This window comes from Notamacropus eugenii, chromosome 5 (genome assembly GCF_028372415.1).
Source record: "Notamacropus eugenii isolate mMacEug1 chromosome 5, mMacEug1.pri_v2, whole genome shotgun sequence".
In the NCBI taxonomy this organism is placed as follows: domain Eukaryota; kingdom Metazoa; phylum Chordata; class Mammalia; order Diprotodontia; family Macropodidae; genus Notamacropus; species Notamacropus eugenii.
Genome location: NC_092876.1, coordinates 89,247,489 through 89,309,912, shown reverse-complemented (window position 1 = coordinate 89,309,912; position 62,424 = coordinate 89,247,489). Strand labels below are relative to the sequence as shown.

The 62,424-nt window shown below is 42.7% G+C and overlaps 2 protein-coding genes and 1 long non-coding RNA gene across 3 annotated transcripts; 1 reads left to right on the top strand and 2 right to left on the bottom strand.

Annotated features, from left to right (window-relative positions):
* Positions 1 to 2,073: 2,073 nt before the first annotated feature.
* Positions 2,074 to 21,937, top strand: CCKBR (cholecystokinin B receptor). Its single transcript, XM_072610149.1, has 5 exons — positions 2,074 to 3,359; positions 14,299 to 14,550; positions 14,771 to 15,020; positions 15,626 to 15,813; positions 16,374 to 21,937. The coding sequence occupies exons 1-5, from the start codon at positions 3,212 to 3,214 to the stop codon at positions 16,937 to 16,939; spliced, it is 1,404 nt and encodes a 467-aa protein (XP_072466250.1). The 5' UTR covers positions 2,074 to 3,211; the 3' UTR covers positions 16,940 to 21,937.
* On the bottom strand, positions 12,723 to 15,580 carry LOC140504815 (uncharacterized). Its single transcript, XR_011967250.1, has 2 exons — positions 15,224 to 15,580; positions 12,723 to 14,580 (listed from the first exon to the last, which is right to left on the bottom strand). It is a non-coding gene; the product is annotated as an uncharacterized lncRNA (long non-coding RNA).
* A 19,891-nt stretch (positions 21,938 to 41,828) lies between the features above and the next one.
* CAVIN3 (caveolae associated protein 3) lies at positions 41,829 to 44,988 on the bottom strand. Its single transcript, XM_072610148.1, has 2 exons — positions 43,575 to 44,988; positions 41,829 to 42,496 (listed from the first exon to the last, which is right to left on the bottom strand). The coding sequence occupies exons 1-2, from the start codon at positions 43,944 to 43,946 to the stop codon at positions 42,089 to 42,091; spliced, it is 780 nt and encodes a 259-aa protein (XP_072466249.1). The 5' UTR covers positions 43,947 to 44,988; the 3' UTR covers positions 41,829 to 42,088.
* Positions 44,989 to 62,424: the final 17,436 nt, after the last annotated feature.

The following is a 62,424-nucleotide window of genomic DNA, read 5'->3' as shown; positions in this document are numbered from 1 at the left end:
ACTTGTGCAAAAATTAGATTTAAGTGAGTTAGAGTTATACAAAGTCGTCAGCTCTACTCTGTCTTACAAGTCAAAGGAATCCAGTGGCAAGACAAAAGTCAAGACCGCTGGTGATGGCCCAGGATGCAATGGATGACCTTGGCACCTTCCATGTCTGACCAAGCTCTAAGCTCCCCACAGCACCTGCTTCAGCCACCTTCATGGTCGTTGAAACAAATTGCCCATTCCACCAAGAAAAGTATTCACATATGTGAGGTAGACACCCCCTAACTCATCGATAGGTCTGAGGCCTGTTGGTTAACCTCAAAACCTGGTTTAGAGTCTCTACTGAGACAGTTTTACTAGGGTGTGGCCACTGCACATACTGTAGCTTCTTGGAGCCACAGGTGAGAGTTGAGTGCCAGATGGACACCAAAGGTGGATGAATAGCCCTGAAAAGGACTCGGCAAGCCCTCACACTAGAGGTGCTAATTCTCCTTAAACACCCCATATACCCAGTTTTTAGGTGTACATTATTGCAAGCTGTACCTGACATCCAGAATGGGCTCTCATCTCCCTCTGTCTTTAAGATAACTTATCTTTTTTTTTCAAGTATCAGGTTATGTGCCTCTTTCTCAGTGAAGTATTCCTTGACCTGACTCTATCATTCCTCATATTACATTATATTTACCTATCTGTGTAGATCTCTCTCTCTTAAAATACAAGCTCCTTAAGAGGAGAGATTGTTGTGTTAGCTATTGACCCTCTAGTGCCCAGGGCATTCTATTTTGCATTGAGCTCACAACAAATTGGTGAGCCAAATTGGATTGAACCTCATGCTGTGCTATGATTTAAGGGTTCCATCATTTCTGTTCCCTAAATTCTAAATCTCTAACTCTTGTTTTCTCTCTGTCTCTTCTCAATCTTCATGCCCCCATCCCCATCTCTCATTCGCCCCCCACACCCACCCTAGTCTCCTTCATTTCTGTTCCTGCCTAGGCCCTTAAACTCTGTCCCATACTCCCAGGTTCCTTAATTTGTCTTCCTTCAATGTCATTCACCCTTCCCCCTTCTCAATGGGAAAATATCTGCTGGTTATCAGTATTTCCACCTGGGACTCCTTAGCTAGAGCAAATAGGGCTACAGGCCCTAGGATCTGAGAGTCAGCAGAGCTGGGTGAGGTAGCAGTGCCAGGAGACACTGGACTAAGCCTAGGACAAAGTCTGGAAGTAAGGTGGGCATCCTTCCCACAGAGTAGGTGTCCTCCCAGCTGCATCTCAGCTCTCTTCACTTCCTGCCCTTCCCTGCTGCAACTTACCTGGGTCACAACTTTCCTTCTGAATTGGAATTCTTAAACTGCTCCCATCCTCCCATCCCTGCCCTTCTTCCCTTCTACCCTGCCCATCCCTTCAGTCCCATCAATCCTCAGTCTTTGGGGGCTATCAATCATGAGGGAAGGGACACTAATGGGCTTTTTTCCCTGAAAGATGGGGGTGGAGGGGTGGAGGAAGGACACAGTATCCCTGGAGCCAAGGAGATGATGAAGAGACTAAGGAGAGGGTTGGGGAGGGGGAGATGCCCTCACAGATAGGGCTGGAGGCCAAGGACCTGGCAAGCATCTCCATCCCTTTGGCACCCCCTCCTATTTTTCTCATCAATGCATCCCCTGTCTTCTCAGTCCTTAGGATCTGGTGCCTCTTTTTCAAGACAGCTTACCCATTCTTACCTTTAAGGAGACTGAACAAGCCCAGGATGGGTCCTGTGATACTAGAGGAGGTGAGATGAATGCTGGGGGTCACCATCCTCTCCTCACTTCACCCATCACCTTCACCCCCAACCCACTTTGGCTTCATCTTTGTCCTCCCATCCTCTGCCCTACCCTCCTCCCCGTGGGAAGCCCAGGCTGGTTATCTACATCTCCACCTGCTCCCAAGAGCAAACAGAGGGAGGGGAGAGGTGGTGGTGGCAGCACTGGCACTACCAGGTGCCAAAGGGAGCTAGGGACTCCTCTTTTACTGGTACTCTGCCCCTGGGAAATTTCCACTCATTGGAGTCCTTCCTAAGGTCAGAGTCCTTACTACATCTCAGCTCCCTGAAGTCTATCCGCTGATGAAGAGTATTTGAGTTACTGTAAAGGACTATTTGAGTTGGTGTCATTGCGCCCTGGTCTGTCATTGGGGGTGTTACTGTGGCTCTAATATTACTAGGACCAGAAGTGTGACTGGTTATGACGTTGGGGCCAAGGTATCACTGAGTCCAGAGGTGTCACTGAATAGGTTGTCACTGAGATTTCATTAGTGGCTGTTATTGAGTCAGATGTCTTTGGAGCAAAGCTATTATTGGGACTTGGGATGTCATTGTGTCTCTAGGGGTACTACTGGGGACAGCCAGGAGTTATAAGAGGGGTGTGCTGGGACACAGGATTCTAAGTGAATGGCTGTGAGCCTTCCCTGCTCCCAGTCCGCACCTCACACTTGCCCCCAAATGAAACACGACTCATTGGTGTCCCACTCTACATTTTGGTGCCCCATAGGTCAATACGGTAGCATAGCTGAAGTACAGTACAATTAAAACGTCAGATCTTGTCTCCTACCACCCTTCCTTGCCTCCCCCCGTCCCCCATCAGCAGTGGCAGCCTCAGCCCCGCGCCTGACTCCCTCCAGAAACTGGGGCTGGAGCAGCAGTATAGAGCACCTCCATCCCCCTACGCCCACCCCCAGGCCGAGCGGCCGCGCTGCAGAGAGGGGGGCGGGACCCCAGCTCTGCTTAGCTCTGGAGGAGAGGGGCGGGGCTCCCCAGGCCACCCCAGCCCCAGCACCAGCAGATCCCGCTGCGGAGGGAACGAGGCTGGGAGTCCCCTGGAAAGGGGGAGGAAGATTTTAGGGGTTTGGGGGAGCTGAGGCAGAAAGACACAGGGCATCGAATGACACTGGGAGAAAGCCAAGGGAAAAGATTTGCGGGGAGTCAAGGAGAGACCCAGGGGTAGAGAGACGGGAGGAGAGGCACACGCAAAGGGAGGGACGGAGAGACGCAAGGAGAGAGGGGGAGAAATCCGCGTGGGAGCGCAAGGTGCCGGCCGGAGGCAGAGGGCGGAGCGGACACACACCAGAGCCGGCCAGGTCAGGGGCACAGAAGCGACAGACGCGAGAGCAGGTGGAAGCGGTGGGAAACGGCCCCCTAGGTTCCCGGTCTTCCGAGGGTCTTGTCCCAGGCCCGCCTCTACCCTGGGGCCATGGAGCTGGAGCTGAATCGGAGCGTGCCAGAGCCAGAGTCCCAGTGCGGCCCGGGGCCCCTGTCCCCCAACAGCAGTGCTAACAGCGGTGCCAATAGTAGCTGCGGATCTCCCCGAGGAGGCTCTGGAGCCAGCAGGACGCCCCGAGGTAAGTGTTCCCCTTCTTTGATGCCTCTTGGCCCCATCTCTCTCCCATTCCCGTGTCCCCTTCATCTAGGACCCTTTCCCTCTGGGCCCCAACCCCCATTTCCCACCTCTCCTTTCTCCAGCTTTCTCTGCATGTCCCTTACCCCTGATGCCCCAGGGACCCTACCACAAGCTCCAGAATGCAAAGCCCAAGATCATGGAGGTGGGGTGAGGGGAGGAGCAGGGGTAGGATGGCAAGACTGTCAGAGAGCACTAGAGGAGTATTTGTGAGCCTAAAGGGGAGTTGCGCTGTTGATCAGGGGGCTAACCCCGTAAGGAGAATTCGTGATCTGCAAAGACTTAGAAGCTTTCTGCGTGTAGGGTCCAAATGGAGCGCGCACACACACACACACACACACACACACACACACACACACACACACACACACACACACACACACACACACACACACACACACACACACTAAATCTGTTGTTGAAGCTAAGAAGCTGCCAGAGCTGAGGAGGCACTAGAGGCTGAGAGGAGTGGATACCCCTGTTCACTGAACTCCAAATCTTTCGGACCCCCTCCCCCTGGAAACTGGGACCTTTCTCCCCAGGGTTTTCCTCAAAACATTTCTCTTGCTGGAAACTGACCCCACTCCCTGTCCCATGTCCTGTTCTTTCCCTTCCCCCAGCAGCCTGTCTCTACAAAAGCATGTCTGTCGCTCACCCCATCCCCATTCCAAGACTGCTCATTCCTCTCACATACACTCCTGTTACTCTGAGCTTAGTTCCCTCAAATATCTCATTCAAAATCCCTTCTTCCTCATCTCCCCTGGCTTCTTGGCCTCCCATGTCACTACCATTCTCTCCATCTCCCCACACAACCTTGTGGCATCCCTGCCACACCCCTTCATCCACCTCTGTATAGTTTTTGCCACCAGCTGATCCTCCTTGTGTTCTTGGCCTCTCTGCCCCTCCCCTTCAGAACCCCCTTCTACCTTCCACAGGCTCCTGGCCTCTTTGCTACCCCTGGTGCCTTTCACCTTCACTTCAATCACCATCCTTCATTTCCTGGAAGACCTGAGTCACCTTTTCCAAGGTGCCTTCCCAATTCGACTCCCCTTCATTCATACCCTTCATCTGGGAATCCTTCGGGGCTTATGGAAATTGAGCAATTAATTTGTCCTTGCTTGTTATTTTCTTATCTCTCTATCCAGAACATATAACTTTCCCAGGGCAGCTATATCTCTCACTGAATGGATGTTTGAATGAATGGTAAATAAAAAACCAAAAACAACTGAAAATCATAAAGTGCTACATATGTCATGTGATATAAATAAAAATAATATATTAGTTACTTAGACAGATGAAGATAGAGGAAAGATACAGAGATGGATAGAGGCATACTAGAAGCTTTCAATATTTTTTTTGGTCCAAGAATCACTTTGGTCAAAGATCCCCAGAGGAATTCCCCTTGTTCCCTTGGCATGTCCCCTAACCAGTACAATATGGTGGATTTGGAGTTTAGAGGAGACCTGAATCCTTCCTCTGACACCATCTAATATATGATCTTTGTCAAGAGATTTAGCTACTTTAGGCCTCAATTTCCTCATCTACATGATAAGGAGTTGAACTAGATGCCCTCAAAGGTCCCTTCTAGCTCTGAATCAATAACTAACCTAAAATGAGGGGGATAAAAGTCTAGAGTGCCCTCCTCAGAGGGTTGTCATGCAGGTTAAATGAGACTGTATTACAGCATTTTGCCAACCTTAAAGGTATTTCCAGTGATAGTACTAGTATGGGCTAATGGTCAGCCTTGGATCCAGAAAAACCCAGTTTAAAGTCCTGCTTCTGACAAAGACTAGCTGTGTGATCAGGAGGCCAGTAAGTCACTTCACCTCTTAGTAGCCCCAATTCTCACAACTATAAATTATAAACCAGGGAGTTTCCACATATAGGGATTCCTCCAATTAAAAGAAAAAAAATACCTCTGGAACAGAGAAACAGAGCTTATAAGACCTCATGAAAGGATGTCTTTATGTCATATCAGAAATAAATTAGTAATTCCTTCTTGGAACCAGAGTGTAGATAGGACCACCTATGAAATAATATAGAGACAGGAATATATGTGAGAGACATAGGAGTGTGTGTGAGAGACAGACTAACAGAAAGACAGAGTGTGCTTATGCATGAAAAAGACAGGTTCTGTGTGTGTGTGTGTATGTGTGTGTGTATGTGTATGAGAGAGAGAACTGAAGTATATATAAAGAAAAGGGAGAGAGGACTGAGCTACAGTATGTGTGTATGAGAGCATATGGGAAGGCTTCTGAGGTACAACAGTGTGTGAGAAACAAAGAGGAAAGGAAGACTGCATTTGTGTAAGAGAGGAAAGGGGGGATTCTAAGGGACTGAGGAGTATGCATTTGTGTGAGGGTGTGGAGTGGAGGAAGCTGGGAGATGGAGAGCTGTTAGTGCAAGAGAGTGAGGGAATGAGGTAGGTGACTGGAAAACAAACAGACTTAGAAATAAGACCCAGTAGCTGGACTCATATAATGAACAAAGGGAATGTCCCCTGCTCTGTGCTCATCATACTCAGTTCAGCCTGTGTATTTAAATTGGCTTTGGCCATCATCCTGGATGAAGACAGTTGAGGCTGAGAAGGGTCAAAGGATATAGCTTCTCCCTTCCCAGACTAAGCTCTGCCCCAGAGTCCCAAAGTTCACCAGTTGTATCTGGTGCTTTGATCAGCCTGTGCTCCTTCCCTTCAGTCCCATCTCCTTCTTTCCTTGTCCTTCTACTTTCCCTAATCTGCTTCTCCTCTCCAAAGGAAAGTTCTTTCCAACGTGGTCCCCATATCCACCCCTATGGCTGCTAGAGAGCACTGCACTGACATTGCAGCTGCTTCCTTTGCTGCAAAGATCTTAGCATCACAGATCCAAATCTGGGAGGGAACTCAAAAGCCACCTAGTTAACTCCCAGCCCCCTTTTTGTGGATAGGCCTAGCAAGGGCAAATGATTTGCACAAGGTCACATAGGAAGTAAGCCTTGGAGGAAGAGTTTAAAGCCCTTTTACTGCTGCACTGTCATTAACTTGCTCTGTGACCTTGAGCAAGTCATTGTATCTTTCAGGCCTTCATTTCTTCATTTGTACAATGAGGTGAGTTCCAAAGAGAGGTCAGTGTTTCAAAAAAAATGAAAAAAGAAAAGAAATTGGACACTTGGGGCTTGGAATATTTCATTACAAAAATCAATCACATTTCCATAGTTTTAAAGATTTACAAAGCACTTTCATCATAAGAAGTATATAAATAGGTCAAATATGATTACCACTATTTTTAAAAATGGCTAGGACAGATGACAGTAGAAAATAAAGGCCTTTTAGGCAGGAATTGCTTCACTTCCTGTGTGTACTGCCAGGATTTATCACAGAACCTGTGCTATCATAGACACTTGAAATATTCTTATTAATGGATTGATTGATGAGAAAAAGAAGAAAACTGTCTCCCACAGTAAGTGTTTTTACACTGAGGTGTAATAGAAGAAGCTTTAGACTTGAAGCTGAAGTTGTGACTGGATCTGTGGGAGGGCAGCTTAGCAGGAAAGAGCTGAAGCACTGGAATGCCAGGGCCTAGATTCAAATACTGCAGCTAATGCTCAGTATCCATACAACTGCAAACCAATTAACCTTGCTGGGCCTCAGTTTCCTTATTTGTGAAATGAGACAGTTGGACTAGATAACCTTTGAGATCTTTTCTAGCTCTTCATCTATGATCTATAGATGCTGTCAGTCCAAGTACTTACTGGTTGTGTGACTATGGGCAAAAGACTTTACTCTTGTGAATCTTAGTTTCCTCATCTGTCATATGTGGATGTGTCTTCATATAATACTTGCTCTTCTTATCTCACAGAATCTTGGAGTTGAAAGAGATTTCCCAAGGCATCTAGTCCAACCTGCACATGAATGGGAAATCCTTCTATGACTTCCTTAATGAGTAGAAAGCCAACCTTTCCACTTGAAGATCTCCATTGAAAGGAAATTCATTACCTCCCAAGCATCCCATTCTACTTTTGAAAAGCACTAATGGTTAGAAAATTTTTCCTTATATCAAACTGAAATTTGCTTCTCAGCAATTTCCACCCACTGATCATAATGTTAATCTCTGAAGCTAAGAATAATGAGTCTAATTTCTCTTCCAAGTGACAGCCCTTCAAGCACTTAACTATCATGTCTCCCCTGAGCTTTCTCTGCTCCAAGCTAAACATCCCCAGTTCTTTCAACTAATTGTTTAATGGCATGGACTCTAATCACCCTACCATTCTGATTAACTTCATTAGGACACTGATTCAGTGGTGTCAAACTCAAATAGAAATAAGAGCCACTAAACCATACATAAAGATACCCGTTGGGCACATCCTGACTTAGAAAACTACATATTAACATTATCTGTGTTTCATTACATTTTTATCTAGTTCATTAAATATTTCCCATTTACATTATAATCTGATTCAGACCACACTCAGGAGTGTTGTAGACCTGTAGGATGCACATTTGACAATTCTGTTCTAACTTATCAACATTCTTCCTAACATGTGGCACACAAAACTGAGAACAATACTCTAGATATGGTCTATCAATGAAGTACTATAGCCTACCTATTATGTCCCTTGTACTAGGTATTTTACTTCTCTGAATTCAGTCTCAGCTCACATTAGTTTTTTTGGCTACTGTGTTCCTCTGTTGACTAATATTGACCTTGGACTCCCCAGGATCACTTTCAGACAAACCAATATCTAATCATGCCTTTTCCAATCTTGTACTTAATTCAGCTGATTTTTTTTTTAACCCAAGAATAGAGCATTATATTTGTCCCTATCAGACTTCCTCTTGTTAGATTTGGCTCATCAATTGAGATCTTTTTAGATCCTTACTCTGTCATCTAATATGTTTATGTCATTTGTAAATCTGATAATCATTCTAACCTCTTTATCCATGTTTTATTGATAAATATATTGAACATCACAGAGACAAGAATATAATAGATTGTGCAATGGGTAGAATTCTGGCCCTATAGTTAGGAAGACCTGAGTTAAAATCCAGCCTCAGACACTTACTAGCTATATAACCCTGGGGCAGGTCACCTAAACTTGCCTCAGTTTCCTCAACTGTAAAATAGGGGTGATGACAATAGTGCCTGCCTCCTAAAGTTATTGTTGTGAGAATCAAATGAGATAATATTTATAAAACACTTAGTACACTCCTTGGCACATAGTAGGCATTTAATAGACACTTATTTTTCTTTTTAATGACCTCCTACCTTAACATAAACCCATTAATAATTACTTTTCAGGTCTCATTATTCAACAGATTCCTGAATCCACCTAACTATACTGTCATGTAACTCATATCTCCATCTTGTCAGAAATATAACATGAGAAACTTTGTCAAATGCTTTGCTTAAACCTAGGTATATTGTGCCTACAACAGTCTCCTGATCTCCTAGTAAAAAAAAAAGAAAAAGGAAATGCTTTTAGTGTGGCATGTCTTGCTCTTAATAAAGCCTTGCTTCTTTCTCTGAACACTTTGAAATCTGTTCTTTCATAATTTCAGGTGCATTTTAAGCAATAGGTGGAGTGGCCACTTGTTCCAGAGAGTCCTGTCATCTTTATTCAAGCGACTACTTCCTCCTTATGGGTCAGAATTAGACTCAAAACAATGGTTTTCCCTCATCCCTTCCTCACCGAGTTGCAGAATGATTTTTCCCATTAAGGCAAATCAAGCATTTATCAACCATTCTGCCATGGTAGAGAAAGCACTGCAACAAATATTACAATAAAGTCTTCCTATCACTACAATACTATGCTACCATCCCAGGTTTGTGACCTGCTTTCCAAGCATTTTATTTATTTCCTCCTCCTCCTGTCCAGATGGTCTGTGGAATGCTCACAGCAATGTGACTTCTATCTTCCCTTTTACTGATTTTCACCCAAATGCTCTCCTTTTCATATTCTTTCCAAGTCCTAGATTTCTTCATTTGAATATGTCCTCTTAATATATAATCCTGTTATGCCACCTCTTTGATCAGTTCTATTAATTTTGAATGTGATATATACCCTGCCATAGCTAAAGTCCAGCCAACAGTCCCATCCTAATCAATTTTCAGTGATAGCCACCAGGTCAGATTTGCCTCCTTGCATTAGAATTTTTCAATCACCCTCAGGACATATATATCTCCTATATTTTGTGAATTTGTATATAGACATCTAAGGCCATGAGTTTTATTGCTGAACCTTTTCTTGGATATTGTCTCCTCTGAATTATTGATCCTTTCTATTGATATGTGTTTTCCCATTTCGCACCTACCTCTCTCTGTGGTATGTTGTTTGGTAAGGATGTGTGTGTGTGTGCGTGTGTGTGTGTGTGTGTGTGTTTTCTCCCTCCTTTTCAATTTAAAGCCATCTTGATTAGATTGACAAGACTAGGCAAATATACTTTGAGCAGTCCTCATTAGGTGTACTTTATCTCTGACCCAGAGACTATCATTCCTATATTTTCTGCTGTAGTCCATAAATCCAAATCTACCAAGGGTATTGTTAAGAAAATGTTTTATAAACCTTTTTAAAGTACTAAGGAAATAAGAGCTATTATTATTTTGACATGTCATTTCATATTCATATTGTACAGGGTAAAATACTATAAATATTTACATTCTTTTATGGTACCTCATTCATTTTTCAGGAAACTAGTTGGGGTCCTGAGAAACAATTTTGGAAATACTGGTTGAGATATTCTCCAAGGCAGGGGTTCTTAACCTGGTATGCAAGGACCCCAAGAGATCCACGGATAGATTTTAGGGGATCTGAGAACTTGGAACTTTTAGTGTTTTGATATAATTGGTTTCCCTTGTAATCACATGTATTTTATTTTATGCACTTAAAAACATTATTCTGAGAAAGGGTCAGTAGGCTTTGCTAGGATCACTAAACTGCCAGAGGGGACCATGATACAAAAAGGTCAAGAACTTCCTCCTCTAAAGCTTCTTCCAGGTCTGACATTTTAATTCAATAAACATTTATTAAACATTTACTATGTGCTCATTGCTATGGACACAGTGAGATTGCAGCCCCTGCTCTCAAGAAACTTAAAATCAAATGTAATTTTATCCTCCCCCTATCTCTGACTCTAGAAAATCCTGTCAGCACACTATTCCCCCCTCTCTCAGGCCTTTCCATAGGCCCTATGCTCTCCTTCGTGCAATCTGACTACCCTGTTTGCTCTTCAGCTTTTCTGGCTGAATGAATGAATGAAGTGCTCCTGGAGTATGGCTGCTGCTGCTTCAGGATTTGCTGAACTGTCCTCCAGAGCCCCTTCTTGACTTGGTCCAGGCAAGGATCTGTCAACCTCATCCCTCTTCTTTTTCTCACTTTTACAACTTTCTCAATCTCCAGAGCATCCTCCATACATGGTTTGTGGGGCTGAGTGTAGGAGGTAGGGAATGAGGAAAGGACCACTGCCCCTGTCCATACCTTCCAGCAGCCAGATATTGCTTCACTGTCCTTCTAAACCTTTCTACAGCTTGTTACAGAGAACCATCCCAAATTGTGGATCCTTTCATTCCTTAGCTCCCTAATTCTAAGTTTTCCAGGGTGTCCCCACCTCAATGAACTTTCCTTTGTCTCTCCTGGCTCCTCTTTCTCTACCTGCCAAGGTGATTGGTCTCAAGGTTCTGTATTCAGCCTTCTCCTTTCCGTCCTCCAGAATCTCATCCATGCAAGTATCTTCTATGTGTGAGTGACTCCAATATCTTAGGAGTTTTCCCCTCTTTTCACCACCACTTACTGAGTGTTCTCTTCCATTCACATTTTTCTTCTTTGTTACCTTCATTTCTTTTCCTACTCCCGTAATTCTTTCTTCACCCCACCCTACAACTTCCTTATTATTCCCTCCTCACTCTTCCACTTTTCTCCTATCCTTGTCTCTCTCTTCACTTTTCCTTTCCCTCCTATCTTTGCACCAATTTTCCCCTCTTTTTTCCGACACCTGTCTTCACTGCTCAGCCTTTCTTCTCTCCCTCGCCCTATTTGTGGGTAAAGACAGTCAACCAACATTTATTAAGCACCTACTATGTGCCAGGCACTATTCTAAGTATTGGAGCAGAGCTGACTCACTGCAGAGTGTTACATAGAACCAAGATGCCCTGAATAGGCATGGGTTTTCCCATCCCAAGAAGGAATAGAAAAGCATAGATAGATTTAATGGAGGGGTAAGCGTGCTGACATATGATGAAGGAAGAAGGTAAGGGGTGGATATTGCCCAAGAATCCTTCATGTGATGGCAGAATGCCAGCCCTGGGTCACCTACCACCTACATTCTTAGATCCCTTAAAGCCATAACAAACCAGTCTCACTAAACATCTTGACTGAGCAACATCATAATTTGTACTAAGTTTTACAATCCCCTCACTCATTTCCTAGGAATTCTCCATAGCTTTTCTTAGATGATCTCTGACTATGCTCCCAGCTGCCCATCAACACACTATTCAATTATCTCTTCATTCATGGACCCATCCACAAATCCATCCACTCATCTATTTTTCCCTTCATTCATTCAGTTAATAAGCTTTCTTCATTGACCTCCACGTATGCTAACTTCTTGTTCCTCTCAGCCCTTGCATTGTGGATGAACATCAGCATAGGTACTCAATCCTGCAACAACACCCTCCACAAATAGCATTAGCTCCTTTGATGTCTGAGGAGTGAAACATGAGCCTACCTTTGGACAGTCCCTAGTCTGGGGGCAGAAAGAGTCCCCAAAGAGACCTACACTTAGAGAAAACTGTTTGACTGGGATAGTATGTGACTTAAGAGAAGCGTATGGACAGAAAGATTGTCCAGACTTGCACCTCAAAGTGTGCAGATTCAAAACCCACACTCATACCTGTAGATTAAAGAGGAGGGGAAACCAGGTAACAATTCCAAGGAAAGTATAATATTTGTATGGTCATTCCTTTGGAATGGGCCCATTTCTACAGTCTACCCAATGAGCTGCTACTAGTTTTAAGTGGGTTTCCTATGCTTCCTAGCATTAAGCCAGTCATTTTGGCTTATCCTGTACTCAGTTGAAAGGTAGCAAGGCTAGAATGCAAAATCTGCATTTTTTTTTCTAATTAAAAATTATTTACTTAAACTGTTTAAGCAGCTAGGTAGCCCAATGGATAGAGCACTGGGCTTGGAATCAGAAGGACTTATCTTCATGAGTTAAAATCCAGCCTCAGACACTTATTAGCTATGTGATTCTAGGCAAGTCACTTAACCTTGTTTACCTCAGTTTCCTCATCTGCAAAATGAGAGAGAGAAGGAAATGACAAACCACTCCAGTGTGTCAGCCAAAAAAACCCCAAATAGGGTCAACGAAGAGTCAGACATGACTGAACAACAACAACAATTACTTAAATTTACAGAATGAATAATTTACTAATCTCTAATGGCTAAATATAAGTCAAGGGCTAAAATTCAAAGCAAGACCAACAAAATTCCAATACCTAGCTATAATTTTCAGTACCATTTTCTTCCCAACACTCAAATGTAAACAAATTTCCTTCATTCAACAAACGTTTTTTAAAGTAGGGGTCTGTTTTAGTGCAGGGCTATCTGCTAGATACTGGAAGAGATAAGATCAAGTAAAGGTGGTCACTGCCCTCAGATATCATTAATAGGGGAAACAAAATAAAAATTAATAATTATAAGACAAATTATTGAATGGAAAGAGCATGGACTTTGAGTGAGAATTCTTCTCCATGATACTTTCTACCTTTGTGATCATGGAAAAATTCATGTGCTTCATTTTCCTCAACTATAAAATTAGGAATTCAATCCTAGGACTCAGGAGTGGGGAACCTGCAGCCTCGAGGCCACATGTTGCCCATTCCCTGAACTAAGTGATCTCAAGGTCCTCTTTGAATTTTAAGTCCTGTTCTCTATGTGCAGAATATGAGTGTATAAGAGAGTATGAACCACTGTGAGGTAAGGTGACATCATCTTTAGTGCCTCTGGTGGAGAAAAAGCCATATTCCTAGCTCTAGTTAGTTCTTCACACACCCCAATAGACTTTCTTCCAGCCATTAACTAACTACCTCTTTGCAACTCACAGGGGTGATAATTTGCCTTCTCACCTCTGCTCTTTAGCTCTGGAAGTGAGACCTGTGCCTCCCTGCACATTTCTTCCCAAGGGGAGAAAGCTTTTTTATCTCTGTCTCACTCTGTTGGAGGTCATGGTTTCCAAACATTCCCTTCTAGCTTGGGGTTCTACAAATAGCAGGTTTAAGGGGGAAAAAGCTGCAACAGGGTCACTACTCCCTGCCAGTCATAACAATTTCTTTCATGGTTAGGCTTTTGATTCTCTCAAATAAGACCTTACCTCTGAAGCAGTGAGGTAGTACACTGGAGAGAGTACTGGAGCTGGAATCTAGAGAAACCTGGTTTCAAATCCTACCTCATTTACCTAGCTGTGTAACCCTAGGCAATTCATTTAATTTCTTTTCCTCAGCTGTAAAACGGGAATGATTACAGCCTCTACCCCTTAGAGAGGTTGTAATGATCAAAGGCAATGACATATGTAAAGTCCTTTGCAAACTTTAAGCTCTATAGAAATGGTATTATTATTATGTATCTAATATCCCTGGAAAGGTGTCTCTTTGCTAAGCTTCATCTACAGCCACAGTCACTTCTTAACCATGCCACCCTCCCACACCTCACATTTCTTTGCAGAATGTTTTAATTCTCAGCTGAATCGAACAAGACTTCAGAAGAGGTACATGGGAATTTCCTCAAAATGAAGAGGGTTGGAGCGGGGCCCTAGAGCTGGTGGGAAGGGCTCCTGGGCTGGGGATATCTGATGGAGACACCTCAGGCTCAGCAGGTCCTGACCAGCCTCTGTTTCCGTCTTTCCTGGGCCCCAGAGCTGGAGTTGGCCGTGAGGGTGACCCTGTATGTCGTGATCTTCCTGCTGAGCGTGGGAGGGAACGTGCTGATAATCACGGTGCTGGGACTAAGCCGTCGCCTGCGCACGGTCACCAATGCCTTCCTGCTCTCGCTGGCTGTCAGCGACCTCCTCCTGGCTGTGGCCTGTATGCCCTTCACCCTCCTGCCCAACCTCATGGGCACCTTCGTCTTCGGCACTGTAGTCTGCAAGGCTGTCACCTACCTCATGGGTGAGCCCCGGGCCCGCGTGCGTCACCTGTCTTCGGGAGAGGAGAGGGATGTGTAGGAGGGGATGGAGTTGGGTATGGAGGAACTTGGGGGTTCGCCATGTTAGGGCCCTCCCTGGGATGGGGGGCTGGGGTGCAGGAAGAGTTGGGGTCATAGCAAGTCCTCCTTGGCATCAGTTGGCATGGTGATCACGTGTCTCTCGCCCATCTCTTTTCCCCCCAGGAGTGTCTGTGAGCGTGTCCACCCTAAGCCTGGTGGCCATCGCCCTGGAGCGCTACAGCGCCATCTGCCGGCCGTTGCAGGCACGCGTGTGGCAGACGCGCTCCCACGCGGTGCGGGTCATCGTGGCCACGTGGCTGCTGTCAGGGCTGCTCATGCTACCCTATCCCGTGTACTCCGTTGTGCAGCCGGTGGGCGCCCGCGCGCTGCAGTGCACGCACAGCTGGCCCAGCAATCGAGCGCGCCAGGCATGGTAAGCCTCACACCTGTGGGAATAGCTCTCCCCTGAGAGACGCCCCTGCCCCTGCCCTGCTCCCACAGTACTCTTCCTCTGTGGGCCCTGAAGGCCGGAGCATGCCCCTTTCCCGGTGCCTGAAACATATCCTGGCAGACCCCTCCTCCTTAGACCTCTGATCCACCCAGCCCCTTGTGCCGCTCTCGAGGCTGCCTGATTACCTGCCCGGGAGAACTCCGCTCCCGGCCGGCCGCAGAGGCAATCATTGCCCCGCCACTCCCCGTCCTCCTTCCCCCTGGAGTGCGGATCACAGCAGGTGGATAAATTGCAAGTTGTGGGCCTCGCCGAAGGTGTGGTCAAGGATCCTCAGCTCCCCAAGTTCTAGTCCCCAGGCGGTTTCCTAACTCGTCAGTAACTCCCTTGGTGTGGGTCCCAGGTGCTGGAGGCAGGTGTCCCTGAGCTGTTACGTGATTGGTTATGGTTGGGGGAGGGCGGGGTGAGGATGCTACGGTAAACTGGCGTCCCTGCGTGCTTTGAGGGGCGGTGGAGCGGGAGGGGCCCAGCAAGGTCCGCTGCACTTGGAGAGGAGGATCTTATGGCCTGGCCCCTCCCCCGCTCCACAGGTCGGTGCTGCTGCTGCTGTTCCTGTTTTTTGTGCCTGGCGTGGTCATGGCGGTGGCTTACGGTCTTATCTCCCGTGAGCTCTACTTGGGGATCCGCTTCGAGAGCCAGAGCCAGAGGCACGGGCCTGGGCAGCAGGGCCACGGCGACGACCGCAGACACAGTGGTTTACCTGGTGGGCCGAGCCCAGGTCAGCGGGAGGGTGCTGCTGGGGAGAGGGAAGGTGGCTTTGGGTGACTATCAGGTTAGAACTAGGGCTCAAGAGGAATCACTGGATCACAGATAGAGAGCTGAAAGGGATAGTAGAGGTCATTCAGTGACATTTTATAGATGGAGAAACCAAAGCTCAGAGATGCAAGTGCCCAGGTCACTGGTAGTGAGTGGCTGACCTGAGACACGAGCCCAGGTCCTCTGGCTCCAGATCCAGAGCTCTTTCCACTCACACCTCCAAGTCCTTAGAAATCATTTCATTCACAAATGAAAAAACTGAAGCAATATGTAAGTGACTTGCCCAAGGTCACACAGGTAGTAAGTCTCAGAGCCAGATTCACGGAAGAACTCTTCTTATTTCCAGTACAGCACAGAGCGACTCAGAGGTCATAATTAGGTTAGGGGTCACAAGAAGAGCAAAGTCAGAGGACAGTTAAATAGCAGGAGCGCCAAGGTGCTTGGAGCTGGAGACCAGGTGGCTAGGTGGGGTTTTGGAGTCCGTATATTACCCCTAATTTCAATCCTTCTTCCTCTGCTTAGCACTCTCCAACGGGCCAAGTACAGGGGCATCTGCAGGCCAGGAGGGTGATGGCTGCTATGTGAATCTTCTCTCAGAACAATCTGGAATGGAACTCTCAGCAATGACCCCCACTGCCTCTAGAAGGGACACCCGAGGCCCTGGACCTAGTGTGAGCTCCTGGCCAGCTCAGGCTCAGGCTCAGCTGCAGGCCAAGAAGCGGGTAGTACGGATGCTGCTGGTGATTGTGGGGCTCTTTTTCCTGTGCTGGCTGCCCTTGTACAGTGCCAACACGTGGCGTGCCTTTGACAGGGAAGGTGCTCACCGTGCTCTCTCAGGAGCCCCTATCTCTTTTATCCATCTGCTCAGCTATGTCTCTGCCTGTGTCAATCCACTTGTCTACTGCTTCATGCATCGGCGTTTCCGTCAGGCTTGCATGGCTACTTGTGCTAGATGCCGACCCCACCCACCCCGTGCCCGAGTTGCTCGAGCTGGACCCCGGCTAGGTGATGATCATGAACTTGACCATCCTACTACCTCTCTGTCTCGTCTCAGCTATACAACTATCAGCACACTGGGTCCTGGTTGAGGGCATCCCAAGACATGCAGTCCATGTGTTGTTTAGGAAGACATAGTATGAACCCAGAGATACACTGCCCCTCTTGCCTTGGGGAACAAGGGTCCCTTCTGCCTTGGGGAAAATGGATATCCTACCATAGGGAGCCTAATTCCCCCCACTCCAGCCCCAGGGTGATACAGGCACCACTCCACTAGGGACTATAGAAAGTCCTCATCTGGCACTGAACCCAAACTGTAAACTGTCACTGGGCACACAGGAATAACAGTCTTGACATGGATATACTTCTAGAAATCACAAACCCCAAGATAAGAAAAACCTTCCTGGACAAGGGTGACAGCACCTACCATGACATAGTCCTACCTGGGGAGGGTCTAAGGGTAGCACAGGTGACCCTTGATCTACGGGAAACTCCTCAGGGACAGGGAAGCTCCCAGTCAGCACTGATACTGGGGTGCACAAGGCAGACCCAGTACCCACCCAGGAATGTGCCTGCAGTTTGCACTGAGCATCTTGGCCCTGAATTTAGGCCCTACATCTGTTAGACCACAAGTCACTAACCTCTAGCTTCCATTTATTTCAGAGTCCAAAAAGACACATAAGACACATGGATGTCAAGGAAGCTGTAAGAATAAAAATAGCCTGTTCCTGACAGAAATGTCCTTTTGGGGTCAGCAGCTACAGGAAGGCTCATGCCTAGAATGCAGGGAGAACTCAGCCCTAAATCAAGTCCTTGGGGAAAAGGGGCTCAGGAGGGCAGGGATCCACCCCAGACCTCTCTCCTATCCCCCGTCTGTAGAATTCCATGCACTCTAGTCACCTTCCATGGTGCATACCTGTTACCTCTAACTCTATACACCCAATCACTGTACACATCCCTTATCCACATGATAGCCCTGCAAGCACTTGAATACAGTGAGCCTGTGCCTACCCTCACCCTCTCCCAAGCCTTTTGCAGGCTAAACATCCCCAGTCCTTTGATACTAATAATGAGCTGTCGTGTGTGGCACTTTAAGGTTGACAAAGTGCATCTGTTACCTTTACTTGTTCTTTCATCTAGTCCTTGAATGGTATGGTCTCTAGTCCTCTCAGTACCCTGATGACCCTCTTCTGGACATAATCTAGTTTGCCAGTGCCCTTAAAAATCATGTGCCTACAACTCAGCATAATACCCCAGATGTGGTCTGAGAGAGGCACAGTCCACCAGCTGGACTGTGATATCCCTTGCTTTGGACTTTTGCCCATTAAGAAGATGTTAGCTTTTTTTGGCTGTCTCTTGCAAACATGACTGGCATTCCTTTTTTCCCAGTAAATCATTGTTATTGCTTAAAACCTTCCATGGCTTAGCCAAAGGGAGATGGTGGTGGCAGCTTGAGCTGCCAGGCGACTAGGCTGCCAAGATCAAATTTAACTGAGGGCCAAGGTTGTATATTCTGAGCAGACTTCATGGTGTGCCATGGCAGGCTCATCTGGGGTCCGAGGCCGCTCTCCCCATGGTGTCCATGGTGAGGTATCTTTACCTCTACACCCTGGGAACCAAAAGCAGAGAGAGATGCCTCCAATAGCAGATCCATGTGGGAAAGCAGAAGAAAATTAGATTGGAAAAGTATGGTCTGGCCAGAGTGTGAAGGAACTCAGATACTAGGCAAAGGGGTCTGAGCTTATGGCCATATCATAATTTAGAGTTTACAGGGTACTTAAAAGGTATGTGAGGTATGTGCTGCAGGTTTGGGCTCAAAATTAATTAAAAAGCCTTTATTAAGTGTTTACTATGTTCCAGCTTCTGTGCTCAGAGACAGACTGATTTGCCTGAGGTCATGCATCTCATTGCTGTTAGAAACTGGAATCCAACATGGTCTGACTCCAAGTCTAGGCTTTCTGGTCTTGGGATCAAGGGACAGGTAGGGCCTGGGTAGGGGAAGGGGAAAAGGACAGCACAGATTCCAAGGCTGGTCAGTGCTCCAGCTGTTGGGGAGTGAAGAAAGCTTTCTACAGAGATCTATATTAGTGAAGAAAAGGGAGAGGATGCTGGCATGCTGGTTTCTGGAAGCCAGGCTTACCCTGTAGTCAGACTCATGGAGGTAACTTGGTGCAAGGGGAAGGGCCCTGAACTTGTGAGACAGGGGTTCTGGGTTTAGGTTCTAACTTAGCCACCAGCTCCTTGTATAACCTTACACAGATCTCTCCTCTGGGACTTGGCTTTCCCATCTCTAAAATGAGGGGGTTGGACTAGATGTTCACCAGCTAAGGCTTTATAGCTTTGACAACCTCTTGTTGTATTATGAATCATGCCCATGGGTGGCATTCTCTCAGGAGGCAGAGGAAAAAAGACCAAGGGGATGGGGAAGAATGGGAGGAAAGAATAATTAGGGAAAGGGTGCAGATGTGGCGGAGCAAAGCAAGTGAGAGAGGATGAGATGGAAATAGGTATGAATAAGGGTGAAGAGGAGTCGGAATGAGGACTAGTGGGGTAGGAAGATTGAGGAAGGGGTGGGAATAAAGCTGGAAGACAGTGAAAGTGGGAAGATTAGGAAAAATGAGGAGAGGATGGGAGTAGAAATATGGGACTGTGGAGAATGGAAAAAAGTAAAAGTCCTAGACTTTGAGCTAAGAAAGGGACTTTGGAGGCCAGAGTTCAACCCTTTCCTTTTATAGATGAGGAAACAAGAGGCCCAGAAAGGGCAACTGACTTGTCACTTGTTACACAGGTGGCAATTGTCTAAAGTAGGTTTTGAACCCAGGTCTTGCATACATGTCCAGTACTATAACCACTATACCGTGCTGGGTAAGGCGGGAAAATGAAGGTAGCAAGCAAGAAAAATGGGAAGGATTGAATAGAAAGTGATATCAGAGTAAGGAGGTAGATAAAAAAAAAACTATATGTCCATCCACTGGAGCCACCGAGGACATTTGGTCAGGGAAGATCCTGTTCTTGGGGAGAGAAGGTTTTCAGAAGGTGCAAATCTAGTTTCCAGTAAATGGCTTGGATTTATTTTTTCTGATCCAAAGGAAGGAAGGTTATCATTGCATAGCAAATTACATATAAGGATCTTCCAGCTGCTGTTTTAACAGTAGTGCTTTGGGATAGCCGAAGTAATGATATCACTGGAACAGAAGATTTTATAGTTGAAAGAAAGCATTTTTTTTTACAATGAAGAAATTGAGGGTCAGAGAATAGAACTGACTTGTTCAAGACAGTAAAGGTCAGAGGCAGAATCTGAACCCACTCTTGATTTTACTTTTGGTGCCCTTTCCACTAAGCATTTCCTCCTGCCTATCCAGGACATGATTAAATCTCTTTTTAATAAGGTCCACAACACCTCTGGGACTCATCTGAGAGATGAAGCTGGAGCACCACGAGAGAAAACTGCCCTAAGGAATAGACAAATTCCTACCACCCTATCATGAAAAACTTGACATCATAGACTTAGTGCTAGAAAGGATCATCATGGAGGTTATCCAAACCAACCCACTTCATTTTACAGATGAGGCATCTCATGCCTAGAGATGTTAGTTGACTTGCAAGGTATCACACAGCTAGTAAGTGTCAGAGGCAGGATTCTAACTCTCATCTTTCCTAACTCAGTTCAGCATCACTTTACTGTATTACAAAAGAGACTTCCTTTATATCTTTTCTGCTCAAATAATTGTGTCCTTTCCCCACCTAGCCTTTGTTCCCTTAATAACTGTGGGTGGGTTTCTACCTTTCTCCAGGCTGAGTTCCTTTTACAAGTAAACCATGTTCTCTATCAAAGTTTCTTACAGTTGTAACTAGGGAAACAGTACATGAACATCAGAGAACAGTATAAGAGGCACAAGTCCATACACTGTAGGCACTTGATGAGTGTTTGTTGGATGAGTATATGATTACATACCAAAACATGTAAGGAAGTAGTATGTAAGCAAGTAGCAGGTAAATAGCATGTAAGGGAGGAGTCATGTGGGAAGAAATGTTAAGGTATTTTCCTGGAGAAGGCAGACTGAACCTGCTTGGATTTGGATACATGATATAGACAGGTGAAAGATGGAGAAGACAGGAATGGGCAAAGGATTCATTTTATGTTTCAAAGGTAGTGAGCAGATCAAAGTAGGATCATAGAATCACAGATTTAGAATTGGAAGGGACCCCAGAAGTCTTCTAGGCCAGCTCCTGGAGCTGGGAGCCTGCCCGAATCCCTGGCTAGCATCATTGAAACTCTTATCCTCAAACCTGGTTTCATGCCCACTGACAAGGAACTCCTGTTCTTTCATCTGGTCATTTTGTCCATCTTTTCTCCAGGCCAAGGACATTTCTTCACTTTAATGGCAGATGGCTGCCCAGGCAGAAATATCTTGGTGAGGCCAAATGGTAGATGACCACAGCAAGCCTTCCATGCATGTTGACACCACTCTATTTAGCTTTAGTACCATGTTCCATGCCAAATCATTTATTCATCCAATTCTTTGTGGAGAAACCACTTAGATGGATTCACCCCAGCTTAGCACAGCACCTGGCACATAGTAAGCAAATAATCAATGCTTGTTGACTTTCTTCCTCCAGCTGGAACACAACTCACACTGTCATTAATACTTCTACTGGGAGAAAAACAAATGACAGCAGCTATTGAAAGCACTTAGAGCATTTTTCTGGCTCTGACAGAAGGGCAGGAGTCTGATTCTCCCTTCTCCCTTTTCAGCCCTACCAGCTAGTCATTGGCAGTGATGTTGGGAACACACTATTGGGTACCAGAAAGGATCAATGGCACCACATCCATCACCTACCTCTACAGGACATTATGTTCTCCTCTGACAGTATTTTATTCTTCCTTTGTATTTACTTTGTACATATCTCGTGTTTACTTATCTGTGTGTGTTGTATCCTTTCCCACCCCTGCCCACACATAGCATGTAAGCTCTTTGAGGGTGGGGGCTTTTGTTTTATCATTGTCTTTCCAGATCCTAACAGAGTGCCTTGCACATATTAGGTAAATAAGATAATAAAAAAATAATAATAAATAAATGCTGACTGAATTTCTCTTCTACCTTGTGACACTTCATGTTCAAGTGAAAAGAGCATTACACTTGGTGTCACCAAACCTGAGTTCCATTCCTGCATCTGACACTGTTGTGACCTAGGGCCAATCACTTGACTTGTCTGAGCCTCAGTTGCTGTTATCTATCAAAAGAAGGGGTTAGTTTAGAATGATGTCTCTGCATTAGAACTCTTGGAGGGTTACAATTATGTTTTAGTCTCTTTCATCCCTAGTGGCTGGCACATAGTAAGCACTTAATAAATGCTTGTTGACTGACTGGAAGACTATAAGGTTTTTTCCAGCTTTAAATCTATAATCCTTTTTCCCCTGCCCCTTCCCAGCTATCCTGGATAGTTAGTGGCTCTTCACTTTGATCATGAAAAATGTTCTCATCCCCTTTTGATTGAGTTTTTAGATATTTTTCTTGGTTTTCTAGGTGATATTTTCCCCTTTGGTGTCATATTTCTAGGCAGCTCATAACCTTACAGTCACAAAAATGCATTTTATGGTTGCATCAGATGAGGAAAAGTTAACAAATTCATGAATCAGAGTTTGGGTTATACCATTTCCCTTATGAAAGATAGATAGGTATGTTACATTAAACTTTGTAAACAAAATTCCCTCTGGTGCTCTGCATGTAGTAAACCCTCAATAAAACATTTGTTGTCTTGAATTATCACTACACAGAAGTGTTGGCTGAGACTTAGTCTTTGGTATGAGAAATTTTGGAGACATGGCAGAGAACACAACAATCCCTTATTAAGTTCCTACTATGTGCCACACAATCCTGTAAGTGCTTTACAAATATGATTCATCTGATCCTCACAACAACTATGAGAGGCAGGTGCTATTATCATCATTTTACAGTTAACGAACTTGAGGGAGACAGAGGCTATGTAACTTGCCCAGGGTCACACAGCTAATACATTTTTCAGACTGGTTTTGAACTCAAGTCTTCCTGACTCCAGGCTCCAGTGTTCTATCCATTATATACCACCTACCTGTCTCATATTGAAATTTTCAATTAATTAATATTTTTTCATTCTATCCACAAGCTACCAACATCTCTCTTTAATTATAGGCAATGATTTAACCAATAAAGGATATCTTACTCAGATGTTTAAGTGGGTTGATTTCATCCCTTCAGTGATGGAGACCAACTCCAACCCAAGCCTGCACATCTTGTGAAACTCTGGACTATGCCCTGTTATAAAGTACCTCAAAGGGAGTCATCCAATATTCTGGCAGTACCCCTTGATTTCTTCATTGTAAGGCAGAACATCTTACTTTAAACAAATGACAACTTAAAATGCAGCCAGAATCCCAGTAAATGAAAGGATTCTTGTTTTATTCTGCCTTTCTGCGAATGTCTGATCACCCCTTCCCTCCTGTGAATATTTGCCAATGCTAAGTTTTTCAGTTTGACATATTTATGCCAGTCATTGGAAATACTTAAGATCCTTATGTAAGATTAGGACTTGAAAGCTAACCAAGTCTTACCTTAGGGAAAGGCTCTGCTTCCTGGGGTTTTTTACTTGAAATGTATGAGTTTTTTTTTAAAAATTGTATTTCAATATAATGTTTTTTGTAATTATATGCATTTTTTAATGCATTTTAAAACGTTATTCTGAAAAGATGGTCCATAGGCGTCCGTAGCATTCCAAGTGGTCCATGATATGCAAAAGGTTAAGAACCCTCCAAATCATTCTAAACTGGCTGACAAATTCTATTTGTAGCTCCCTATTCCAGCCCTCAATATGCTCCCCAACACACTCAATTGTGCTACTGCCACATCTTTCCCAGTCCCATTTGCTATATGAGTAGGTGGGAGGGGTGAAGTGGTGATAGTGACAACTTCCACCCTCCTTTACTTTTGATTGGGCAGTATTTAGTGGAGGGAAGTGAAGGAACATGGTAAAAGGGTCTTTCTCTCTCTGTGGGTTCATCCATAGTAAAAATCAGAATAGACTATCCTTGTCCTGCCTCTCACTGCATTGAATCTTAATCATTGCCTCTGACATGTATAGCCTGTATAAACTGAGGTTCCTTTACCTCTTCGGGGTACAATCTCTTTATCTGTAAAATGATGGGGTTGTACTAGATGACCTATAAGGTCCCTTTCAGCTCTAGTTCTATGAGCCTATGATTTTAGATATTATACAGTCTAGATTTAGTATGGCCTTCATAATTGTATGAGACCAATTGAACTGTAGTAGAAGTCTATAGGAGAAGACAAAGGCTATTTGGAGGAAATCCAGTTTTCCATTCTCCTTTCAGACACTTGTCTAATCAGCATCCTTTAGTGAGGAGTGCATATAATATGATTTGAGGATTTATTGGCAGTTGGAGTCTTTACAGGTCCCACTTGCTCTACTGACATTGGCTCTTAGGATCAAATACCAAAAAAGGGCCAGACAAAGCTATGGAATGGAAACTAAGAGAAGATACCCAAGAGAAAAATTCAATTTCCCTTCCTATTCTGCTTTTGTTACCTCTTATACTCATCAGTGTATATATGGGAATATCCTCAAGGATATCTAAGAAGTGTGTGTGAGTTGGGACCTCCTACTCTTAAACCCATGGTTCACTTTCTCATAATTATGTTTTAAAATGCAGACAATAAGGTACATAGAATTACCAAAAATTCTACTGAAATACACTTTAAAAAAATATTCACACATGCCAGGAATTCCTTTCACCAATGGAGTACCACATCTTCTTTATAACAATACATAAATCTGAGGAAGTAACCTCTGACGCAGAGAGGCTGCCTTAGGTCACACAGCTAATAAGTATGGATGAAAGGAGTCTAACTCAGGTCTTTCTAACTCTTTTATGAAGAACAATTTACTCTGGAAAATTCCATTCATGGTACCTTGTTCTTAGGGCTTCTCATGCTGTTCCCCATTCCAGACTAGATTCTCTAGTTGGGCAGGCCACCCACTCTGTTCATCTCTGTCCCAGTTGCTTTAGTTACGTTTCTCATTGCCCAAGGATCTTTTAATAGATTATAAGTTTTCTCAAGCTTATTTGAATCCTCAGCTACCAACATACTTAATAATGGAGTGCCGTCCTTCTGGAAAGCAGTTTGCAATTATACCCCCAAAGTCACTTAACTATACTGTTCTTTGACCCAGTGGTGCCACCACGAGGCCTACCCCAGAATGAAAAGAAGAAGAAAAGATTAAATGTAGAAAAATACTTTTAGCAGCAATTCTTGTAGGGGCAAAGAACAGGAAAGTAAAGGAGGTATCCACCTATTGGGGAATAGGTAAACAAATTGTGTTGGAGAAATGTAATAGAATATTATAATGTTAAAAGAAAGAATGAAAGGGAATTTCAAAGAAACCTGGAAAGGCTTGCTTATATGACCTGATGCAGAATGAAGTGAGCACAACCATGGGAACAATTTATACAATAAAAATGTCCAGACAAACAGCTCTGAATGATGTGAAAACTCTAATCAACACAATGACTAAACATAATTCCAGAAAACTGATAATGAAAGGTGATGGACTCATGTTGCATAATGAAACTTATAATTTTTACATTTGATCAATGTGAGAATTTGTTTCTTTTGACTAGGTATGTTTCTCACGTGGGTTTTAATTTTCTTTTTTTTTTCAGTAGAGGTGTAAGAAAAAAACCAGATTCTTTTAATTCTTAAATTTCTTAATTAAATTTCTAATTTCTTAAAAGAAAATAATTTAATTTTTAAAATAAACTATCTTAATGTTCCAATATAATAATTTAACTCATTCTCAATTGGACATATTTTTAATTTTTTTTACCCAAGGGTGAGGATAATATTACTACAATTCTTCCACTTAGGACCAGTAACACTTGTGAGTAGTCAGAGTTAGGGGTCTAATCCCTCACCAATCAGAGGGTTCAAAATTAATTATCTCATTCAAGACAATATAATACTTTAGGTTTATAAATTGTTTCCCTCAAAATGACCTAGATAGGGCAAATAATATTACTCTCCCCCTCCCCATTCTATAGTGAAGAACCTGAGGCATAGGGCAATTAAGTGATTTTTAGTCATACAACTAGCATCAGAGCTGACTCAAAGCCAGTTGTTCTATCTCTAAGTCCAATACACTAAACATTATGGCCCATTGACTCTCCCCACCCTCACCCTCCAAAATAGGATCTCCATTATTAGGAAAGATAAAAGGATTATTTTTCCTGGAGAAGAAATAGTGGAAGAGGAACCCATAGGTTCCCATGAGGGACCTCTTTCAGACTTTTTCCACAGATGCTAATTCTTTCAGTGGTTTCATCCTTTAGAAAGAAGGACAGTAATCGTGGGCTAATCAGTAGGATCATCTTGCAGCACTTGACTCTTGGTTCTTCCCTATAATTCAAGTCACATAATACCACTCTCATTTATTCCATTCTTTCTGTTTTCACTGCTCTAGCTAAAGAAAATAGCCAAACACAGCTGATGACATTTTATATGTAAATTCTAAGGGGTTTGGAGTTCTACCCTACAATTTGGTTTGGTACAACAACTTTCTCACAAATTCTAGTCAGAAAAACCAAATAGGCTTTCTATAAATAATACAATTTCTGAATTAAACAAGAAGGTTAGGTCAGGGTGAAAATTCATAGTTTCAGTTAAGATGAAGGGATAAGAGATCAGAAAATGGGTGCAGGGAGGAAGAGCAACAGACAAAGCTGTAGAAGGTTAACAAGGAAAGAGTACAAAGGGTATAAGAATTCAGAGTCCTCCGTTCAGTAGTTTACTGACCAATAATAAGCCTCATCCTGTCTAGAAGCTGTCTCAAGCCTAGAAAAGTAGGCCACTATTTTTGGGCAGAAGAAATGGAATCATCCCGTTTTCCTCTCTAAAACTTCAAGGCTGAAGCTCAATTCAATTTAATTCAATTCAATAAATATTTCTAATATTCCAACTGCAAAAGGCCATTTAAATTTGTTTAAATATAAACAGAGATGTGTACTATAATAGTTTCTTATTGTAATTTATCCAGAGTTAATCACTTGCCATAATAACGCTTTTAGTCAGATAATACTTTCCAAGTCAAGAGATATGGGTAGCCAAGAGCAAGTTTGGTTGGAAAATAAGCTTGTTTGTAAAATTTTATGGTGAAGGATGATGAAAAATTATGACTAACATCATCTCGTAAAACAGAAGCAGCAGAGGATAAAATCAAGTTAAATCAGGCTTGACAAAAGATCCAAATAAGCAAATTTATCCTGAGGGCATTTACAGATGAATTTGGAAGAAGAAACATGGAAGAAAAATAGAAAAGATCTGCACAGATTTTTATGAGAAGCTTTTAAGAACAGTAGAGTTCCCAGACTTGAGCTCTAGCATCAGTCACAGATATGCTTCTAAAGGAGTAGAAACAACACTAAAATTAACCAAGATAATGCTCTTCTTTGTATAAGTGAAGTAACATAATTGTGAAAGTATTGAGAGATTAATTCACAAGGTGTCAGAAGGAGAGGAAGATACCAAAGGGTTGAAGAAAGATCTTAGATTTTATTTATACCAAAAAAATAAATAAATAACTGAAAGAACACCAGCAAATACTGACCTATGCTCTGCATAAATTTTAATGTGTCATCTACATATGAATCAAGGGAATCCTTGATGAGTGTATTAATGGGAAATGGGAAGACTTTCATCAGCAAAATTCTATAGTGGACCACAACTTTACCATTATATGATTGACTGATAGAGAATAAAAGATTCCACTGTGCTTTTTGTTTGTTGGCTTAAAAAAAACCAACAACATTTGTTTGGGTACAGCAAAATGCTACCTTGAAGACTTTTTTTTTCTAACGAAGTATCTATCATTCATACATCAAAATTATTCAAACTTCTTTAACAGATATAGCAATGGAGGTAACCTTGTTTGATGACCCTCTGGTATATAACAGGAAGATGTAGACTTGCCAAAAGCATTTGCCACTCTCCTGGAGGAGATTCCATGTAGAGTTCAAGCTGAAGAGGGATTCCCTGTGAAGGAAATGATCCTCCAGATTTTCCTATTTATAGAAGATGTTGTGTTAGAGCACTGCAGAGCCACCCAGAAGAGACATGCAAACACTGAAAAGTGTTTGTCCTAACCACCCACACTGCAAAAACCAAGTAGATGAAAAATGGCTATTGTCAAGATTATGATATGCAGTTAATAGGACAACTTATAGAGGCCAACTACAAATACTAGACCAGACAAATGGTCTAGTCTAAATGTAGTGACTTTCCTGTTACTGATGGGGGCTGGGGGAAGTTTGTCATGAAAATCTTGTTCATCAGTGTATATATTTGGACAGACAATGTAAATACACAATGAATTGGGTGGGCCCACAATCAAGTAGGAGGAGAACAGGCAATATTGCCTAAAGAAAATTGCTAAGCTCTTTGAATGACTCCAAATTTCTCTCCAAAACAAAAACTCATCTTTTAAAACAATATCCTACTGGTATTTGTCAAATTGCTGTGAATCATGGAAAACTTAAAATGAGTATCACCTGGAAAGCAATAGAGAGGCACATGGTAGGGGTGAATGGGCTGCAACATATAGAAAATGTGGAGCTTTGAAGGACTGGAATAAATGGTTTCATTAGGAAAATGTGTGAGCAAAAAAGAAGATGGTTGGTTTTGTAGAAGAATGAAGAATAACTGGTGGGCTGCTCAGGTGCTAGGATCCTCAGGATTTCAAAAGAAATTGAGGGAAACCTCCATCATGATAGCGTGTATATGGGAGAGCTTGGTGCCACATAGAATGATTATTTAAGGATGAGTTCTAACTGCAGTGTTAGAGAGAATATTCACATTGAGGAAATCTCAGGACCATTTGTGTATTTGATTATGTAAAAGTCATGGGCCAGGTGTTAGAGAAAGGAATAAGGACTGGACCTATGATTTCATTTACATAAGGAACTCCTGGGATGAAGAAACTCCTGCTACCAATGGAGATCAGCATCTTCTCTGCAACTTAGAGTTAGTCTTAGAGAGTTAGCTATAGCACTGAGAAATTGATTTACCCAGGGTCCTACAGCTAGTATGTGTTGTAAAAGGATGTGAACCCAGATCTTCCTAACTTAGAGGACAGCTATTAATGATAATAATAGTATTTATACAACTCTTTATACAGTTTGCAAAACATTTCATGTTATCACATTTGATCCTCATACCAAATCTATCAGGCAGATGCTCTTATTATCCCCACTTTTTTACAGATGAAGAAACTGAGACTGAACAGGGATTTGACTTATCCAGGGTCACACAGCTAGTAAGGGTCTGAGGCAGGATTCAAACTTAGCATTTCTAATTTCAAGTCCTATACCCTATCCTTTGCACCATCCTGTGGCCCCCATCTTCTCAGTGCTGGGTATACAAGGAAAAAAATTAAATAACCCTTGCCTTTCAGTAGCTTATAGTTTAATGGAAAGAATATAATATTTTCTGATAAATAAATACAGTGTAATTTGAGGAAGTACACTTATGACTTGGGTATTATGCAAAGTACAAAGTAGGAAGTGGGCCTTTAAAGGAAGCTGAACAATTCCACTGCTAGGTCTATATACCAAAGACATCCAAAAAAGAGGTAAGGACCTATTTGTACAAGAATATTTGTAACAGCTCTTTTTGTGTTGGCTAAGAATTGGAAATCAAAGTGATGCCCATCAGGTGGGGAATGGCTAAACAAGCTGTGTGTATGATTGTAATGGAATATTGTGCTACAAGAAATGACAAGCAGGCTGATTTCTGAAAAGCCTGGAAAGATTTACATGAACTAACACATAATGAAGTGAACAGAACCAGAAGAATGTTGTACAAAGTAGGAGCAATATTTTTCGATTAAGAACTGTGAAGGACTTAGCTATTCTCAGCAGCATAATGATCCAAGACAATCCCAAAGGACTAACATGAACCACACTATCCACCTCCAAAGAAAGAACTGATAGTGATTGAATACAGACCGAAAAATACTATTTTTTTTACTTTTTTCTTTCTTTCATTTTTTTTCCTTTTATTCAAGTTGTCGTCTATATAATGACTCATGTGGAAATGTTTTACGTAATTGCACATGTATAACCTGTATCTGATTGCCTATCATCGGCGGGGGGAGGTAGGGAGGGATAATATTGGGAACTCAAAACTTGAAATAAAAATGTTTAAAAATTGGAAAAAAAATAATAGGAGGCTGAAGATTCTGAGATATAGTGCTGAGGACCCAGTATAGTGCAAAAGCATAAAATGGGAGGAGTGGCCAGTTCAGTGATTGGTTCATAGGCCAGCATAGTTGGAATTTAGAATGTGTGAAAGGAAGAGAAATGAAATAAGTCTGGAAAGATAGATTGGAGTCAGACCATGAAGGGCTTTAAATCTCACAATGTCATTGTTTTGGTTTATTTTATTTTATTTCTTTAGCAAGGATTTAATATGGGCAGATCCTGTGCATTAGGATATTTATTTTGGCAACTGGGTAGAGGATTGACTTAGAGAGGGGAAGCCCAGGAGATAAGATCAATAAGGAAACTGAAGTCATTAGCTTTCCCTTTAAAGTCTCCCTGCTTCTAAACTTCCCTATTACTTTCAAAGGCACCAACCCCTTCTCTCCATTCCAGGTCTCTTCCTCATCATATCTGCCTCCTGACTTTCCTGACTTCCTTCACTATTCAGCTATCTTCTCTAAAAAGCCTTTCCCAATCTCTGTTAATAATGTCTTATTTATTCTGTAGACAGCTTGTGTGTATATTGGTATATTTGTTGTCTTCCCCATCAGACTTTGAGCTCCTGGAGGGCAGGGTCTTGTCTTTTACCTCTCTTTGTATCCCCAGTTTAGGACAGTGCCAAGCACTAAGTAGGTCCTTAAAAAATGCTTTTTGACTGACTGTCTTCACTATCCAGACCTTCCTCTGAGCATGTACCTTCCATTTCCTGGGTGCCTGTCTCCATAGGGAAGGCTACAAGGGACTGACTACTGCTGTAGTAGAGTGAGAGGAAATAAGGGCCCAATCAGGAAGGCGCACATGTGAGGAGAGAGAAGAGAATGGATGTAAGGGATGTTGTGGGGGTAGAATTGCTGTTATTGTCCCTCCTTCAGTTTCAAAGAGGACCAATGACATTACGGGTGATGTTGTGACTTGCACATGAATTGGATTTAAGTGAGACAGAGTTGCACAAAGTGGTCAGCCTCACTCTCTCTTCCAGTCATCAAAGTCCAGTGGCAAGACAAAAGTCAAGACAACTGATGATGGTCCAGGATACAACAGATGCCCTTGGCATCCTCCATGTCTGATAAAGCTCTAAGTGCTCCATAGCGCCTGCTTCCACCACCTTCATGAATGTTGGAATAAATTGTTCTTATCCACCCATTCTTACGGGAAAAGTCTTCCTATGCTTGAGGTAGACATCCCTTTAACTCACTGATAGGTTTGAAGGTGGTTACTGTCAACCTGGTTTGTTCTGTCTGCAGATGGTTTTACTGGGATGTGGTTGCTATGCATACTACAGCTTCTTGGAACCACAGGTGAGAGTTGGATGACAGATGGACATCAAAGGTGGATAAACAGCCCCTGAAAAGCCCTCATACTATCAGTGCTAGCCCTCCCTGGAGACCCATACATCCCACTAGGGCCAATGCAAAGATTAAAACAAAGACAAAATCCTTTGGATCTAAGCTTCTTTTTCCAAGCTCTGAATAGTTTGATATGTTATGTGCATGTCTGTTTCTTGTTTTATGTGATCAACAGCCATTGTGAATTGGAAAGGGAACTGTATTGGTAGTTGAAGAACTTAGATTCAAATCTCAGACTCTGTTACAAATGACTAGATTATGTGAAGAGAATTATGATTTTCATAATTATCAATATGATATATGTAATAAATATACTGATAATTTAGATTTCTCAGAGTTGCCTTTTCTACCTTGAGTCAGACTTAAAATGCATCTTGAAATGATTGATCAAACCCTTGACAATTCTCCCACAACCACTGCATTCTTGTGCCTGTATAGCTTAAGTGAAGCTAATCAAAGACTGTAGAGTCTATTCCCATCACAAACTCTGGTTCAGTGCCCTGTGGGTGTGGTCACAACCCCCCAAAATTTGAAATAATCAAAGAATTGTTATAAACCACTCAAACCCTGGGAAACAATTGTTTGTAATCCACCTTTCCCCACCCCTTCCCACGGTGATTTATGTATATAATCTCTGCCTTTCACTTAAGCAAGGTAGAATTCTGATCAGGAGAATTCCTGATTTGAAAATCTTGTTCCTCATAATGAAACAAATTAATTAAACAGCTACTTGATTACTGGCACTTTGTCTCTGACCTGCTGTTTCATCATTCTCAGGTTAGAGACTGACTCAGTAAAATCCTGTTAACAGTTGAATTCGGAAAAGACAATGTTTAGAATATCTATTTCTGGGAACATAATAGAAAATCAATCAGGGAAGTATACAAAGACTTCAATATAACAGTGAAAATCAAGATTAAATAGTGTATATTTGTAGCTGATGCCGTCAGTACAATTCTGTGAAATTCTTCAGGGGGATCTGGCAAACATAGAATGAAAAGTGGAGAAGGCATATTAAGAGTAGCCTGAAATTCCAGTTGGATCGTAGTAGGTCAAGGGGGCAAAGGATTCAGGAGTTAAAAAAACAGAATAGAGTTGAACTCATTGATGATATACAGAACAAACTGATTTGGCATCAGCTTGAGTTTGACTATTACTCCCTGTATGACCTTAAGCAAGTGACCACCTCTCTCAATCAGAGTTAACTGACAAAAGCAATCAGTTTAACAAGTTAAATCCTCAAGTGCCTCACAGATCTAAATCCTAGAATCTTGAGGCTATGGAAGGCAAAAAAGTGAGACCAAAGCAGGATGATGAACTGGCACAACAGGCAAGGATAGAAAGGCTGGAATTTGTAGTGACAATGAATAAGTTTAGAGGGAATTTGGCAGAAGGATAAATGAAATGATGGGAGATTTTAAGCAGAGACAGTAATTTTAGAGTTCAGAATTGTGGAGATAGTTGATTTATGTATGACAATGATCCATGTGAGTGGCTGAGATGGGCCTGGCAGTTAAGAACATTGATAGTCAAGGAGTCTAGAGTGTTCAAGGAGAAATCAACGTATATATCGAAGGGCCCAAGCAAGAGATTAGTTGTTGAGCTGGAAGGAAGCTCTATGCATCAGATACTGAATTCCTTGGGAAAGGAGGCTATATAGGCCAATAATTTAAAGCAACAAGGATCTGAAATAGGCAATATAAGTGATAGAATGAACTTCAAAGGAAGAGGGATTGCTGAGGGAAGGCTGTAGAGGGAAGGTCTGGAGAGAGGTAGTGAAGAGCAAAAAGGATATCTTCTCTTTCTCTATACACAATGGGTTGCAGAGTCCAGTAGAAGAGTCATTCAGTATCAGAGACAGTGGTGAAGTATACAGTACCTTCTGGAAGGAGCCAAGTCTTTATGAGTGAAAGAGTGAAAGGAAGAGGTATAAGATGAAGAGAAATTTGTTAATAAAATAAAGATTTGGAGGACACAATAGAAAGGCAGAGTTGAAAGAGATATAAAGTGGACAACGGTAAGGTTGAATGGGATGGGGATAAGGGATCACTGGATGGTAGCAGGGGGAGAGGGTTTTCATGTCAACTGACAGATGTTCTATTTGCTAGCCATCAGTTTAGTCTAGCCATCCCTGGTCCTATGATGTTAGAAGATTGTATTAGCCCTTTCTATCTCCAAAGACCAGTGTATAGGAGTATAAAGGTAACAAGGAGGTCAGGATGAGTGTTGGAGTTGATAAACACTGGAGGTGTCTAAGGGCATGACTGAATGCTCTCAAGATATTAGGAAATATCCTGTTTTCCAGAGTAAGGCCCAGCAAGCAAGCTGTGCCCTGAATCTGGCATAGCAACAATCCTTTGTGCTCATTCTCTGGATGATCTCACCCTCCGTCAAAGTCACATAATTATGGTATTGCTATGACCAGCACCAGGTGTTCTCTGAGGCAAGCTCAGACAAGTACCCATGCTCCAGTCATGAAGTCCCACTATGAATCAAACTTTTCTCATGGTTGCTGTTACCCTTCACTGTCAGGGCTACACCTCACTGTATAGCCAGTGGTGGGCAGCTAGGTGGTGCAGTGGATAGAGCACCAGTGCAGGAGTCAGGAGGACCTGAGTTCAAATTTTACCTCAGACACTTGACACTTACTAGCTGTGTGATCTTGGGCAAGTCACAACCCCAATTGCCTCATCCTGGGTCATCTCCAGTCATCCTGATGAATATCTGGTCACTGGATTCAGATGGCTCTGGAGAAGAAATGAGCCTGGTGACCTGCATAGCGTTCCCTCACTCAAAACAAAGTCAAGGGCAAGTCATGTCATGTCATAACCAGTGGTATGAGTATTAAGAGGTGGCCATACTAAAGCAGGTCCCTCCACTAGGGGTGGGGCCCGGACACATGTGTCCTTGCTTGCAAGCTGTTTCCCTCACTTTGAAATTAAACGTCTGTTGGATTTCTGACTCTCCTGTCTCTCTCCTTCTCTGTTCAGCTCTGGCCACCCACAGGTTAGAGGCCAATTTGGTCCAGTTGACAATCCACACATACTCAGACCCAGATTTCTCTGACTTATTCCAGGATGGAGATGGATATGACTCACACTCAGAACATGACCTCAGCTTCCAGTCAGACCTGGTGCCCCAGGCCTTGGGCCTTGATGCAAGGGACCTGGTGTTTGGAGGGCTGAAGCATCACTAGCTTCCTCATAAGGTTCCATAAAGCAAGGCGAGTAATAGTGACAGAAAGGCACAGTAATACAGTGCAAAGAGTGACCTTTGAGTCACAGGCTCTGAGTCTGAATCTTAGTTCTGCCACTAAGAAATTGGGCAAATCATTTTACCATTCTGGGTACTCACCCAAACTGGATGAATACAGCAACTTCCTCCTTTCTCCCAGGACCTCTCTTCTTCCTAAAGAACTTTCTCAACATACCTTACACCAGCCATGGGTTCTTAAACCAGGGCCCACAAATTTGTTTTTAATATTTTAGATAACTATATTGCAATGTAACTGGTTTCCTTTGTAGTCCTATGTATTTTATTGCCTACAATTAAAAATATTTTAATGAGGAGTCCCTAGGCTTCCCCAGGCTGCCAAAAGGGGATATTACACAAAATAGAGTTCAGAAACCCAGCATTCCCTTTGACCCAGAAATATCACTTCTAGGGCTGTGTCCCAAAGAGATCATAAAAATGGAAAAAGGTCCCATTTGCACAAAAATATTTATAGCAGCTCTCTTTGTGGTAGTCAAGAGCTGGAAATCAAGGGAATGCCCATCCATTGGAGAATGGCTGAACAAGTGGTATTATATGAATGTAATGGAATACTGTTGTGCTACAAGAAATGACGAACAGTCAGACTTCAGAAAAACCTGGAAAGACTTATGTGAACTGATGCTGAGTAAAGTGAACAGAACCAGGAGAACATTATACACAGTAATAGTCACAACGTGAGAGGATTGTTCCTGATAGACTAAGACTATGCACAGGATGCATAGGACCTAAATGCAATGCAAGGACCTAAAACATTCCCAAAGGACTCTCGAGGCAAAATGCCATCCACATCCAGAGAAAGAACTATGGAATCAGAATGCAGAATGAAGCAGACTATTGTCTCTTGTGTTATGTTTTGGTTTGGTTTGGTTTTTTCTCATGGTTTCTCCCATTAATTTTAATTCTTCTGTGCAACATGACTAATGTGAAAATATGTTTAATAAGAATGCATGTGTAGAATCCATATAAGTTGCAATCTGTCTCAGGAAGGGAGAGGAGAGGGAGGGGGAAAAATTTTAAACTTATGGAAGTGATTGTTGAAAACTGAAAACAAACAAATTAATTAAATTTAAAAAAAAAAAAGACCAAAAAAAGAAGAGGAAGAAGACGCCCTGCATTAAGGGTTCCCTGACCATGTTTTCAGGAATAAAAATTACAACTACATATTGCTTGCTATGGTCCACAAAAAACACATGGACAATTATAATTTCATCTCTCCTTCCTCTCTCCTACAGTCAATAGAGTGAAGGTGTCCTAGAGTGGCAAGCATCAGATGGCAGGTGAGCTCAGACACTGGCATCCCAAAGCTTAGGAGGCAGCATTTTTGTTGTTCAGTTGGGTCCAACTCTTCGCAACCCATTTAGGACTTTCCTGGCAAAGATACTAGAGTGGTTTGTCATTTCCTTCTCCAGCTCATTTTAGAGATGAGGAAACTTGATGTGATATGCCCAGGGTCACACAGCTAGTGGGTTTCTGAGGCTAGATTTGAACTCAGGGAGAGAAATCTTCCCAACTTCAACTCTGGCACTATATATACTGTGCCTGGCAGCATGGGCTAATAGAAAAACCTTGACTTAGAGTCAAGAGAGACAAAGGTTTGACTCCTGCCTCCAATACTTGCTGGAGCAGCTATATGGTGCAGGGGAGAGAGCACTGGGTCTGCCACTAAGACCTGAGGTCAAATCTTGCCGCAGACTCTTCCTAGCTGTGTAACCCAGGACAAGGCATTTCACTTCTGTATACCTCAGCTTTTTCAACTGTAAAATGGGGGTTATAATAATACCTATCCCAGACAGTAATTGTGAGGATCAAATGAGAAAATATTGTAGAGCACCCAGTAGCACATAACAGGGGCTTAAATGTTTGATTCCTTCCTTCCTTCACTAGCTCTTTGTAATCGTGGGCAATTAATTTAACTTCTCTGAGCATTGGTTTCCACATCTGTAAAATAGGAATAATTATACCTGTAGCACATACCTTATAAGCTTGTTGTAAAGACTAAGTTCCTGAATGTCAAGAACTTAACTGCTTTAATGAGTTATTTAACTTACTGTCTTAACTTAATGAGTAATTTAAGTTTTTTTAATGAAAATCTCATTAGAAGCCAATATCCTCAGAGTTTCCTCACAGTTTCCAGATTCTTACATAGAAAAGTTTGATCTCCATTTGTTATTAGCCATGTGGGGACATCCATGACTCATGTAAAGTAGCACAGATATCATATGTGCGTTAAAGCAAGCCTACAAATATCACAGAAGTGCTCATCACTGCCTACGCATGTAATGTGGTATAGGGAGTGTTAGATTTTTCTGCCCTCCCCTTCTTCTCTATTTCTTTTTTTGGAGACTTGTTTTGGGGAGAGGCAGTTGTTTGAAGCAGGTGTTTGGGGGTGGTGTGATCTTCCCCCAGACCTTCTCTGGGTAGACTCCAGAAAGAAGAATCTGAGAAAAGCTCTGAATGAGAATGAAAAAGATAAGTTTTGAGAAAGAATGTTCAGAAACAAGGATAATAATGATTATTATTTTTTTTATTATAATAGCTAGAACTTCTACAGTGGTAATGATGTGCCAGGCACTGTGCTAAGCCCTTATGAAAATTATTTCATTTGATCTTCACAATAACCATGAAGAGATATACTATTATTATCCCCATTAACCTCTCCCAGAGGTTAAATAATTTGCCCAAGGTCAGAGAGCTTGCATCTGAGGTCTGATTTGAACTCCGGTCTTTCTGACCCTAAGTCCAGGGCTCTATCCATTTCACTACCTAGCTGCCTCTGAGCAAGGAGCAAGGAAGGAGGATCTGAAACTTTAATGTGGTATTAATACTGTAAGGCTGAAGAGAAAATCTTGAACCTATATGTGGTGAATGTAAAGCTTATTAAGTGAATAAATGTCCCTAAAATGCAGGGGCTGCCATGTGTAGAGCAGTTGAAGAGAAACTCAGAAGTCCAGGGAATCACTCTGTGAATTATATTTTTTAATTAAGTCATTGATTGGTAATTTAAAAGGTTATGGTTCTTTAGCAATTTGTCTACAGTTGTCATTGTTCATCCTTTGTTCTTGAAGAGGACCAATTATATCTCAGGGATCACATCCTAACTTGCCCATGAACTGGATTTAAGTGAGGCAGAGGTGGGCAAAGTCGTCAGCCTCACTCTCTCCTCCAGAGTCATTGGAATCTAGTGACAAGATAAAGGTCAAGATGACTGGCAATTGCTTGGGATGCAGTGTGTGACTTCAGCCTTTCTAATTTAAGATCTTTCCCAGGTCTCAGTCTGACTTAAAACCTAAATTCTTTTCAAGGAACAAGGGGACGCAACCTTGGAAAAAGAACATTGCTTGAGAGAACTTTGGGATTACTGCTTAACTAGGTTTTAGGAAAATCTTCTTATGTGTGCTTTCTGGGATAGTTTTGAGATAGGCAAGCCCCTAAATTTCATGTACCCCCTTTCTAAAATAGAACCCAATCCTCAGGGTAGTGCTCATCCATCCCCCACAATTTTATGTTAAAAGCCTATCTTGTTCCCAGCTTCACCCTGTAAAACAGGGATTCTTAACCTAGGGCCCAGTGGATTGTAAAATTGGACCTTTTAATGTTTTGATAACCAAATTCTAACATCATTCTTTTTTAAATATATTTTGATAACTATGTTTAATTATAATTGGTTTCCTTCTTGATCCACTATATTTTATTTTATGCATTTAAAAGCATTATTCTGAAAAGGAGTTACAGGCTTCACTAGACTGTCTGCCCAAGCAGTCCAGAACACAAAAAAGGTTAAGAATCCGTGCTTTAGAAAATAGAGCCCAAGCCTAAGAACAACTCTAACTCAAGAGAAATTCCATTGCATAAGAGTATTTCTCTGCCAAAGAAACTAAGGGATAGGGACTTAAGTGGTTGGGCACCAGAAGCAATGGAAATCAAGGCTGTCTTCTTCTTGCCCTGTTTAAGAAGGAAGGTTCTACTGAACAGTCTGGATTGGGTAATGGCTGTTTACAATAAATCTGTGCTTGCTGTAACAACTATGCCTTTCATTTTCAGATCTTTCTTTCTGGGATCCTGGGATCCAATGAACTCAGAGCTCTGAAACCCAACTGGAACAGATCTCACTGGAGAAGTCTAGGATAGCTTCTGAGGAACATTCAAAGTTAAGGGGACCTCTTGGGTTCAAATTCCCTGGTGCCTCCTTTTCTTTGGAGGCTGGAAAGGATCATAGGGTCATAGATTTAGACCTAAAAGGAATCCAAGGGGCTGTCTAATCCAGCCCCTTCATTTTACAGATGGAGAAATTGAGACCCAGAGAGAATAGCGAATTGTCCAAGGTCACATAGGCAATAAACACTTACAGCCAGTATTTGAGCCCAATTCTTGTCTCCAAAACCAAGGTCAGTCTCTCCACAACCCCTTCTCCCCTTCCTCCCCATTGTGGACACTTGTGTGCACTTGTGGACAGCTCTAATGGTTAAGAAATTTTCCTTGTGTCAAGCTAAAAATCTACTTATTTGTGAATTCCACCCTTTGCCCCTATTTCTGCCTTCTGAGGTCAAATTAAAAAAAATTTAATTCCTATTCCATGACATTCCTTTAAATGTATGATGACAGGTTTCATGTCTTCCCCCATCCTCAGTCTTTTCTGAATCTGAATATCCCTGGAAACTTTCTTTACCTCTGGACTTCACACCTTGAAAGTACTGTCCACCCCTATAATGTCTTTCTCTGATTGACTGGTTTTTCTCAGAACTTACATTTGAAGGAGGAAGACCAGACAAGCCATTCCTTCATTCCTCTCCAGGCTACAGAGTTGACTCTCTGGGACATTCTCTACAGTGTCCCTCTCTCCTCTTTCTTCCCTGCCTCCACCCCTACATCTTCCACTATTAGAGTGTAAGTTCTGAGAGCAGATATTGTCTTTTTGCTCATATTTGTATTCATAGTGCTTAACACAGTGCCTGGCATATATTAAACACTTAATACTTGATGACTTCTTTCAGCCAACCACTGTATGGAATGATGGCCCATCTTTTCACTGTCCAGGACACTTCAGCTTGTCAAGCCTTTTCTAAAATGTGGTGGACAGAACTGAACACAACTCAGAATGTGGTCTGCCCAGGGTAGACCCCAACAAGACATTCAATAATCCATCCCATTGGAAGTAGCAGAGCTAGGATTTAAATCCAAATCTTTTAAGCCTGAATCCAACATGCTTTTCACTACACCATCCTACTTCTCTCTTGTTCTCTGTTGCCAGTCAAGATAAATAGAGCTGAAAGGGCAGATGGAGTCTGATGGAATACTTAATTTTTTTTTTCCTTATCCACAGCATAGTTTGAGTTAGAACACACTGGTCTAGCTAACTTCTAGGCAACCTATCCATCACTGGAATTTTGTGGGTTTATAAGGACAAGCCTCTTAGGTGGGGCTAGAAGATAGTAGATTTCAGTTGAGTTGGAACAGTCTGAAGCAAAATTTGTACACTAAACATCCACTTATGCTTAGGGATCTCATGAATCTTATTTGATCTTTTTCAAAGTCAGCTAGCTTTTACAGGTGGGGAAATGTCTTCTGGGATTAGAAGTCTACTAGATTATTAGGGATGGGGAAAATTCTACGATCAGTAGCATCCTCTCATTCTCTGCCTCCATGCTTAATTTGTCCTACCAGAAGCAGGACAATGTCAGAATCACAAATCCTACAACCTTAGTTGCTCTCACTTAAAGTTACTTGAGGACCTTCTAAACTCTTTCCCTGAGAAATCCAGAAATCTCATCATTGTTGCTAGTTTGGGACTTGTTTTCTAAAAACGGCTTAGTGTAATGGCAAGAGTGCTAAAGAGTTAGGAGGCATGTCTTCAAATCTTGAATTGGCTCCTTTCTTCTCCTGTCCTGCCAGACTTCTGGTCCCATCAACTGCTTCTGTTCCCTTGGGCCATTTCCATCATCTTTCCCTACGGTCCCACATAGTCCTTTATTTCCGTCCTGTTCTGTAGGGATACTGCCCAGTCTTTCTTTTTGCATAGCAATGAACTAACCCATTGTAAGCATCCAATATGTGTGGTGTACCAGGATGAGTAGGTAATTAGAACTAAGGTCAGTGTTCTTTTAAGTGGTTTCTCTCTATGACTTTCAGGCTGAAACTCTGATCATTCTAGTCTTTGTTTCTGTTGTTTCCTGTGCTTAGAATGCCCGCCCAACTCAAATGCCATCTCCTTCATGAAGTCTTTTCTGATTCCCCCTCTTGGTTAGTGATATTCCCCCTTAGAACTCATACAGTATTTTGTTTGTACTTGTCTAATCCATTTGCCATGTAATACCATGTAATATGTCTAAGCCATTTACCATGTAATATCATAATTATCTGTTTGTGTCTTAGCTCTCTACTACAACATAAATTCCATAAGGGCAAGAGCTGTCCTTCCATATCTCCTTCAATGCCTAGCATAATCAGTTAATAAAAACTTGTCAAATAAGAGTTACCTTTCATGGTTATCCTACTTGATTTGCCAGCTTTCCTCTACTCTTGGTAACTACCAGATTATATGCTGTTACCATATGTTGCAAGTGTTTTTTCTTCCTTTATTTTCTATTATTGCCATTATCCTTACTTACCTGTATGATATAATGGAAAGACCAGTGGACTTGGGAGTCTGAGGACCCGGATTCAAAGCCTGGATCTACCACTTTCTGCCTATATTATTTAACACCTCTGAGCCTCAGTTTCCTTGTCTGCAAAATGGGGGAGAAAGGGAAGGACACATGTTCTAGATGACTTCTACAGGGCCTTCCAACTCTAACACTGGTTCCATGATCCTATTCCCTCAGTAATGGTCCTGTCCCACAGCTTGCTTGGTTGTTTCCCCTATGCAAACCTTGCAGGAACAAAATTTATTGCAAAGAACAGTCCTTTCACTCTGATAGACTAGAGCTCCTGACCAGGGACCTGGAAGAGATAAAAGCCTTCAGAGACCTTCAGGAGAGAATATCACGAATTGTTCTGAGTGTTCCAGGTGGCCCCTTGTTTCATGTAGTATCACCCCTCAATTACATGAAACCTGTGGTTTGTGAAATTAGTTTATTAATCTTGAGCACACTTGGGAGGGTAATAGTGTTGGTCTTTGAGGTTTAGAATGGGGTGGATTGGAGGAAGGCTTTAGAGTGCAGGCCTGAATTTGGGAGCAAGAGAGAGTGAGGTGAACTATAAAGGTAGGGCTCTTTGCTTGGGTAAAGGTGATTTATAGATAACTAGGCTTTGTTGCTTGCAACTGATGGTGCTATTAAAGATAAAGGCACAGAGAAATGGACAGGCAGGATGGAGCACTAGGCAGCATCCTCCTTCTCAAGCATCAGAGTTTCCCTGGCCTCAGGGCTCTCTGGATCTTCCACAGGGCTCACTGATGGCTCTAGCTCCAACTCTGGTTCTGCTTCAACCAGTACCCCTGCCTCGGGCTTATTTTCAATGCCCTGGTTAGGGCCCAATCGGGGAGGCTTGGTGGGAGTGGGTGGAGGTGGGGCAGGGCCCTTGCTCTTTCGGGTGGACAGTGCCCTGCGAAAGCTCTGCATCTTCTCTAGGCCAGTACGCCGAAGCCGCTTGGCCCGGGATTCCACTGGCTCCTCATCTGAGCTCTCCCTTTCTTCCAGCTCTTCTAGGGCCTCTGGTCCTGGTTCCTTCTCTTCTGTGGATTCTGGCTCCTTCTGAAAAGCTCTGGCTGGGATTTCTGCCTCCTCCTGAAAGTGAAGAACAACGAATATTTTCTCCCCAGAAACAATGTCTTGGTATAGTTAAGATGTCACTTCCAGAAGCAATACTGACCATCCGAGCCACCTGCCAACGCAATAACATGTCTTTGCCACCCTCCCCAAGACTTACTCCTGCCTAGGAAATACTCCTGGCACAATTTGGGCTACCCCCTTCCTTCTACAGCCCCAGAAGTGGATGGAATGGTGTGGGTGAGCCCTAGGGAAAGATGACTGAAGCTAACTGGGAGCAGGAATCTAGGCCTTATGAATTAAGTCCTCTTAGTGCCTGTAAGTAGTTCCACCCAAGTTATTCCACTACATTAGTCACAAGAAGGTTTGTATTGGGTAGAAGGCTACTCACAACAGGAATATGTATTAAAAGAGGAGAACAGTCCTTCCTATAACTTTTTCCACACGGGGATTAGAGGAGGGGGGTTGGGGGTTATGTCCCATAGAAGCCAGGGGATGCGATAGTCCACAGAAATGAACAACACTGAGGAGCAGGACTCTTCATCTTTTGTGTGACATGGATCCCTGTCATTCCAGTGCAATCCAGGAACCCATTCTCAGAATGTTTTAAAATTCATTGAATACACAGGATTATAATGGAAACCAAATCATGTCATGTAATTTTTCCCCCATTCAAGTTCATGGACCTTCTTAGATCCACCCATGGACAAAGAGTTTTTGGCCCCCAGGTAAAGAAGGAGCCCTGGCGTTGAGGGAGAAGCACTAAGCCAAGGAGTGGAGCGCTGGGTTCTAGTCCCACCAATGCCGCTGTTAGCTGCCTGCCTTTGGGCTGTTTCCTCATCAGTAAAGCGAGGGCGCAGGACCTCGAGATTCCCTACAATCCCTTCCAGGATTCAGTCTGCGTCTATGCCCAAGTGGCTGGGGCTGGGCGGGGCACGAGGCGGGGGCAGCTGCTCGGTCCAGGGCTAGTGGGCACGGCCTCGAAGGATGACGTAAGCACGGGCGCGGCTTAGCGGCCAGGAATGTAGGCGCGGCCGGGGGAGCAGGGGTGCCCCGAGGCCCAGGTTTGGGGGCCTGCGCCGGGGCCCTCACTGACCTTGAAGAGCTGGACGTGCAGCTGGCCGCGGGCGACCAGCAGCGCGTGGTTGGCCTCGAGCCGCTGCACCTGGAGCGCGCGCTGCACGGCGCGTTCGCGGGCGGCGTGGGCGTGCGTGCTGACGCGCTCGGCCTTGTCCAGCAGCTGGGCCAGCCTGTGGCTGGTGTCGCCGTGGCTGCGGCTGAGCGCGTCCAGGCCGCTCTGGATGCGGAGCACGGTGCCCGTGAGGCCGCCCTGCCGCTGGGCCAGGCCGCCCTGGCGCTCCCGCACCGCCTCCAGCATGGCGGACAGCTTCTCCAGGAGCGTCACCACGGTCACGGCGTGCACCGGGCCGCGCTCCGCGGCCTCAGCCGCCAGCACGCCCTCCCCCATGGCGCCCCAGCCCGCTCGGATCCGCTCCCGTCTCGTGGCTCCCTCGGCCGCTTGTGTGTGCACCGCGGCCTCCCGGGCTCCTCCCGTCGGGGGCGGGGAGCGCCGCTGCAGGGCCGGGGTCCGTGACTCAGACGGGCGGGGCCGGGGTCTTTAGGGGCTGCCCCTTCTCCAGCCGCCACGCCCTAGCCAGCCCTCATTCCCTCCTCCTGCGGGGCTCCTCCCGCAGAGGGAGGCGGGCAGCCGGGGCCCCTGGTCCCCAAAATGCTTCTTCCATGCCCATGCCCTCGCTCCGTGCCAAGGCGCCGCGGGCATCAGCATCTCTAACTCTGCCCGCTGCGGAGCGCAGCGCCAGCTGGAGGAGACCAGAGCCCCGGGGGCCCGACCCCCAAGGACCACCTTCGAGGTCCGAAGGCCCTTGTGGGAGGAGGGGCTGGCCGTCCAGGCTCCGGACTTGTTTTTCCGTTATCCCTCTTCACATTCTTAGCATTCCAGCCAAACTGACCGGCCCGCTAACTGCTCCCTCTGCGCCTTTGTACCAGCCGTCCCGAACCTCGATCCTCCAGGGAGGATCCTCTGGGGCCCGCCCACTCTGGGGCATCTTCCGACTGGCTCAGACTGCACTGGCGTTGCTGTAGGGCAGTTGTCCCACCACTCCTAATGTTCGATACTTTAATTTGTTCATTTATCTATCACTCAGACCCTCATCCCCGTTTCCCATTTGGGATTCCCTGATTAACAAGCTAATTTCTTCTCCCATCCGGTACTTTGTCGTTTGTCGTTGTGTCCTAAAATGTGGTTGTTCCCCGACTTAGTCTTTCTTTTAAAGTCTCACCCGAAGTGCTCATCTCCAGCCCCGTTACAGCCAAAGGAATAATTTATTTCACTGAGACGAGCCACCGTAGAATGGCTAAATGAGCCCAGGTCACCTCCCTGAAGAAAATGATTGATTGGAAAAGGCAGATCAGTCAAGAAAGTCAATCAGTTTTCTCATCTGTAAGATGAGAGGAAACCACTCCGGTGTCTTTGCCAAAACAAAAACAAAAACAAAAATCCCAAATAGAGTCAGGAAGAATCTGATGCAACTGAAAATGACTAAACGACTGTACATCAAGTTGTCTCAAAGTCAGTTGGAGATGCGAGGGTCAGCAGAGAGACTGAGACTATAGGTAGATTGAAATATCACAGATCTAGGTTTTTTAAAAAGAAATTATTGACCACAGGCATGAAGAAAAAAGCAAGAAAAAGAACAGAACTGGAATGGAAACTCTGGTTTGGTACAAAGGAAAGACTAATGCACATGCAAATTAGCTTTTCTCTAAATCTATTGCTTTGTTTCATTTGAATTTCCATCCTTAACCCCTGAGTAGCACAGATCATAAATTTTGCTCTGGAAGCAACCTGAGCGGTAGCTAGTTCAACCCCCTCATTTTGTAAATGAAGACTGAGATTAAGTGACTTGGTCAGGGTCACAAAGTTGGTAGAGTACTAACGCACATTCAGATCCTCTGACACCAGAACCCAAGTTCTTCCTGTGCACGTTGTGCATTGTGTCCAGTTTCTAATCCTACTTAAACATGAATATACCTTCAATGTTCTGTCCTTCACCTCCTTTCTATATATCTCTCTGGTATTTCATAACCACGGTGGCTTATATCACTGAATTTATTAAGTATGTGACTTTTAAATATATTTCTAATACAGACCTCCCTAGAATTCCAACCTCACATTTTGTGAAGTCAGTTGAAAATTGAAGGAAAAGGCATTTGTTATGTGCCTGCTGTGTGCCAGATGTTTTACAAGTATTATTTCATTTACTCTTCACAACAACCCTGGAAGGTGAGTGGTATTATTATAATTCTTATTTTACAATTGAGGAAACTGAGACTGACAACTGTTACTTGCCCAGGGTCACACAGCTAGGAAGTATCTGAGAGGAGATTTGACTTTATTTTCTTCCTGACTCCAGAGTCAGCACTCTGTGCACTACAGCACCTAGCTACCCTAAAGGTTATCTAGTGTTACCAGTACCTGAACAATAACCTTACTCTACAATATCTCTAACAAGTCAACATCTAGCTTCTTGGAGATCTTAAGGGTTGGACAACTAAGGCAAACTATTCCCCTTTTGGACAATAATTAGGAAGATTATATCTAATTAAAATGTGCCCCTTATACTTCAGCCCATTGCTTCTTTCCTCTGGAGAAAAGTAAAACACCAATCCCTTCTTCTGTGTGTTGGCCCTTTGAATATTTGAAGTTTGGGTTCGTGCTTTCACCCCTAAAAATCTTCTCTAACTAAGCATCCCCAGTTCCTTTAATTGATCCTCAAATACATAGCTTTTAAGACCAATCACAGTCCTGGACCCTTCTCCTTTGAATCTATAAAAACGTTTCTGCTTCCTAAAACATGGCATCCACAACTGAACACAATATTCCAGAGATGAGCTAACCAGAGCTGAGCACAAAAGAGTCTATGTCTATCATTATCCACAGTCTGAATGCCACTTCTATTTCTGGAGTCTCTGATTGTGGAATAAATGTTTGTTGAATTGAATTGAAATAAGTTTATTGACTGTTGCACCACATTGTTGACTCCTATTGAGCTGGCTGTCCGCTAAAACCCAAGGGTGTTTTTCACATGAATTGTTGTCCAGTCGTATTTCCTCTATCCAATATTTGTGCAGCTAATTTTTTAATAACCCCTGTAGAACCCTTATAATTATCTTTATTAAATTATATTTTATTAGTTTTAGCCTTTCATTCTACCCTGTCAGAATCATAAAATCATAATCAATTTAGAACTGGAAAGGATAATCCAGGGATTTCTAATCTTTTCTCTGTATGGGTGTGTGTCATGGACCCCTTTGGCTGTCTGGTGAAACTTGTTGACATTTTCTCAGAAAAATGGTTTTAAATGCATAAGCTAAAACACACAGTATTACAAAGGAAATCAATTATATTGAATCCAAAATTTTTTTTAAAAATTAAGTTCATAGGTACTAGGTTAAGGAGCCCTGATCTAATTGAAGAACTTCATATATTAGATTAGGAAACTGAGACCCAGAGAGGTTAAGGAACCAACCTAAGATCACACAAGGACTATCAACTGAAATGTGAAGCTAAGTTGTAACTCCAAATCCAGGAGTTTTTTTCACTGAACTACATTGCCTCTTTTTGATCACAATTTTATACACACACACACATATACGCATGCCTGCATGCACTCATGTACACACTCATACAGGTACACATGTATCTGTATATCTATGTGTCAGTATATGTAAAGAAACACATGCATATATACATGTGTACAGGTACATACATTGCCTTGTTTTTACCTCAGCTATAGAGATGTTTATAGGTATATAGATATATGTCTATATTGTATAGATGTATACATATATGTATATATTGGCAATGCTTCCCATGTTATCCAAAAATTTAATAAAGCATGGTCTTTATTTGTTCATCTAAATCAGTAAAAATGTTAAACAAGACAAGATTAATAACAACCCTGAAGAATTCTAGAAATCTCCAAGTCAGTTGACCTCAATCATTAATCACCATTCTTTGGGTCTGGTTGTTCAGATGCCTCCAAAGGTTTATAATTGTGCTATTACTTAGCCCTTATATCTCAATCTCCTTTCAGAACGATGTCATGAGAGGCTTTGTCAGATGCCTTCCTAAAATTCAGTTATACTCTGCCTAATTATATTCTCCTCATCTACAAGTCCAGTAACTCTTTCAAAAAAAGGAAATGAGATTAGTCTGGCATGAGCTGTTCTGGATGAACCCATACTGGCTTTGGTGGTCACCACTTCCTTTTCTAAGGGTTTGTAAATTATCCCTTTAATAATGGATTCTAGAAATTTGTCAGAAAATGAAGTTGCTGATCTATAGTTTAAGAATTCTCCCTCTTTTGGAAAATCAGAATAAATGTTTCCTGTTTCTGTCCTGAAATGTCTCATAATTCTTCATAATTATTCAAAGATCACTGATAGTGATTCAGCAAACAGTATCCTAGATTTAGAGTTGGCAGGGAGTTTAGAGATCATCTAGTGAATGAATACTGTCCTTTTACAAACGAAGAAACTGAACCCTTTTTTTTTACAGTTTCTTGGGATAGAGTTTGTCTGTACTTGTTGCCTTTATCCTGGGTATTGCTGGGCCTAGCACAGCACCTTTCAAATAGTAGATCTTTAGTGTCATGATAGTCATTTAACCTCTCTGCACCTCAGTTTCCTTAAGTGCAGAATGAAGATAATATTTGCTCTAGGAGGTAAGAAATATGTTTTTGTAAACCTTAAGGCACTTAAATTCATCTTTCACAGAGTTGCCAAGGTAATCTTTCTAAGAGACAAGGTAGCTATGTCCCTCCACTGTTTAAAAGCCTTATTGTTTGGAGGATACAATTAAAACCACTCAATCTGATATTCCAAACCCTTAACAATCTGGCTACAACCTACCTTCCCAGTCGTATTTCACATTACACCCTTTCGTGTACTGTATTTTCCAGTCAAATTGGACTACTAGATGTTCCCACTTCTGTACATGCATTTGCAGATGCTGTCCCCTATGGCTGGAATGAACTGAATCATTTCTATCTTTCAGAATCCTTATCCTCAAGTCAAAGCTGTAGTGTCATCTCCTTCATGTAGTTATTCATGATTGTAACTCAACTGAACATGTTCTTTCTTTCCCTCCTCAAATATTCCTGTGACCCTTTGTGTTACACACACACACCTCTCATCTCTCTCTGCCTTTTAATAGGCATTTGTATACACTTACAAGATTTATTCCTCCTTGTAGAATGTAAGTTCTTTGAGGGATATGATTGTTTCAATATTTTCTTTTTATCCCAGGAGCATACTTCAGTGCCTTGCATGTAATGGGAGTCAATGGTGCAGCTAGGTGGTGTAGTGGTTAGAGTGCTGGGCCTGGAGTCAGGAAGCTGCTATTCAGTCATGTCTGACTCTTTGTGACCTTATTTGGGGTTTTCTTGGCAAAGATAATGGAGTAGTTTGCCATTTCCTTCTCCAGCTCATTTTATAGATGAGAAGCAAAGTTAAGTGACTTGCTCAGGATCACACATCTTAAGGATCTAAGGTAGGAACTCAGGTCTTCCTGATATCAGGCCTGGCACTCTGTTCACTGCAGAGCCAGAAGATCTGACTTCAAATCCAGCCTCAAACATTTATTAGCTGTATAACCTCAGCGAGTCATTTAACCTCTGTATGCCTGTTTCCTCATTTTTAAAATGAGAGTAAAAATAGCACCTACCTCCCACGGTTGTTAAGAGGATAAAATGAGATCATAATTGTAAAGTCTTTAGCATTTAGCACAGTGCCTGGCACATGCAAGCATACCTCGTTTTATTTTGCTTCACTTTATCATGCGAAGATGCTGTACTCAGATTGTGTATCTGCATCACATTTTAGTAATTCTCACAATATTTTAAACTTTTTCATTATTATTATATCTTTTTTGGTGATCTGTGATCAATGATCTTTGATGTTACTATCAGAATTATTTTGGGACCCCACAACTGAGTCTATATAAGATGGTGAACTTAATCAATAAATGTGTGTATTCTGGCTGCTCCACCAACTGGCCTTCCCTTGTCTCTCTCCCCTCTTCTTGGGCCTCCCTATTCCCTGAGACACAACAATATTGAAATTAGGCCAGTTAATAACCCTACAATGGTCTCTAAGTATTCAAGTGAAAGGAACAGTTGATCCATAAGGCAAACTTCATTGCTGTCTTATTTTAAGAAATTATCACAACCACTTCATCCTTCAGCAACCACTACCCTGATCAGTCAGCAGCCATCGATATCAAGGCAAGACCTTCAACCAACCAAAAGATTATGACTTACTGAAGACTCAGATGATGGTTAGCATTTTTCTTTAGCAATAAAGTATTTTTAATTAAGGTATATACTTTTTTGACATAATACTATTGTACACTTAACAGATTACAGTATAGTGTAAACATAACTTTTATATGCACTGGAAAATCAAAAAATTCATGTGACTCACTTTATTTGCTTCATTGAGGTGGTCTGAATCTGCAATATCACCAAGGTATACCTGTAGCAAGTGCTTATATAAATGTTAGTTATTACTATGGTTAATAACAAATGTTTATTAAATGTTTGAAAGTAATTTGGAATGGAAATGTGTAATATTAATAATAATGACTGTTTCTTGAAGCCATTTGAAAAGGATCAGGAAGGAAAAGGGAACAGCACCAAGCTTGTACCAGATACTGTGCTAAATGTATCTCATTTGATCATGATAATAAAAATAATTATTGGGCAGCTAGATGGGGCAGTGGAGGGGGTGCTAAACTTGGAGAGGTCACATGCTGCCTCAGACACTTCCCACCTGTATAATCTTTGGCAATTCACTTAACCTCACTTAACCTCAGTTTCCCCATCTGTAAAATGGGGATTGTTTTGAGGAACACATGAGAAAATGTATATAAAGTGCAGAGCTGAAAGTGTTATGCAAATATCTTCTATTATTAAATCTTCAATTAATAGTAGTGGGTACTTGCTCACCATCTCCTCAATTACCTTGTGCTTTAATTTCCTGTTAACCATCTTTTACAAACATCACAGTATGACTATTATTCACAGAAGCCAAATAAAAAAATGATTTTTCTGTTATCATTACCTCATACACTCCAGCAGTAATTTTATCTTTTCTTTGGCTTTCCTCTTGCTTCTGATACAGTTAAACAGGCCCATTATATTTTCAAATGTCCTATGGGCATCTCAAATCCATTATGTCCCCAACTAAACTCATAATATTTTTCCCCAAATCTGTTGTTTTTCCTAATGTCTCTATTTCTATTTGATGGCATCCCTGACCTTGTAATCACTCAGGTTTGAAATCTTGAGTTAAATTTTGCATTTCCTACTTTTCTTCCAACTCTACCTTCAATCAATTTGGTTCTCCTCCTCCTCATCACCATCCTGTCAAAACTGCTCTCTCCAAGGTCCTTAGTGTTGTCATTGACACATCTAGTGGCCTTCTTTTCAGTCTTCTCAACACTTTTGTGGCATTCAGTATTTCTCACATCTCCACCCTCTTTTCTATTCCCACTACACCTAGCTGTAGTCAGATCCTCTTGACTAGATTATTGCAAAATTCTCCTAACAAGTCTCTTGTCTATTCACCTCCAACCTGTCCTTCAAATTGCTGCCTATGTAATTTTCCTAATGAACTGCTGAGATAATTCTACAGTGCTACTCAAAAATGTCAGTGACTACTGACTACTCATCATCTGCTGCATAAAATATAAACTCCTTATTCTAATATTCAAGGCCTTCCACAAGCTAGTTCTAATGCACCATTCCAATATATCTCATGCTATCCCCATTCAAATATTGAAGCTACATTGTACTAAGTATCATCTTGCTTTCTCTTGTCTCTAATCTAAGACCTTTGTTCAGGCTTCCACCATAACTAGTATGTGCCTTCCCATCCCCCCTTGCCATCTTTCCATGTTAAAATCCCTCTTTTCCTTCACGTGTATTCATTATGTATACTGATGTTTAACAAATGGTTATATTTACCCCCTAAAGAAGCTTTCCCTAATCAATCCTTGCCCACTCTCCTATCCCTCCACTAAAAGTCCACCTCAGATTTCACAGAGCACTCTGCTTGGACCTCTCCTACATACTTGGTTCATTTTAATCTTTATCAGAATCATTTATTTTGGGGTCTTATCCTCCTTCCTCTCAGCTACAAGCTCCAAACTAGCTTTCATGCCTACCTACTCCCCACCAGAAACTTGGATTCTGCCCCAAGAACTACCTTGAGACCTGATAGTTGAATTTTAACTATATCTCATCTAGAACTAAGCCTGTTACACTTCTTGGTCATTAATTGCAAACCATGCTACCTGTGAGTAGAACCTCCCCACCAAAGCTCCCCTTTATGTTTCATCTTCCTCTTCTAGGATGTGAGCATCTTGAGGGCAGAGGCTATCTTGCTTTACTTATATTTCTTTTCCCAGTTTAGCAATATTTTATTCTCTCTCTCTCTCTCTCTCTCTCTCTCTCTCTCTCTCTCTCTCTCTCTCACTCTCTCTCTCTCTCCCTCCATTCCCTCCCTCCCTCTGCCTATCCATCATCTATCTATCCATCCATCTATCTATCTATCTATCATCTATCTACCTATCTATCTATCTATCTATCTATCTATCATCTATCTATCCATCTATCTATTTCTCCCTGCCCCTTGTCTGAATACTCTCTCAGGTAGTCCTCATCCCAATTCCAATCACATTGACAAGTCAGATCCTGAAAAGCAAGACCAGATCTTATATTTCGCCCTCATGGATCTAAGGGTACCCCACACTTAAGGGTTCTCTTTCTAATGTTATTGCCTTATGTTTCTATTCCAATCTATTCCCCCCAATGTCAATTACAAGTTATGGTTAGTATCTCCCTTGTATTGTTATTACCATTTATTAGTGTCCACGTATTAATTTAATGATTTAATATAAATTAGCTATCCAAAACAGGATATTTATTATGAAGGTGTAGAAAGCAAATCTTCCCTTTAAGTGTGGGCAGGCATATTCTCCCCTATACCATCTTGGACCCTAGGGAAAGTGATTACCACAAAGCATTCACTCCACCAAGTTCATTTCTGAACGTGGCACAGTTAATCTAATAGACAAGACACTCTGGGCTATCCTTGGTCCATTTCTATGCTGGATCAAGCAGGCTATTCTTTACCAGGCTATGCTCCTGGTACCCTCTGGCATAGACTCCAATTCCTGGTTCCCTAGAACTCTCCTAACCTTTTAAAGTTCACAGAGTCACAGCCTAGTCAGTCCCTTCTCTAATACTTCTTCATTTAAGAGCAAGAAAGGATAGACACGAGAGAGTAAGGAGCAACAGCAGGGCAATGGCTTCATGTTGGCCTGAGTGGGAAAAGCAAGTCACTGGTGCTAGTTCTCTCTCCATACCTAGAGGCTTACAGGAGTCCTTGCCTGACTCACCACAAGGAAAAAAAGAGCAATTTAGCCCTGTGGAAATCTCTTTAAAGTAGGATCAGTTCCAACTCAGCAAAAAGTCAAAGAAGCCCACTTCTTTACCACATGGTTGTCAGAGAAAAATAGTCACAGGATAATCATAAAATACTCACATGTGATCCAGAGTCCATGTTGCATATGCCTATAAGAGTTGGTTTCTCATCATCCAATTCCTAGTTTGCATATCTATTAAATTATAAAGAATCTAGATCTTATTTGGTCTTTGTATCTAAATGATCCTTTTTGTGAATAATCTATCTTATACTGATATCAAGCCCTGGAACATTTTGCAGGGTCTCCAGAATGAGATCTATGTTTACTCAAACTAGATTAGCCAGATAACTTATTCAGAAAACAAAACAAATGGATTGTGGCCTAGACTATGGAATATGATTTGGTGATTAGTCCATTGGAACATATAACTAGGATGGGCATTGCAGATAAATAGTGAGCTGGGCCCAGAACTAATCAGAAGAAAAGAGCTAGATCTTCTGTGGATCATCTATAAGAAATCATAGATGAAAATTAAATAGAATAAGATGATATATATGGGTTGAAAAATGCACTGGGGATGGAATTGCCAACTTCAGATATACTGAAGAAATGAAAACAAATGAAATTTAAATTCCCCAGTGCCCTAAGATCAACCAATCAATAAATATTTATTAATTACTTACCATGTGGCAAGCACTGTACTAAACACTGGGGATACAAAAAGAGGCAAAAGATAGTCCCTGCTCTCAAGGAACTTACAATGTAATGACGAGACAACATCCAATGAAATATATACAAAAGCAAGCTATATACAGGATATATGGGAAATAATTAACAAAGGAAAGATATTGGATTTGAGGTGCTGAGAAAAGCTTTCATTAAAAAATGGAATTTTATATAGAACTCAAAGGGAGTCAGGGAGGTCAGGAGTTAAAGTAGAGCAGGGAGAACATTCTGAGCAGGGAGAACATTCTAAGCATGGAGGACAGCCAGAGAAAATTCCCACAGCTGAGATGGAGTGTCTTGTTCATGGAAGACTGAGGAGGCCAGTGTCACTGGATTGAAGAATTTGTATCAAGGATTAAGGTGTAAGAAGACTGCTGAGAAGATAAAAGGAGCCTAGGTTATAGAGGATTTTGAATGTCAAAGCATTTTGTATTTGATCCTGAAGGCGACAGGGAGCTACTAGAGTTTATTAAGTAGGAGGGTGGCATGATTGAACTTGTGCTTTAGGACAATCATTTTAGTGGCTAGGAATGGAGGATGGATTGGAGTGGGGAAAAACTTGAAGTAGACAGAGCCACTAGCAGGCCATGACAATAGTCCAGGCATGAAATGATAAGGGCCTACACTACAGCGGTTCTGTCTTATACATTGTCTACTGTGGTTGCCATGGGATTTTTAAAAAGCTTCCCAGAAAAATTAGACCAGCCAGAGAATCTGCAGCAAAAAGCTTTTGTTTGGCACATTTTAATTTGCCCAAAGGAAAGCCTGAGGTTTAAAAGGGTGAGTAACATCCAGGTGTGAGAGCACAGACAAGTGCAATAAAATAAGGAAAGATGCCAGGCTAGCAGCTCCAAAGCATTGCAGGGAAGTTATAGAACTATGGATACAACCAAAGACTTGGTGCATTGGTCTTTAGGTCATGCATGGAAAGAAGAAAAAAGGAGCCCAGGATGGTTCTGTGAACAGTTGCCCTCTGGTCTTGTTACATCCAGGTTTCACTAAACTCTCATCATTATGCCCTCCAATTTCCCAGACTGGATTCCTAGGTCCACAGTCATTAATAAATCTGGCTGGCTTGGTGATTAAGCTGGAGTACTAGCAGGCGTATATGATTGATTTCCCACTTCTGACATTTCAGGCAGGGAGGCACCAATTAGCAACGTGGAACATGGAAATTGCTATCATGGAAGGCTGCTGGCATAAAAGATTCAAGAAGAGGGTGGCATCATACAGAAGGAGAGAGTTAGATCTTGAGCAGAGGCAGAATCTTGCAGGAAAGACTGCTCCTCTTGCCTCCAAAAAAAGGGTTTGGGAGAGACTATCACATGGTGATTAATAAATATTTGCTGAACTGAATGGAATATTGATGAATTAGTGGGAGAGATCCTTCAGACGTAGCATAGTACAACTGGAGCAATAGACTGCAGGTTCAAATCATGCCTTTTACATCTCTAACCTTGAGGAACACTATTGGTCACCAAAGGAGATGGGAATATGAAATTCATTCCCTGTCTTGTACTCAGGCCTGCCATTTAGATCAGGTTCTATCCAGGGAAAGACTGACTCTAGTGAAATGAGCCTCTGTTTTCTAAAACTCTTTAGTTTAAACCCCTCACCCCAGCACTCCAGGGTGGATGGTTTTACTTATGCCTTATATCTAGGATCTCCCCAAATAAAAGGGAGTGAAAAGGTTTTCGATGAACAATAAGAATTAGATATGGGACAGGTAATTTATTCCTACACACACAAGAAATGCTAAAGACTCACAAACATGCATCACAGAACAAATTCAGTATAACCACTGATACAAAATCTGCTGGGAGGATAGTACTAAACTTATCAGAACATAAACAGTTGTGGGAATGCCCATTAGGCCATCTACATTTCATCTTGGCTCTGCACTGTCACTTTACTCTGAATCCATATCTCCACTGACCTGGGGCCTCAGCTACTTCTGCAATCAACATCTCTTGTGTTTACTACAACTAACTGCCTCAAAAGAGAGTATGAAGGTATTTAATATACAATGTAGATCAGGCATAGGACAGCTATTTCTTTCCCTTACAAAAAAGAAATTGACAAGGACGTAAATGTGAAGTAATAACTTATAAGAGACCCTAGATATGAACCAAACCTATGCTTTAAGGGATTTCACTGGGTTTCTGGAAGTGGAGGCACAAAGAGCCGGAGAATGTGAGGAAAACACTTGATGACTCACTTCAGAGGTCAGGCTCCTCCAGGACTGAACCTGATCTGCCAGCATTGACTGCTAGTCAGGAGCCCCTTTAGAAAGAGCATGTACCCCAGTCCTTTGGGACCAGCAACTGTTTAATTACACCATGAAAAATGTTGATTGTATACACTAATTGCTAGAGAATATATGAGCTTTATATACCAGTTTCACATTTTGGTCCTATCCATTCTTTTAAAGCTTGGCTGGACCTAGTTTCTAATAAGCAGTACAGGAATTCAGCTGTTCCCTCAACTGACTCACTTTTTCCTTTTGGAAGATATTAGGTGCCTTTTCTTTCAATCTGACTCCACCCCCATCCTGTATGTTCTCATACCCCGCCCATTTTTGTGGTGAAGGCATTTGTTCCAGCAAAACCTGAGAGTTAGGCCAGCAGGGTGACTCAGACCCTCCAGTTCCAAGTGGAGGAATCTGAGGATGTATCCCACAATTTGCCTCTGGAGCAGGAAGTCTATCATAATTATCCCCCTCCCCCTTTCTTCCTCCAGTCTTCCCCCAACTCCAGCTTGCCTTCTTTATGTAAGATTCCTGTTGCTAATGGTGATCAATCCTTTCTGTGCTACTTCAGGGGATGGTCTTGGCTTTGTGGCTGCAGTCACAAATAGTCTTATTTTCTGACTCCTTCTTGGATTCACAGTGGTCACAAATTTACTTCAGTTCTTAAAGGGGCCATGAATTTGTGAGTATGGGCAATTCTCCAGTGATGCAGATGGCTACCCCTCTACAGCTTAACAGCTGGTCTTTAAGAGTTTCTATAGCTTAAAATTCAATCACCTTGAAAGTTAACTTGAGAATGACCAAGTTCATACCAGCACTTTGGAACAAAACTTTTGCTAAAAATGAGCCTCTTTGTTAATTTTTTCTAGTGAACCAAGTACAGCTATGACACAGTGGCTCCAGGATCAAGGGATGCGGATTCAGATCCCACTTGTGATGACTACTACCTGTGTGATGTTAGGCTTAACACTTATCTCCCTGGACCTCATTTTCCTCATCTGTTAATTAACAAGTTTGGACTAACTGGTCTCTGAGGTCCCTTCCAGTTCTATATATATATATATATGGTCCTATGGACCTACAAAGCTGTTATTTGAAGGTAGGCTTCATCTCCTCTCTGAGTTTTTATGACACTGTGCTCTCTTGGTTCTTCTCCTACTTCTCTGAGTACTCCTGCTCAGTCTCTTTTAGTATATTATCTCCATATCTCATCCTACTGTGAGAATACCCCAAGGTTCTGTCTTGGGCTCTCTTTCTTCTCTTTATATGGTCTTTTATCATGACCTCATCAGTTCCTAAGAGTTTTATCGTTTCTATGAAGATGCCTCCCATATCTATGCATCCCACCCTAGACTCTCTCCTAAAGTCTAGTCCTACAATACTAACTGCCTATTGGACATTTTTAATTGAATGTCTCCTGTTTCTCAAACTCAGTGGGTTGAAAACAGACCTCATTATCCTTTCCCCAAAGCCCACCTCTCTACCAAACTTTTTTGTTACTACTGAGATTATCACAATTCTTTCAGTGACCCAGATAGACCATGTATCACACTAAACTCTCACTCTAAATCATCCCATATATCTACTCAGTTGCCTTTTCTTAGTATTTCTGGCCCATAATATCTCTTGCATGCATCCCCTACTTTCTACCCACATGGTTACCACCCTATTTAAAGCCCTCACATCTTGCCCCGTCCCTATCTTTTTTTCACATAATCATCAAGATGATTTTCCTAAAGGACAGGCCTGATCATACCACATTAATGAGCCTGTATTTGAAACTCTAGGCAATCAAAAGCCACCAAAGGTTTGGGAACAAGGAAGTAATAGAGTTAAGCCTGTGCATTTGAGAATTATTTTACAACTTGTGTGAAACATGGGTTGGAGAAGGGAGGAACTGGAAGTAGGAAGATTAATTAAGAAGCTATTGCAAAAGTCCAGGCAAATACGTTGCCATTTTGTGACTGTGTGAATTCTGTCGTTTATTGCCTGTTGCTGGGTTACTCATGTCATTAGTAAGGGACCAGAGCACACACCCTGTAGAAGAGGGCCTAGTTCCGTAGAAAGGTCCCCAACCCAGAAGATTAGGTAAAAGGGAGGAGTGCCCCTAATTACTCATTTCAATGTGTGTGTATGTATAATTGGTTTTAAAAAAAAAAGACACTGGTTTTTTTTTTAGTATGTTTTTATTAAACGAATTTTTTTCTTTGATCCCTTGGGCTCTGAGTGATCCATTACAGATGTGGGAATCTCAGTCTAGAAAAACCCTATCCTTGTCCCATTTCCTTTCTATGTCTAACACATACATATTTAGGGTAACGGGTTTGAGAAGTAAATAAAAACAGATGAGATTCCTGAAGGGCCAGTACAGGTGAAGCACACTAACTTAGAGCAGCTAGAATTAGCATAGATGGGGGAAGGACTATGTACTGGCTGACTTTGATGATACAATCAGGCATAAGGCCAGGCCTCCGGAGCAAGGAAGACTGATAGAAAGGATTTGCGTTTGGCCTTGAACAAATGCTAGAGCATATAATCATGGGAAATTGAAGGGAATCTGCCTCCCATGAGAACTTAGAAGCAGGGTATATAAATATGGTTCTGAGAGTCAGCTTGTAGACATGACAGAAAAGGCAGAGGCTGAATTGGATGGTGCCTTTGACCGTGCCTTCTGGTGCTAAAGACCTATGACCTAAAGGAGTCATACAAGTCTGAAGATCTTGAATGAAAAAAAGGAACCCAACCTTTTCAGTCTCTGCAGGGGAACGGGCATTGCTATCAGGGGCAGACCCTATAACATTTGGAGTCAGAACCACAGAGCTTATCCCTTTAGTACACGTTTATAGGATTATAAAATGAATGAATGAATGATAGGCCATTTATCAATCATTGACTATGTATAAAGCAATGAGGATGCAAATAGAAAAGTGAGATAATTCCTGTTCTCAAGGTACCTGCATTCTAATAGAGGGATACAACAAATGTCAGAGGTTTTAGTCACAAATCAGACAGAAAAGCCCGGTGGTTCTTAGGTAGCTGCAGTAAATCAGATGGTAATATATATTCTTTAGTTCCATTTCCATTGATAAAAATTAGAGATTTAGAAATAGAAGAAACCTTAGAGACAATCTTGTCTGACCCCCTAATTTGACAGATACTAGTCCCAGAGAGGTTAAGGGACTTGCCCAAGGTCACACAGTTAGTACATGATAGAGCTGGAATTCAAACCTAGGTCCTCTAATTCCTTTTTGCTATGTCACACTAACTCTTGTTCTTGTATTAACTATTGTTTCATGAATATTTGCCTTCTCATAATTGCAAAGCATTTAGCACAGCACCTTGCACATAGTAAGTTTTATAATGAATGTTAGGTATTATTATTGTAAGGTCTAGACGTCAGAGACTTTGTCTTCTTATTCTCTTGGTTTGTGTATTCCCTATAGTGTCTGGTTCTTATTAATGTTCCACGAAATGCCAAACTATAGATTATTGGTGATTGATCTAGATTCTTCTATCCTAGTGATCACTGACTCCATAGATTTGGTGCAGAGGAAGTCTGGAGTGGGGGAAGGAACTGGGGACCAGTAGATTGATATTTGGGCTACAAACCAGGCCTGGAATGTCTCTGCAGTACTGTTGGGCTCTGAAGTCTGTAATATGGTAGGGTGTCGGAGGTCCTGGGGTCTGAGTGTTTTTGGAAACTAAGGCTAGCTGTCTGAGGCCAGAGGCATGATTGAATCTGGGTTGTGATGTTATGGGGCCCGGGTAACACTGGGGTTTGAAAAATAAGTGGTCCTGAACTCTGACACAGTTTTAGAAGTTACAAGGCCTGAGTAGTAACACATTTTGGAAAAAGTTTAGGCCATGCCTGAGACATGTTCTTGGAGATTATGGAGCCTAGGTTAGGGTGCAAATTTTAGAGATGACATGGTGCCAAATATTACAATATCTGGGTAATGATGTGGTCTGGAATGTGACAGAGCCTGGGCTATGTGACATTATCCCAGTAGTTATAAGGCCTGGGGAATGTTGGGATATGAATGTGGGCCAGGATAACGACATATGTGGTATGCTGGGAAAGAATTTGGGCTGTGACAGGGTCCTAAGCCTGTGTAAGAGTCTGGGATGTCCTGTGTTTGGGGCTATAATAGGCATAGTTAACTTAGGAAACTGTGTAGAAGAGATGGTGTTTGGGCTTTCCCATCTGGCTCGACCTTCCCAAGGGACTCCAGTGAGTGGAAGTTGAGAAGGATGGGGGAGGGAGTGTTGAGAGTCCCATAATCCTGCCTCCCCTCGGCTTCTCCTTAAGCACACTCTCACCTCACCTGGGACCTCTACTTGGTCCAGCCTCTGAGACCGCCTGCCACCTGCCCCCTGACTCTGAGAAGTCAGACTTTATGTTAGATTGCACTGCCATCTGCTGTCAGTGAAAGAACATGAACTCATCATGGGCGGTGGGGGAGTGGGGGTGCATTGGGAAATGAGCACCCTAGATTAGGTGCTTTGGATTTGACCTGACATCTCCAACATGCTCTCTACATACTACTTAACCCAGGCGGGTTGAGAGGTACCCTGCACCCATGTCAATGTTGTCCATAGCCAGATTCCTCTCCCTCAGTGCTGGCTTCCCACAGCCATGGCTCCCCCAACTCAAACTTGAGTGTTCAGAGTTTGCTCACTCAGGCCTCCACATATATGGGCTTCCCTGACTCAGGATTCCTTTTGGGCAAGGGTCCTCTAAGAATCCCCCATTACTAGGATCCTCCTCCTCAGAATACCTAAAGATTCCCTCACTCAAAGCTTCCTATATTCAGGATCCCCCACCCTAGAATCCCTGGAGTCAGGATCCCCACATTCTAAGTTGTTATAACCATAGACTTCTCACTCAGGTGTCATAACCAAGGCCCTCTCACTAAGGCCTCTCTATAACTATAACTTACAGCCAGGACCTCCTCACTGAGAGTCCTCTATAACCAGAGCCTCCTCACAGCCAGGGCCCCTCATGGAGGACCTCTATAACCAGAGACTCCTCACAGTCAGGGCCCCCTAACTCAGGGGTCCTGACAGCCAGGGCCCCCTCACTAAGACCTTTCTATAACCAGAGTCCCTTCGCTCAGGGGTCCTCAGAGCCAAAGCCTCCTCATTGAGCAGTACCTAAGACCCAAGTCAGTCAGAGCTTCTTAGGCTTCCTTTAGCCAGAGCCCTCTCAATCAAAGCTAAACAAAGCCAGCGGCTGCTCAGGCATCCTTAAAGCCAAGATATCTTTATCCTAGGGCTGACCCACTCAGTGCCCCCTTAACTCCAAGGTTCCCCACAGTCAGAGTTCTCTTACTCAGAATTCTTCATGGCCAGAGTCCCTTCACTCAAGGAAGGGGAAGGGGAAAGAGGGGTGGTAAGGGGTCAAGCATTTATTAAGTGACTGCTGCGTGCCACACTCTGTGCTAAGTACTTTAAAAATATCTCATTTGATCATCAGAACAACCATAGGAAGTAGGTGCTATTATTATCCTCATTTTACAGTTGAAGAAATTGAGGCAGAGTTTAAGTGTCTGCCCAAGATCACCCTAGAAAGTGTCTGAGGCTGAATTTTAATTCAGCTCTTCCTGACTCTAGGCCCAGAACTCGGTGCCACCTAGCTGTAGCACAGCTTGTGACTTGTCATAAGGTTGCCCATATCCAGGGATTCTTCACTTTAGACCTTCTGTCAGGGAATCCCCTCCTTTAGGGCTCATTATGACTAGGGCTTTTTCATTCTCACTCATCATTTCCCACCACCAAGGGTTTTTCATTCAAGGCTATTCATAACCTAAGTCACCTCAAGAAGGCCCATTTGTTAGGGCCTCCTTCTTTCTACGGCTGTCCACATTGAGAGACCCCTCACTTAGGTTCCTCCTGCCCAGGATCATGTAGTTCTAGGCTCCTCAGAACCAACACCCCCTAGCTCAGGACCCTCCTCCTGGGGGAATTCCCCCCTTCAGCACTCCCCATGTCCAGTACCCCCTCGCCCAAGATTATCCATAAACCAGGGTGTTTTCTTATTCAGGAGTCCCAACCACTATCATTTCCAGTAAACTTGGGGTCAGAAAGGTGAAAAGAGTAAAACTCGGGGTTGGGAGGCTATCCTGACCATCTGTTTTCACCAAAAACTTAGGGCAATTCTGTTTCCCAAGCCAGCCTTCCCTATCCCCCTCAGAGCTCCCAAGGAGACAAAGGCTGAGCCCTTTTGACAAGGGAATTCTCACTCAATTTCGCCTCCTCTTGAGTCCCCTTCAAATTGGTGACTGCAGCTGTGGTCATAGACAATTAGCAGGAATGGGTCATGTAGGAGTAATTGGTATAGCCTTGGGGATGCTAGAAGTCCCCAGTCAATGTAGAGAGAAGCGACAATTCTGTAAGGGCCAGGCCTTGTGCCCCCTGAGTCCTTCAGGAAGTGAGAGAGACTTTTATAGACTTTTTGAA

Coding starts and splice junctions, on each gene's coding strand:
- CCKBR (XM_072610149.1), top strand. CDS start 3,212: ATGGAGCTGGAGCTGAATCGGAGCGTGCCAGAGCCAGAGTCCCAGTGC. Junction 14,551..14,770: donor GGCTGTCACCTACCTCATGG/GTGAGCCCCGGG, acceptor TTTTCCCCCCAG/GAGTGTCTGTGAGCGTGTCC. Junction 15,814..16,373: donor ACCTGGTGGGCCGAGCCCAG/GTCAGCGGGAGG, acceptor TCCTCTGCTTAG/CACTCTCCAACGGGCCAAGT.
- CAVIN3 (XM_072610148.1), bottom strand. CDS start 43,946: ATGGGGGAGGGCGTGCTGGCGGCTGAGGCCGCGGAGCGCGGCCCGGTG. Junction 42,497..43,574: donor TGCACGTCCAGCTCTTCAAG/GTCAGTGAGGGC, acceptor CTTCACTTTCAG/GAGGAGGCAGAAATCCCAGC.